This window comes from Bos javanicus, chromosome 28, assembly GCF_032452875.1.
Source record: "Bos javanicus breed banteng chromosome 28, ARS-OSU_banteng_1.0, whole genome shotgun sequence".
Lineage (NCBI taxonomy): Eukaryota > Metazoa > Chordata > Mammalia > Artiodactyla > Bovidae > Bos > Bos javanicus.
This window is the reverse complement of record NC_083895.1, coordinates 46068690-46130326: the sequence shown is the minus strand read 5'-3', so window position 1 is coordinate 46130326 and position 61637 is coordinate 46068690. Positions and strand designations below refer to the sequence as shown.

Here is a 61637-nt window from a genome sequence, read left to right as displayed (position 1 = left end):
GTCTCTGAGACCCCGACTTAAACAACAGTGCAACCCCCATCCCTGGGGCTTTTTCCGGTGTAAGATGATGAAATCCTCTTTGTTTAGGGTTTTTGTTCCTTACAGATGAAAGCTTCCCATGCTAGAGTGTAACTTGCCCACACCCTTTGCTAGGTTTTGCATAAGGAGAGTGTCCTATCTCAACCCCACCTCTCTCTTTACTCACGGACCAAACTGGGCCCTCGTCCTGTTTTGGTAAATAAAGTTTTATCAGAACACAGCCATACCATCCATTTACAGGTCATCTGTGACTGCTTCTGCTTGAGAAGTGGCAAGAGAGAGGGCACAGGCCACAAATGAGAAAATACTTACTATCTAGCCAACTCCTCCCATGGACGGAGGAGCCTGGTGGGCTGCAGTCCATGGGGTCGAGAAGAGTCGGACACAACTGAACGACTTCACATTCACTTTTCACTTTCATGCATTGGAGAGGGAAATGGTAACCCTCTGCAGTGTTCTTGCCTGGAGAATCCCAGGGACGGGGAAGCCTGGTGGGCTGCCGTCTATGGGGTCACACAGAGTCAGACACGACTGAAGTGACTTAGCAGTAGCAGCCAACCCCTCAGTTAGACTTCGTAGGCCAATGGAGAGGCAGAAGTTCTTCAAAAATTGCCCCAGATTATAGAGGCACAGTAAAACGGGGAATCGCTGGGAAAAGAGGCACTGCCATATTTCAGAGTGTCTTGAAATTCCGAGCACCAGGCCGCACCTGGCCACGGAGCCTGTTCTGAGAGGGGCATGATTCATTTTCTGTGTCCACTTGGCTAAGCCATGGTGCCAGCTGTCTGATCAAACACCAGTCTAGATGCTGCTGTGAAGGTATTTTTTTTTAAGATGTGATTAACATTTACATCAGTAGACTCTGAGTAGGGTCTCATTCAATCTTGAGGCTTCCCTGGTAGCTCAGGCGATAAAGAATCTGCCTGCAATGCAGGAGACTAGGGTTCCATCCCTGGGTCAGGAAGATCCCCTGGAGAAGGGAATGGCTACCCACTCCAGTATTCTGACCTAGAGAATTCCATGGACAGAGGAGCTTGGAGGGCTACAGTCCATGGGGTTGCAAAGAGTCGGACACGACTGAGCAACACACACTCACACACAAGCACACACAGCCAATCTTAAGGCCTTAAGGATGCCTTAAGAGCAATGACTGAAGTTTCCTGAGGAAGAGACGATTCTGCTTCGACTGTAGCACGAAAATCCTGAGTTTCCAGACTACTGGTTGCAGATTTTAGACTCGAGACTGCTACATCAACTCTTACATGAATCTCTAGCCAGTTGGCCTGCACAAAAGATTTTGGACCTGTCAGCCCCCAGGAATTACTTATTGGAACTGTCAGATGAGCTAATTTCAATAATAAATAAATCTCTATCCACCTATCACAATAGGATACATAATATAATATAAGATAAGATAAGATAAGATAATTTCCTATCTGTGTTTCTCCTGAGAACTCTATTACACAATCATTCTAATTCTGTCCCAGGTGTAAGGTTGACATCTTAATTATTACAATGAGGGAGCGTTTTCAAAGTGAAAAAAAAAAAAAGAAACAATTTCCAATGGACACACAATTTAAGAAGTTTAGTAATTATGCAGTGCTGTCTTTTCTTAAGGGCTTCCCTGGTGGCTCAGATGGTAAAGAATCTGCTTGCAGTGCCGGAGACATGGGTTCAATCCCTGGGTCGGGAAGATCCTCTGGAGAAGGGAATGGCAATCCACTCTAGTATCTGGGGGCTACCGTCCATAGGGTCGCAAAGAGTCGACACGAGTGAGCAACTAACACACACACACATCCTTTCTTAAACAGTCAGCTCCTTAGTTTACAAAGTTTGAGAAGGAAGCTTGGGAATGGGCAGCTCTGTCACACCAGAGGCGAAACAGAGGTGGCTTTGATAGCAGGTTCAGAGGTAAGGTCAATTCAGCTGAAACATCTTTTTAAACCCAGGGTTAACAGGTCAAGTCTGGCCAACTTGCCCCTTCCCCGCTGGGGATGTTTTCCATTCCTCAGGAAGCTGCGTGCTTAGAAGACAAGGTAGTCGAGGCCACTCTTCCCTCCAGACACAGAAGCAGCCACATTCTCTCTGCCGGGGAGTCTCCCCAAAGTGCCTGAGGAGGATCACTTTGAAATTCACAGCCCAGGAGCTGGACAAACGGCCCTTGTTTGTCAAATGCTCTATTTTTCATCTGGAAGATCTCGGCTTCCTTTGGCTGCTTAATATCCTGGCTTGACGGAAGGTCCTGACACTCCTTAGTTCTCAGCCTTGAGTATCAGTCAGTATTTTGTTATTCATAGAGATGCTGGCTCCCAAGCAACACAGACTCTCTGTGGAGGGAAATCCTTAATTAAGACGTTCTCCTTTGAAACGCATTGTCTGGTAAATCCTCCTGCCCTTATACTCTGTCATGTCCAGCCATTGTGTTCAGTAAACAGTCTTGCTTTTTGTTAAATGAATCAAAATATTAAACAACTTCAAGTCATTTTCTATTATTAAAATTATAGTTACAATGAAAATGCAGTTTGTCTAGGAGTTTTGCTTTGCAAGTTATTTTCATCCTATTGTTAAGATCTTATTAACTCCTGATCATTACAATATCCATTCATAATAATCAGCTTTCTAGCAACCCCATATTGTCAGCATCCTCCAGAGGCACGTAGACGGTGGAAGAACGTATGAGATGTGGGTGAGTGGGGAGGTGACACAGGTCTGGGGGAGGCATGGGGAGGCAGGGAGAATCCAAGGACACGTGGAGAGATGTCCCTTCCCTAACTTTCTGATTTGTACTGTTGGATGAACCAAAAAAAAAAAAAAGTCTGCATGTCCAGTGTCAGGAAGAGAGGGAGGAGAGTGTGAAGAGAAAGGTCGTAACTGATCAGCCAACCAGACCTGAGTATGCTCTCTGCCTAGAGATGTTCATGCCATCCTTGTCCTCACATATGTTTTCGAGCGGTTCTGGGTACATTTACATCCTCTTCTTGGGGCCAAGTGGAGAAAGGGCTTGAGCTAAGCAGTTATTTTTCCCCAAAGGAAATTTCAGCAGCAATCTTGAGCAATTAATATATCACCTTTTAAAGCAAACTCTCATCCTTCTAAGAAACCCAGTGTCTAACACTTACTAGATCTGTAGCATGGGATGTTTTTCCAAAGCCTAACTTAAAGGACAAATAATATGTTAAGTGTGTGTGCCCATTTAAGGAGAAAGAAGGCTCTCACATGGCAAAATCATTGAAATTCCTGTCCATCTGTAGAATAAATTCTCATTCTCAGCCTGCCTCTGGAATGGGTTGCAGAGTTCCATATATTAACCTGAAGTTATTACTCATATGCTAACAAATGGAGTTAATGAAAACTATTTCATATAGGAAAGAAATGTAGATGGTATACAAATTATCTGAGACATTGTCTGAAAACTGGCAAATCCTGCTGCACATTAATGGGATGACGTTGCTACTCAAGGATTCGACCAACGGAATAGTACAAGAAGTATCCAGTAAGTGGAATCATCCTGCTAATGGGTTCAATGAAACAGAACCCACTAAAGTAAAGAAAATCTACCTGAAACTAGATATTACTGATCTCAATCAAGTACAATCATCCAGTTGTTTTCCAAAGATATGCATTCAAAATCTGCAGAATTTTTGAAAACTTGCTTTAAAAACTCACTTGTCCAGAATCTTCTGTCAGAGAACGTAAAAGGGAAAAATCATACAAAGTCACCCACAAAAAGCCTTAGGAAATTACCCAGTAATTTTAATTCAAACTCCACTTTACTGTTTTAAAAGAATGGCCTTGACAATCATCTTCATTGTTAATATTTATGTTAAATATTTTCTTTTTTGATATGCCAAAATAAAGTCTATTTTCTTTCAAGACTCAAAGAAATCTAAACTGAATCTTAACAGCATGTGATTATACCCAGGCATTTTCATGACTTGCCTCTAAAAACACCAGAGGGAAGAAGGTAATTGCTCCACCTTCTTGGAATGGTGCCAAGAAGCTTCAAGGAAAGCCAAGCAGAGTGCACTGCCCCAGGAGCAGCCTTATCTGATGCAAGAAATCACATGTGTTTGATCAGACTTGGGCTCCTTTATGTTTCCACACTTACAAGTCAAACGTAAGTTTATTCTCTGTGGCTCCTTCTTGGCTAAAAATGTTGGGTTGTGAGTGCTTCCCTCCAACACTTTATGGATCTTACAAGTCAGTCTGGACTGTTCACAAAATAAAGATTTTTTTCCCTAACGATTTTCTGAAGCAGGAATGCTATAAAAAATGAGACTGCCCAAGATAACAGGATAATGCCCTATTTCCTTATTGACTCCCAAAGGCCCCCTTTATTGGGACAATTCCCTGGGGGAAGAAGTCTTCCAGAAAATTCTGTGGCCCCTGCTTCCCTGAGCCCAATCTTCCAATAGAGGTACATGCTTATTCGCTCAGTTTCTTCACCCACTGAGTCATCAGGGAAGCCCCCTACAGAGGCAGATATTGTTCTACTCTCGTTCTCTGGGGGCACAAATACGACCATCAGGGCAATTAGGAGGCAGACTCAGATTCTACGACTTTACTCACTCTGTCCCCTTGGATGGGGTAATGAGCCTCCTTATGTGTGTTTTCTTACCTGAATTTGACAGTCAGGAAAAAAAAAATCAATCCTATACCAAATGTTGATTAAACACCTTCACATTACAGGCAGAGTTAGCATCTAAGGAAACAGATAAGATCTCCCTCTCAAGGATCTCCTGATAAAGACATGAAATGCACAGCATGCCAGAGAGTAGTGTGTGCAGGCCAGGGACTGGCCTTCTGGACAGTGGGCAAGGGAAGGCTGCAGAGAGGAGCAGCTGTGTGTAAAACCTGAAGGAGGCGAAGGAGCGAGTCCTGCAGATACGTGGGAGAAGAGCCTGCCAGGCTGCGGGAACAGCAAGGGCAACTCCACGAGGTGGGAGTGGGCCTGGTATGTGGGAAGGAGAACAGAGACAGGGAGGGGAAGTGGGAGGAGACGAGGTCAGAGAGGCAATAAAAAGGGCACGGTCATCCAGGGAAAGCGAGCAAACCACAGCCCAGGGGCCACATGTGGCCTGCCTTCTGTTTTGTTAACAGTTTTACTGGAACTTCACCAATGTCCTTGGATTTGCCTGCTATCTATGGATACTTCCAAACCACGACAGCAGAATTAAGTAGTTGTGACAGAGATCACTTAGCCCACAAAGCCTAAAATATTGAATATCTGGCCCTTTACAGAAAAGACTTGCCAACCTGGGGCTTAAACAAATAGTAGTTTATCTGGGGGCCTTTCCTGGTGGCTCAGAAAGAAAAGAATCCTCCTGGAAGTCTAGAGGCAGCAGTGAAGGCATTGCACAGCAACTCCGTAATGTTGCTAAAGGCCCAGACTCCTTTTCTCTTTGTGCTGCTCCAGCTTTAGTATGTGGGCATGTTGTATCATAACCTCAAAATGGTTGCTAATGTTCCAGACATTACACATTATCCACATTTGAGACAGAAGGGCAGGGAAAAGAGGAATCTATCTGCTCCTTCTGTCACGGAAGCAAAAGTTGTCTTCACCCTCCAGCAGTTTTCCCTATCTCTTAGCCCAAAAGTGGGTCACATGACCACTTATAGCTTCAAAGGGAGCTGAGGAAACTACGTAAAAGGTTGTCGAGACTGACTTAGTAACTTTCAACCTTTTTTACTGAGGCCCACAGTGAGAAATGTATTTTATAGAACAGCCTAATACACCGAAATGAATCACAAGGTGAACAAACTTTGTAAGACACAGCTTTCATTGACTGTGTGCTATGCATTGATACTTTCTATTTTTAAACACTAGTCAAATCGCGTACTAACTTAATTTCATGGCACACTGTTCAGCTGTAAGTACAGCATGAAAAACACAAATGGTCATGACCCAATACTAGGGAGCGGGACTCTGCTGCCCCAAACACGTCGCTCACTCCTGCTCTCTCCCCTCTCGCTCCGTCTACCTCTCGACTCTTTTTGAAGCACTGTTGATTCACGATGTTAGTTTCTGGCTTACAGCAACGTGATTCGGTCATATTCCTTTTTCTTGTCCTTCTCCACTAGGGCTTGTCACCGGATATTGGATGTAGTTCTCTGTGCTCCACAGCAGGACCTTGATGTTATGCAGGATAGAGTAGTTGTGTAGCTGCTAATCCCAGACTCCCAGTTTATCCCTCCCCTGTCCCCCTTCCCCTTTGGCAAGCACAAGCCTGTTCTCTACGTCTGTGGGTCTGTTTCTGTTTAGCAGATAAGTTCATTTGCGTCACCGTTTGGATTCTACATATAAGTGATATCATAGGACATCTGCCTTTCTCTTTCTGATTTATATCTCTTAGTATGATAATCTCTAGGTCCACCCATGTAACTGCAAATGGCATTATTTCATTCTTTTTTATGACCAATATTCCATTGTATGTATTTACCACATCTTCTTTGTCTATCCATCCGTCAATGATGTTTAGGCTGTTTCCAAGTCTTGGCTATTGTAAATGGTGCTGCTATGAACACTGGGGTCCGTGTATCTTTTTGATATGCCAAGGAGTGGGATTGCTGGATCATATGGCAACTCTATTTTTAGTTTTTTGACAAACCTCCTTACCGTTCTCCATAGTGGCTGCATGAATTTTCCTTTCTTTTCCTTTCTTCTCCTCTTTCTTTTTTCCAAAGCAGAGAGTGGGTACTGGGTTGGCACCTAAGAGTCTACACAACACCCACCATGAGTGATCTGGGGGCCAGATACAGACGGCACTGGTGAGCACTGAGGGAAAAGGTGACTGTCCTTCTGAAGCTCCTTGAGGATGGACCCTTGTGTTCTATGTAAAACGTGGTTAGTAACAACCACTCCCAGGGAGGTTGCAGGAGTTGGGTGGGATCCCCACGGTAAGGCCCCTAGAGAGTGCCTGGCACACAGTGGGAGTGAAGGACACATCAAGCTGTTCCTTAAAACCAGTCATCACTCCAGTCCTGGCCCTGAAGATAGCGTCAGCTTGATCAGCACTCGCGAGTGCTGGAAAGCCCCAGGGAAATTGTATTTTACCTAGGTGCTCTGTCCACTTATCCTATTGGGCATGAATGAATGCTCAGAGGTTGAGGGCTACGTTGAATTTTACTTACTGTTTGAAAAGATTTTTTTAAAAAAAAAACTACTTCTGAAGCGCCCAATTATTGTCCTCAGCTTTGGTGATCAGACCTTTGGGCTCTGCAGGAACAGAGGTCCCTGACCACAGGGGTGTCCTGAATTGGCAGAGGATGGGCTACTCTTCATGAAATCGTGCAAAGACAGAGCTGAAAGATCCTTGGCCTGGTCATCTTTAGCTCCCTGATTTTTACAGATGGGGGAACTGAAGCCCAGAGCCATTGCAACAGGGCGAGGTTATGCAGGAAGTCGATGGTAGAGCCCAATCTCTTTACCCCATATCCAGCAGCCCTAACAACAAGGATTAGTACAGCCTCCCTCAAATGGGGTCCAGAGGCTCATAGACTCAAATCCCAGGCTGATTTTTGCCTATGTGGGAACCTGCATTTTTCTAAAAGGTCCATATCACATTCTAAACTGGCCATATGACTCTAAAAATATTAGGAACCACAGATTGAGAAGAAAGTAAAATGATTCATGCTGGGGGGAGGGAAGGGGAAGTCCCAAGGTCAGGGTTGGGATGGAGGTATGAAACAGAAATCGGAATTGTTTTTGTCAACCCCTTCTCCATCCCTTCCACCCCCACACCCCAGAATTACTGAACTATTCGAGTTGCCCAAAAGGCCGTGGTCACTCTGCCCCCGCGCAGATAAATTCTCCTGCAGCAGGCGGGGTAACTGGCAGGGAAGTTGTCTCCTCTTCATCATCTGAGGATCTGATTTCTTAAAGGCGGTGAAGCTCTGAGAGGCAACGCCAACCCTGCAGCCGAACTACAGACGGGTGGCCCTTGAGCAAAAGCTAACATCGTTCGGGTTCTACTGATAACCTCCTCTCTCATGACAGGCACACTAGGAATTGCGGGGCTTGCACAGCGACCTTTGTTGGAAACCCGAGTGTCTATTCCAGCAGGGTTCCTGAGCTTGGCCCGCATGCTTGATCCTGCCGACCCAGTCGGGGCTGCTTCCTTCTTGAGTCTCCCTAAGGCGCCCTCGGGGTGGTCCCGGGACAGCCCACACAGCCGATGCCCAAACCTTCCCCGAGTCCCCTCGGCACCTCCCCTACCTTCCCGGGTGTGCCAGAGGCTGGGCGGGTCCGTCAAGGTGACGTGATGCCATTGGCCAGAGCTGGGCGAGAGGCGGGGAGGGGCGGGAAGAGCCTGGGGGCGGGGCGGAAAGGGAGTAACGGGGCTGTGCCATTGGCCGGAGCGAGGCGAGGGGCGGGGAGGGGCGGGCCTGACGCTCCAAGTCCTGGAAGACGGGCAGTAGGCGCTGCGGAGGCATCTCGGGTGACTGCGAGGGCAAGGCACCGGCAGCGGGTTCTGCACTGCGCGATGAGTGGTCGGTGAGTGATGCATGGGGCGTCCGCGGAGCTCCGACCTCCCTCCACCGCGCGAGCCCAGGACCTTCCCCAGCCAGGGGCTCTGGAGTCTAGGCACTTGTGGCTGCTTCGTGCTAAGTCCCCTCCCTCTGCCAGCCTGGCACTTTCTGGGCCTCGGGCCCAACGCTGAGAGTGGGCACTGCGCCAGGCACCTGCTCCAATGAGAGGACACTTAAGGAGCAAGAACCTGAGCGAAGCAGGTGCGCGCGGCCGCCGGCTACACCTTTGCCCACCTTGTTTCATCTTGGCCAATATCCTGGCAGCATTGATCTTAGAACCGGGGGGAGAGGCTGGAAGTGCCTCAGCCACAACCCTCAGATTTCATGAATGGAAGACCACGAACACCGAGATAATAGCAGCAGTAGGGCCTCACAATCGCTATTTACAGAGGATTTGCCTTGTTGTCAGACCTGTGCTAAGAGTTTTAGCACAATATGTCTCTCACACTTCCCACAGCCTTGATACTTTCAGTGTCCTCATCTTCAGATGAGAAAACTGAAGCTTGAAAAGTTACAGAGTTGTCTGGTTTTACCCGGATGAGTCAGGGATAGGGTCAGAATTTTTAGCCAGGGCTTATTATGCCAGATTTCTTTCATTTCCCCCAATGACTTCAGCACCCTGTTTGCACCGTGCTCCTGACTGTCCTGCACTTCCCACTCTGGACAGATGCCTTTTTTTTATTAATCTGTCGCAGCCCTGGGGGAGGGCTGTGTGTGACCTCTCGCACCAGGGTTAGTCCTAGGCCAGTGACAGTGTTTGCTTAAAACACTGAAAAAGCTTTAATAACCCACTTCACAGAGGAATTAAGTACGGTCATAACAGGTGAGGGCTGGGAGTCTGGAATTTGTGCCCAGAAATGGGGAAGGACAGGGCAGCCTGGCACGCTGCAGTCCATGGGCTGCAGAGTGGGACATGACTTAGTGACTGAACAGCAAGTTGGACTCCAAAGCCGTGCACTTACACTTGCAAGAAGGACCCTCACAGGCTTCTCTGTTCTTTAACTGCTCACGGCACAATCAAGATTTGTTGGCAGAAGCCATGAGTAAACAATAACAACAACTAAAATGCCGATCGATCTGCCTGCCTCCAACTCCCTGGAGTAATTCCTGAGCTGCTGCCAGCAGGGTGGGAGGTGCTAAGGAGGGGGTGACGGATGGGAGGGAGAGGGGAGGAAGGGGAAGGAAGAAAGAGAATATGAATGCCTTAGCCCTAGGTCAAAAAATTGCTGGCTGGAAGCTGTTACGGGTCGTGTTTCACTGCTGTCAGTACATTTTCATTAGTTTTTGTCATTATCCCCTCTGTGCGTAGTGCTGGTGGTTCAAGACTTTGCAGGGAAAGTGAGATTGAGACCACAGATTAAAGTGTCAGTGTGAAAACAAGGGTGGGGGTGGGGGGGGATGAGGGGAGGGGAGGGGGTGGGGGATTAGGGAGTAAGATGGGTGGAGCCGTATTTCCACCAGGAGACTCCAGCAGGTGGCCTGGAGAATGGAGCAAAGGTCCAGAGTCCCCCTGGGTCAGGGTCAGCTGGACAATGACCCGTAACAACAGAATATGAACAGAACTCAGGCATGTGTTATAGTTCAGGTTCTATAAATGCAGAGGCTCAAAGGGGAGGCTCTGACTATGGGAGCTACAGAACACACTCTGGACTGGGCCCTGGTTTTGCGAGTGAGTTCAGCCAAATACCATGGCTCATAGACGCTCCTGCTGAGGACCGTCATCCTCTCTGAGTACCATATTCCTGTATCAGAGCCTCACTGTCCCTCTGGAGCCCTGGACTCCATTCAGACTTCTGCTGGGAACTTTTGTTTATCATGGGTGAAGCCCATCTTACCTGTTCCCTCATTCACCTTCACAGCAGTCAGTGATTCAACTGAGGAATCTGAAGGTCAGAGAAGGAAAGGGATTTGCCTAAGGTCACACAGCTACAGAATCCCAGTTCAGTTCAGTTCAGTCATTCAGTCATGTTCGACTCTTTGTGACCCCATGGACCGCAGCATGCCAGGCCTCCCTGTCCATCACCAACTCCCAGAGCTTACTCAAACTCATGTCCATTGAGTCAGTGATGACATCCAACCATCTCATCCTCTGTCGTCCCCTTCTCCTCCCGCCTTCAGTCATTCCCAGCATCAGGGTCTTTTCAAATGAGTCAGTTCTTCGCATCAGGTGGCCAAAGTATTGGAGTTTCAGCTTCAGCATCAGAATCCCAGAGCAGAGCTCTAAATCCAGATTCTTGCAAAGGCTGGTGGTTACCCTGCCACAGAGTACACTGAAGAAAACATTTTCAAGTTGTTTTAAAGTAAATCAAAATCAAATGGGAAGCGGCTGCACTTTCCGAAGCTTCGGCAGATTTCTCACTCCTGTTAAAGGGGAACTTGCATTCGGCTCCCTCCTGTTTTTGGCTTCTGACCTCCTTCCCCAGGATGCACTGCTGAAAGAGATTTGGAGCCCCTTCCCCTTTCCTTGGGCTTCCCAGGTGGCTCAGTGGTAAAGAATATGCCTGTGGTGTTAGAGACGCAGGTTCGATCCCTAGGTTGGGAAAATCCCTGGAGGAGGAAATGGCAACCCAGTCCAGTGTTCTTGCCTGGGAAATCCCATGGACAGAGGAGCATGGTGGGCTATAATCTATGAGTTCACAAAAGAGTTGAACACAAATTTAGTGACCCAACAAGAACAACAACAGCCTTGCCTGACCTTGGAGGGTAGAAGTGAAGGTGTCATACAGCCCCATAGCTGCAGAGCTGGAAAGAGACCTAAAGACACTCTTGTCCAGCTGCCTGGCTACAATCCTGGCTAAGCTGAGGCCCAAGAGATGCAGCAGCATGCTGAAATCATCAGCCAATGCCCGAGCAAAGCTCACACCTGCCTTCTCTCTGGGACGCCCCCTTGCCTCCTCTTTCTTATTGCGACGCATTCAGCAGAAGTTCTTAACCTGGGACCTAGGGATCCCGGGGCACATGGATAAGGGTTTACCGATCCCCTGCAATGGTATGCAGATCTCATGTGTGCATGTGTGCACACTCACGCGCACACAGGCATTTTTCTGGAGAGAGTGTGTTAAGCTTTCAAGAGACTCCAAAGGGATCCATGACCCATGGTTCTGAGCTGAACCGAGTCTTGCAGGAAGCCGCCTTCAGCAGCTGCATGCGGTACGCAGGTGTGGTGCAGTGGGTAGCGCTGGCTGGGGCGGGAGGGCGCGTCAGGGAGCAGGGGGTGGGGGCAGCAATAGAGAGCGTCAGTGCTGCCCCACAGCACTTGGCACTTAATAATAGGAGGGCCTGCCCCTCTAACCCCAGGTCAGAGGGATATTGGTCAGTGATCATTCTGAGTAGCTATTTGGCCCAAAAAGCACGGCTGCAAGGATTCCTGTTTCTATGAGTGTGTGCTCAGTCGTGTCTGACCCTTTGTGATGATATGGACTGTAGCCCACCAGGCTCCTCTGTCCATGGGATTCTCCAGGCTAGAATACTAGAGTGGGCTGCCATTTCCTGCTTCTTCCTTCAGGGGATCTTCCCTACCTAGGATTGAATTCTCATGTCTCCTGCATTGGCAGGCAGGTTCTTAACCACTAATGCCACTGGGAAGCCCTCCTGTTTCCTTAGATTTCTTCTTCCATAGGCAAGGGGCGGGTCCAGTTTGAGGAGGAAGAGGTGTATGTAAGGACTTTGGCCAGGGAGTACGTATATGTGAGAGGGAGCAGGAGGATTGGAAGTGCTTTCTTGCCCCAGGTTGCCATGTTTTGAAATCAAGGACAGAAACCGGAGATCTGGCTGCAGGAGTCTGGGTGTAGCACCACCTCTAAGTGGGAGCTGTCAGAAAGCTTACGAGAAGGACCAGGCTGCCTAAGTGCAGAGGGCTCGGCTCTTCAGAGGAAGGTCAATGGTGTCATGGAGGACTGGGTGTTGGGATGGTCTGAGCGAGAGAGCTGGTGGAAGGCCAAGACTTGGGGGAGGAGAGGATACAGTAAAGGTGAGCCAGGGTCAGAGGATGGACCCAGGAGAGGGTGGTGAGCAGAGGTGCCAGTGGCTCTGCAGTGGCCTCTCCTGCTCTGCCCGACTCCAGCTGGACTGCACAATGTCCCCGTGGGCTTCCCGGCCACCAGGGCTGGGGCGGGGAGGGTGTGGTCAAGTCCAGGGTGGGGTGAAGATGGAGGAGAGAGGAAGAGCCAAGATAGAAGTGTGGAAGGGGACGGGAGCTGCAGCTGCTGTGTTCCTGCTCACCACCCGCATCCCAACAGCTGGCTCTCTTGGAAAAAATCTGTTGCTTGGGAGTGGCCTGTGTCTGGCCAGACCCCCTATCAGGGGCAGCTGGTACCAGCAGGCACTACAATTTCTTCCTTGGCCAACTTCCTGCCATTTGCTGGCTAACAGGTGCTCTCGAGGGCCCTTTTAAAGGTTCATTGTTTTCCCTGCCACCTTCCTGCTGGCCCTGGCTGGTGATCGAAAGTTGTAGCCTTGGGCTGCAGAACAGGGGCCTTGGGCTTCCCAGGAATGCATGGCAGTGTCCCAGCACCTGCTCTTTTCTTGAGAACCGCCTTCCTCCTTCTGGTCTGAGTAGCCTGGGCTCAGAGGCTCCCAGCCGTGCCCCTCACGCCCTGTCCCTTTTCTTTGGCTCATCGTGTCATGCTCCTTAACATATTTAAATTTCATCCTGCTTGCCCGCTCCTGTATTCTTGGCTGGAAAACTCCATGGACAGAGAAACCTGGTAGGCTACAGTCCGTGGGGTCGCAAAGAGTCAGTCACAGCTGAGCACCCACGCAAGGAGGAACATCAGAGTAGTGATTTTATAAGACGTAAGAGCAGAGGTTACCAAGCATTCAGATTTCACACACATCCTCAGCACATTTTAATTTGCACACTGATAACATTTTCCTTCTGCCAAGTGAGGACAATGACCATCTATTGTTGCCACAAGTTTATGAAAGAGGGGGCATTGTGGGAAGCACATCATCTTGAAATCAAAGGCTTTCCGATGCAGTGGATTTAGCCTCAGGAAAACACCACTGCATTAGCCTTCTTTTTCTGCTTCAGACCTTGGCCCATAGGAAGTGGGCTATAGTGATGGCCTGAAGAGCCATCTGCCTTCTCCCATGATAACCGGCTCCACAACCCCAAAGAGGAAAGATGGTCCAAACCAGGCAGCTGAAAACCTCCAGTGGCCTTTGTTCCAAACGAAAGACCAGGGACAATGGGGAGGGCAGGCAGCCGGCCCACTGTCCTCACGGCCCCTCCTCACGGCTGGCAGAGCAGCTACTGAAGTGGAAAGCGAAAACAATTCCCTGCCTGTTCACTGGGACAGGTAACCATGGCTGGCTTGCTGCCCTGGGGCCCCTCCTCTGGGGACAGGGAACCTGGGCTGCAGCCTGAGTCCTTGGATTGGGGACAGAGTCTCCTCCAGCCAGGGAAGCAAGAGTGGAGCCTGATCTGTGTGCCCTGGGGCCTGGGGGAGGGGAGCCAGCCAGGACAAAGAAAGCTGGGCTCCGCAGAGCCACAGGGCTTGGCCTGCCCAGCTGCATCTCACTCTGTACTTTGCAGACTGCGCCAGGGCGGCGGGCCAGCCCACCCTCTCCCTGACCCCACCCTCGACCAGAGCGGCCCGTTTGTGCATTAGGCTTCTCCTGGGGTTTTATTGAAAGATAAGATCATGCTTTTTATAAAAGGTAGAAAAACATTCTATTGGAGATTCATTAAGTCCTGCCCAATGCATGAGGACAGCGAGTGTTTAAGGGGAGGTTTCAGGAACATGTTCCAAACAGAGAGACATCTCCATTGGCTTTCTTCCTGGGCCTGTGTCCCCGCTCTCTCTCAAGCTCTCATTTAAGTTATCTATAGGGTGCCTCGTAGGTACCCGTGCAGCTCACTTGAGAACTGGACAAGACCCTGGGAATGAAAACTGTCTCAACCTCCAGTCGGGTAAATGAGGCACAAACACAGTATCGACATTTGGAGTGGAATTCTAAAGTGACCCCAGTGCTCAGGTCTGGAATGCAAGGAGATGACGGAGTGGCCAACTTGGGAGTCACGGGATGAGACATGTAAGAATCAGAGACCATGAGAGTGGCTTCAGGCCATACGCATGATGGATGTCAGAGGACACAGCAGTTTATGGTTCTCTCAAAGAAGAGAAGATGGTTTTTCCCTGGCGTGGAGGCTCCAGCCCTGTAAGGCTCAGGCCTCGCCCGGCAATTTGGAAGCAGCTTTGTTGCTTCCGCCAGCCTTCCTTACATCCCTCCTTCCCTTACTTGGGATGGTGTCCTCCATTCTCTTTCCCTGACACAGAAGCTGTTTACTCAACAAGCCACCTTCTCCTTTCACTTCGTTCTGTGTCATCTAGGATCCTTCTGCACTTTGCTCCTGATTCCCTCTGAGCTGCCAACCCCAGCTGGTGTCCCTCAGCTTGTTAATCGTGTCCTTTAAATAAGCAGGCTGTCTAGGGTAAAGTGTATTCCAGAAGCCCAGTGCGGAGAACATCTCCTCTGTCATGCAGCACAATATTATCCAGAGATGGAAGATCCCCTGGAGGAGGGCAAGGCAACCCACTCCAGTATTCATGCCTGGAGAATCTCATGGACAGAGGAGCCCTGTGGACTACAGTCCGTGAAGGTCCCGAAGAGTCGGACATGACTTAGCAATGAGCACACACGTGGACAAAGCCATGGATGGGGCCTCCCCGCCACCCACCTCACCTTCAGCCAGAACACCCCCTTTAATCTAATCTGCATAAATATTCCATTTGAATGAAGAGTTCCACAGCTAAGAAAATTTCTAACTCAATGGAAATCAATATTCTCATTGTACAGATGGAAAAATCAAGACCCAGAGAGGAAAAAGCATGCAACTTAAGCTATATGGGTTTTTAGCAGCTCCCAGCCCAGAACACTTTAAGAAGCATCTTCTATTAATAACTAATCACTGTTTAGAAGAGAATTCTCTTAGAAGAGAATTCCACTTAGAAGTGTCCCTACTAAATAGAGCAAAATGGGCATATTCCTCGCAGGCTGTGGAGAGTGAAAGCATGAAGTGTTATAAACTGTCATGTATCTGCAAGCTTTACATATATATGCATATGCATGAGTGCTAAGTCGCTCAGTCATGTCCAAGTCTTTGCAACCCTATGGACTGTAGCCCACCAGGCTCCTCTGTCCATGGGATTCTCCAGGCAAGAGTACTGGAGTGGGTTGCCGTGCCCTCCTCCAGGGGGTCTTCCAAACCCAGGGATCAAACTGGGCATCTCTTGTGTCTCCTGCATCGGCAGCCTGGTTCTTTACCACTAACACGACCTGGGAAGTTAAAAATATATATACACATTCATTTTTTAATTAATTAATTTATTTTAATTGGAGGCTAATTACTTTACAATATTGTAGTGGTTTTTGCCATACATTGACATGTATATTCATTTTAATTGAATTATTTATTGTGTTAGAATAAACTAGATTATCCTGCAGTAACAAATCCCTGAAACAGAGAGGTTTATTTCTCTTCCCCCATCCACATCTGTTGTGGATTGGCAGAGGCCTCTGGTCCCCAGAGATACTCTAGGACCCAGGCTGACCATCAAGAAGCTATACTAACTGGGTTATATGGCTTTCCAGGTCACCATGGCGGGAAACAGGAGAGCTGCGGGGCCACACGCTGGCCCAGATGCGCTGGCCTGGGAGTGACACTCAGCACTTCCATTTGCAGAGCTAGTCACATGGCCCTGTGGCTGCAAGGAGCTGCAAGGGAACTATCACACGGTCAGTCCAGGGGCAGTGATTGTGTCCACCACAGTCACCCAACTTTAAAATGAACTATACCCTGTAAAAATCCAGATTTCTGGCTTCTCATGAAACACCAGAAAAGCTGCCCCGCCGGAAGAAGAATGTGTCCCCAAGCCCCATAGACTCCACTGACCAGTGTCCCTCAGCCAAGTCACGTCCCTGGCCCCTACAGACTTTTCCATGATTTATTCCGGCTGTGTATACACAACTCTGGGAAAGTTGACTTTGTTGGACTTCATGAGGCTTTCTGTACTCATTCAATAATTTAACAGCCATTTATGAATCTCCTGCAGCATGCAGTCTTGTGATCTGTGCTGGAAACAAGCGGTGAGGCATAAACATAACATCTCTGCCATGCTAGGCTCCTGCTCTTCTGGGAGAATCAAAGCGAGAGGCAGGTTCTGTGACGGAGAGCGGGGCACAGGTGCTGGCCCAGAGAGGAGCTGATGGCTGGAGGAGGGGCCTGATCTGGGAAGGGCTTCCTGGACAGCTAAGGGCAGAGTCTGGGATGAGGACGATGCTGGATTCTGAGAGAGAATGGCCATAAAAGCCCAAAGGGAGGACAAAGCCTCAAACCCACTAGGGGACCTGAGAGCAGCTCAGGCAGCTGTGCTCCAGAGCAGGAAGTGGGGAGGAGTGAGAGAGAAGCTGGCTGCAGAGCAAGGCATGAGGGAAAAAAAGCCCCTCGGGTTATTTCTGGGTAAATCCAGCCCTTCCCATTATTAGCTTGCTTAAAACAAGACAGTCGGTCACTGACCCAATAGGAACAGGAACAGTGTTGGCTGAGAGACTCAGCCTTGCCCCGGGCTGAAGCCAGCTTCTGTGTTCGTAGCATTTACGGAAGTACCCGGAAAGAGAAGCTGGCAGGTCAGTTTTTCCACAGGAGAGCTGAAGTGCTGAGGAACTGAAACCCTATTTTGAAATAGGCCAAGGAGAAGGCTGCTGAAGGCCCCCAGCTCCAGGGCCCCACGGTGCGAATGCCCCATGCCCTATGGAGGCGGGGCCGGCTGCGGCCGCAGCTGGGAGTCTGCCCCATCTGCGGGCCAGTTTGCCACACTGCAGACCAAGGCAGAGGGGAGGCGTTTCGGGGATGACTCTGATGTCACTGGGAAACTCACCACCCCCAGATCATTCCCCTTCTCCATGCCCACCGTGTGTCCCCTGCCGCCAGCATCGGCGCTCAGGGCTGATGTGGCCGCAAGAAGGCTGGCTCTTCCTGTGTGTGGGAGGATCAAGCCAGCAGGGAGACAGTGTGCTGGGCTAGTTGGGATCAACACCCGGGGCACAGTGCGGCGAGGTCCTCCACGCAACAGCAGTGGAGCAGGCCCTGAGCCCCACAGTAGCACTGGCACGCACACAGATCAGGAAGATGTGGCTGAACCAGGTTTGTGTGAACAGATGTGGAGTGTTCTGGTTTTTTTTTTGAGAAGAAGCCAAAGGCACTCCATGATGTGAAAGACATGCTGTGTGCCCTCCCAGGTCTGTGCCACCTCCCAGGGTCGCTAAACTCCTCATTCCTAGCTGCACCTTGGGAGAAGGGGGGCAGAAGCAGGATCGAGGTGAGAGTGTGTGTGTGTGTGTGTGTGTGTGTGAGAGAGAGAGAGATGCTGGCTTAGAGCCCAAAGCGCAGGGGCCGTTGATAACAGAGCACTTGGCCAGAATAATGCAGAGACAGAAAAGAGTGGGAATCTATGCACAGGATGCCAACAGGATAGAGAAAGCTCTAGATTTACCCTCCATGAAAGGAACCCCAGAGGGTTTGGGAAGCTCCACAAACATTTCCAGGTTGTGAATGAGAAGAGACAGTTTCATGGATGAGTCTATGAACAGCCCTGTAGGGCAGATGTTACTTCACGCGCCAAAGAGAAAATGAAGGGTCTGAGGGTTTTAGTCACTGTCAAGATCAGTATAGAGAAGGGCTGAAAGACCAGAGTCGAGGGCTAGATGCTTGTGATCAGTGACTTTGCCGTCGACTCGCTGGGAATCTTAGGTGAAGCACGTAACTTCTGTCCCTGTTTCCCCATCCGTGAAATGAGTATTCGACGGTCCTTACCTCGTAATAGTACTGTCAGGAATAAATAATTCATAGAATACTCTCAACGGCCTCCGGCATGTAGTGACCACGGTACCAATTAGCCTGTCACTAAGAGGGCTGGCCCAGGGGTGCTGACCCCAAAGGCAGCAATGGGGCAACCACCCCGGGACCCTTGGGCATGGGCAAGAAAGGCTCAGGGCGACTTAGAGGTCTGAGGGAGCAGCGGAGGTGGAAGACATCATCCAAGGTGCCCTTAAAAGGAAGAGGATGTAGCCTGAAACACTTAGGAGAGCGATCTGATTCCTAGGGGTTGTGAAGAGGTTTGGGACAGGGGCTGAGCGGTAGTTCCGACCTTGCCCTGCCCGGGCTGGCGCATGTGGGCGCAGAGTCCCATTAAGTCCTCGGGGTCTGACACTTCAGCCACTCCGTGCCTGGGCGTGCGGGATGCGGTGCAGTAGGAGTAAGTGGTCTCAGGCCTCTACACCAAAGCTCTGGCCCCACACTGGCTGTTGCTCCTCCTGGCTTACCCGTCTGTGGGCCCTTCCTTGTCTACCTAGCAGGTAACTTCCAAGTCTGCAGACAAGAGAAGATGAAGGAAGATTGCCCCCCCAGCTCTCACGTGCCCATCAGCGACAGCAAGTCCATTCTGAAGTAAGTCACTTGTGTGCAGAGAGGGGCCTCCATGCCCGCCCTCCCCACGGCCACGCCCCTGCCGGGGGCGGCCTTGGTGGGAAAGGATTCTGGGCACTTTTAATAAGTATGATGGTGGGCCTGCCCCAGGGACACTGATGGGGGTGCTTCTTCCTGAAGTCTTTCTCTTTGGAGATCAAGGATCAAGGTATGCATTTGACCCCCACCTCCCTAGGGCCCAGGAAGGCAGGAAAGTGTGGCTGCCTACTGTGATTCTGCAGAGATGGCATTTAATTTATTTAAAAACTAGAGCAACCCTAAACTCATATTGTGTTAAACAGTTCATGGAAAGAACCCTCAAAACTGGTGTTGAGTTTTTATTGAAAAAGTATATTTTATTGACATTATGATTTAATTCTGCTTCTTTTTATTTTATTTACTCCCCGTCTGTCTCATGATAAAAAAAAGAAAAACTGGGAAACTTTCCCAAGTTCACTGCTGAACTAAAGAAAAAATCTTTTTTTTTTCTTTTCATTTTATCTTATTTCTTATTTCGAGTCCTGAGTCCAAATATTTTCTAAATTTAGTCAGCTCCTGTCTGTTGTCCTGAAGGCAAACCAAGTCTCCTTAAAATGCATTAGCTTTTACTGAGGACCTGGCTCCTAGGATCCTCCTTCCGGAGACCCTGAAAAAAGCAGTGCTGCCTACAAGATCGTTTCCTGATTTATATTTGATAATAAGAACAATGAACAATACTAAATATTTTGAAAAAGTCATAATAGTAACCCTAATGTGATGAATTCTAAGTCGCTTCAGTTAGAGATCAAACCCCCATCTCTTACGTCTCCTGCATTGACAGGCGGGTTCTTCACCACTCACGCCACCTGGGAAGCCCTATTATGTGTAATGCATATATATACACATATATCCTATTAATTATGTGCTATAAATATATTCTAACAAAATTGTATTCCGTGTTCACACACTTAGAAGCACACTGGGCATGCAGTATTGAATCCTGCATTGTTAATACCATTACGTTGTAAAACCTCGCCAGTTCCCATCATCCCAGGTCACACAGGGCTGCACACCAGAGCAGCAGAGCGTGTTTTGCTCATCCAGGCCCTAGATTGCTTGCGTGAAAGCACAGCCCGAGAGGTTCTAGAGCCTCTCTTTCCAGCAGGGAGCCACCAGCCACAGTGGCTGCTAAGCACGTAGCCTGTGGCTGAAAGGGTGTACTGAATATACAAGGAGCTCCAAGTGGCAAACATTTCTTACAAAATAAAACAATGAACAAAGTCTCGTTATTTAATAGATTACATGATAATATTTTTGATAATAATTTCCCCTATTTTATTTTCCTTGGTAACATGACTTCTGTGGTGATTTAGTCCCTGAGTCATGTCCAGCTCTTTTGCAACCCCATGGACTGTAGCCCACCAGACTCCTCTGTCCATGGGATTTCCCAGGCAAGAATATTGGAGTGGGGTGCCATTTCCTTCTCTAACGGGTCTCCCCCAGCCAGGAATTGAACCCGGGTCTCCTGCGCATCTCCTGCGTGCAGGCAGGCAGGCAGATTCTTTACCACCTGACCACCAGGGAAGCCCGATACTGGGCTACTGGGCCATTTAAAATCATGTGTGTGGCCTTCATGTCTTGTCTATGGGACCGCACTGCCTGCAGAGCCCAGCTTGGGGGCCGCAAACTGGAGTCATTTTCTCTCTGCCACACCTCGGCCAAGGCACAAGCCGTGGCTTTCCCTTTATTCTGGGGAGAAAGCGTTTGGATACAGTAGCCTTCCTGGGGCCTTCAGGATCTGACCCTCGCAGCTGTCACTCTCATCCCTTGACCACGTCCAGAAAGTCAGGAGGAAGAAGAGACAGACATCTGTGCTGGTACTCCCACAGCAGCCACCCCAGACCCTTACAGGAAGTCATATGGGGGGAAAAAGCGAGCTTTTAAAAAGCCAATTATCCAAGCCCAAGTGATTTATTCTGAGGAGGTGACTCAGAAGTAAAGTGTAGAGAGATTGTCAGGAACTCTTATCTATAACAGTGAAATTGTGCAAACACCCTCAAAGTACAGCAGTGTGACCTGGGCCCCTCTGTGAGTTTTGCTTCCTTCTCGGCCCCACCTCAGGCTTTCCAGGAGTGCTGGCATGTGAAATTCCCTAGAAGATTAAAAGACATGTGTCTGATGGCAAAGTCTAGCCTCTCAATGGAATATATATTGTTGGCAAAGCATGTTCCCCATTTTATAAATGAGGAAACTGAGGCCACCAAAGCCAAATGCTTTATCTAAGGCCCGGCCACATCCCAAGATCACATGTGTGTCTTTTCCTTTTCAGGTCAGAGCTCTTAAGCCTGCTGAAAACCTACAACTGCTACCACGAGGGCAAGAGCTCCCAGCTGAGGCGCAGGGAGGTGAGGCCGCTTCTCTCCTTTTCCACAGGTCACCATTCATCCTGGCTGGCCAAAAAGACTTCGGCCAGTCTTTTTTGGAACTGCCATATACCTGTTAACCAAGGGCCATTCTTTATACCTGTTAACCAAGTGAAGGGATGTTTCCTTCACTTTAAGTGTCCAGTAAGGATAATGAACTGTCAGGTCTCCCATTCTCTGAGTTGGGGACAAAATTATCTCCTTTGAGGTCCCTGCAAGGGGTCCTGAGGGTCGGGCCATCCCCAAGAGAATGCAGAGCCGATGGGTTTCAAAATGTGGGTCTTCTCCTTCCTCCTGGGACTTTTGTCTCAGTGAAGGTCAGGATTCTGGGGTTTGAAATCTTTGAGATTTCACCCAGCCCAGTCCTTCCTCTGCCCGTCCTTCATCACAGGGCCCTGCTTTGCCCAAGTTCACAGCAATCCAGGAGTAAAGGCAGAGCCTCTCTGCTTTTCAACCAAGAGGAGAGCCTTGCAGCAGAGGAGGGCTCCCCAAACGATGCTCACAGGGCCAGGCAGGTCCAAACGTGCAGAGCAGGGTGGGCGTGGTGACAGAGGACATCATCAGCCCACTGGCAGGCCCCGCTGCCTGTCAGATCCAGCCCAGGGTAGCCGCGTGGAGTTCTGGGATTGGGACACCCAAACTCTTCCTGATTTTTCAAAAGAAGCTAGATATCCGGAATTTCATGTGGAATTTCCAAACCTCAAAACACTATGTGAGCTAAACGAAGCACGTCTGTAAGCCGAACATAGCCCATGGGCACCAGCTGAACTCCAGGGAGTGACCAGCATCCCAAGGCTCAGGGAGCCGCTCACCAGGCAGATTAAGTAGAGGTGGTCTTAACCACCATCCAGAACTTCCAGATCTTTCACAGGGGAGCCCTGGTCGGGATAGTGGGACATTTGAAAAAGCCAAATGGGAAGTCTTATCGTGATCATGGTTAAGCTTTATTTTGGGGGTTACCACGGCTGAGATCCTCTAGACAAGGAAATGGCAACCCATTCCAGTATTCATGCCTGAAAAATGCCATGGACAGAGGAGCTACATGGCGGGTGGAAGTCCATACAGTCACAAAGAGCTGGACATGACAGACAGACTGAATACAGGGTTGAGATCGTGTTGGCTCTTGGACTTTCTGCAGCCCATCAGTGTCTGAGAAGGGCCAGCAGACGCTTCCCACCCTCCTTTTCTCAGGCCTGCTGAATCAGAAACTCTTTCACCCTCCCAGCTGTTTTGACAACTCCTCCAGGGAATTCTGGTGATGGCCAAGTTTGAAAACAGCTAATTTAAGAGCTTGATCTTGGCACTTGGGATTCCCCAGGACACTCCCCTCTTTAGGAACAGCTGAGTGGGAAGAGGGACTGGGAAGCCCCAGCCCTGTTTGTGTGATGGGACAGTCCCCGTGGAGGAGTAGAGGACCTTGCATCAGGAAGAGAAGCCCCTGGGGTTCCCAGAGGCAGGAAGTTAACATCCCACAGGCAGGGATTTTCATTTTTCTAACCCTAAAGCAGGTGGGGGGGTCTGCCTTGATCTCCTTGGAGCTGGAAAGTACTTTTCATGAAACTTCTGAAGCTTTAACCATCCAGGTATGCCAGCCTGAGGGAGTGTATGTCTTTGGAGGTGACCGCCACCATCGAGACAGGTCACTGGCTTGGGAGGCAGGGAGTTCTAATACTGAAATGCATGACTGGTTCCTGGATCACCACATCTCAGAGTGACTCACCCACACCCAGTGTCGGGGCCTCTGCAGTTCCCCAGATCGCTCACCTGGGACCTTCTGGGCCTCAGGGACTCGCTGTCCTCATAACTTGCTACAGGGCCACCTGAGATTGGCCTCTCCTGGCCCTGCGGGCCCCAAGGGCAGGACAGACAGGAGGAGCTTGGCCTCAACTCTATTCATTGTAGTCCTAGAACTTGATGAGGGAGGAGGGGCATTTTCCAACAAAGAAACCGAGACTCTTAAATGAGTCTCTGGTCCATGATGACATTGAAGTAAGTCAGAGATGCTGGTGTGGCTCCAAGACCTGAGCAGAGAAGTGTATGATACAGTGACAGCAGGGTCAGCATTAAGCTCTGGAGACCTTTGGAGGTCTCTGTTGGGGATGGCTCACCAGAGCTTAGAGACTCAGAGGGTTGTTCATTACCTTTGATCCCCAGGCTCGACCCCCAAGCTAAGCACGGCGTGCTCAGCATCAGGTACCTCCCCACCCCTATGGTCACCAGGCCTGCCATGGAGCAACCTCAGCCTGGCTGCTGCAGTTGCGGCACCTTCTCTTCCACTGTCTCACCCGCAGTCCCTTGAACTTAGAGAGATGAAAGTTGTCAATGGGCAGGGGCCGCACCTGGAGCAAGCGTTTCCCCATGAACTTTCCCCCAGCTTCTAAAGGGCTAGGAGCAAAGGATTCCCAGTGCAGTAGGCTGAAGCACTAGCTTCCTTCTTTGAAAACCTTGCCTTTAGGATAGGATAATTCTGCTTGTTTTACAATGAAAAGTGGGAATAACCAGGAGCAATCTGAGCCTTTTGGAAAAATAGCAAAGCATTTTAACCAGGCTGGTTGGTTCCTGTAGAGAATAATGGACCACCAGGAAATGCCAGTGGGCAGCTACATCACTGCTGACATTATGAGCTAGAGGCCTTAGGTCCCTGGGGTCACTGGGTGTGGTGTGCAGCCAACTTCCAAAGCCAGCCTCCCACCTTGCCCAGCGCTCAGCTCTAAGTGGACGCAGAGCTCCCCCTGGTGGCCTCAGCGCATATCACACCCAGTGTGGGACCTCAGCCCCTGAGCCACTGCATCCTGCTTAAGGGAAGGACCTTCCTCCACCAGGGATCCCCTTCCCCCTTACAATGATCCCCCTTCCTCTACGGCCTGAAGGCCGGAATGACAGGGGTTGACAGACCACCGGCCCCTGGTGAGTACTAGGCCTGTGTTCCCTGGGAGTTGCTGAGTGCTCCAGGCTGCCTCTCCAGGTGGGAGGGGCACTCGGGTACCTTCCCTGGCTTCAGTGCTGGGTGGGAGAAGGATGAGACCGCTCACTAGGGCCTCACCAGGAGCACTTTCTGTTAGGCTTGGAGCTCCTGTCCTCAGGAGCTTGGGACGCTGCTGGAGACCACTTCCCCCAGAACTTTTCTGTTTTCTTTGTAGGGGGTACCTTCTGAAGGTGCCATTAGCTTCTTTTACATCCAGGAAATAGACAGAGAAGTCCAGAGCCCAGGGCTCTCCGGGGCCCTGTGTGATCTCCCGAAATGCAGCAGTGTGATTTCTGAGCTGGTGGGATTAGCAGCGTCATCCTCATTTCTGCCACTTCGCTGTAAGGCTGGCCCAGTGAGCCCAGCACATCCCATCACCAGTCACACACCCCCCCAGTAGGTCAGCCCTACTCATCACCTCCTAAGGAAGTTCCAACCAATGCCTGTTCCACACATATTTGCTGCAGAAGGTCAGGGACCCAGAGGTGTGAGCCAGCCAGAAGCACGGCAGGTCGTGACCGCTGGGAATTCGTATATAGAGTTCATAATTCCATCTCTGAGTTCACTTGTACTGTTTCCCAGTCACTGTAGAATGTGAAGGATGGGCCTTGCTGTCCCCACTTTACAGATCAGGAAACTAACCACTTGTCTGAAACGTTTTCTTTTAAAATTTTAAATTATCATTCTAATAATTTTTTCTTAATGTATGGTTTACATTCTGCCTCCTCAGAGAACATACAATAAAGAGGACTCATGAGCGCCGTAAACGTCCAAAGCGATTTCTGTAAATATTTTAAAGTTGAAGGAAAGAAAGGGCGAAAGAGAGGCAGGGAGGGAGAGTAATTTGCTCGTCCGCAGAGCAAGGAGGTAGGGGAACTGAAGCGGGCCTCCAGCCCGCCCGTGGCCCCAGCTCTGTCATTTGCCTGTCCGTCCTTCCCACCCTGACGAGGGCAGCCAGCCCTGGCCTGGCCCAGGAGAACCCAGCAGCAGGCCTCGGGCCTGAGTCTTCTGATTGCTCTGATGCCCGACCTCCTCCCCGAGGAAGGCAGTCTGCCCCCTCCCTGTTCCTCATGCTCACCCCCTTGCTTGCCAGACGCCTCTGGGAACTGAGGTTTGCCAGGCTGTGGGGACCCAGGGCTGGGGGGGGCACCCATGGACATGTGGAATGAGGCTGTGGTCCCTGGACCCTGCCGTTCACCCCACGGATGAGAGGCCCTGGGTGAGGCGGTGGGGGGTGGGAATGAGTGGGGACAGAACCGTGTGGTCTGGCGTGCGGTGCCCTGCAGGCTGGCCGGGGCAGCTTCTGTCTTGGCCATCAGCGTGGGGGAATGCTCCTGGGGCCACAGCAGGACTTGCACGGAGGGACCCCTGAGGTTCCCTGGGAAGCCCCAGGGACAGACCCCTGAAGCACAGCAGCTGCGTTGGTTGAGCCCCTCTGTTTGCTCATGGTCCCCGTGGGGGAACTTGGGAGTGTCCAGGGCTAGGCTGTGAAACCATTGAGGGCCAAGACTTTGATTTCTCCTCTCCCCCAAGCTTCTTTGTTTCCCCACCTGTGAGACCACCAGAGAGGCAGCAGCTGCTCCACGTGTGGGCTCGTAACCTGCGCCCCTGAATGCGTGCGGGTTTTAGCACAACCTAGGAGGCAGGTCTCATTAATCACAGCTTACCCAGGAGAAAACTGAGGAACAGACATGTTAAATAACTTGCCGAAGGTGATAAGCCAGTTAGGAGAGCCACAAGTGGGATAGGCTGTTTTTCAAAGAAGGGGTCTCACTGCTGCTGCTGCTGCTGCTGCTGCTGCTAAGTCGCTTCAGTCGTGTCCGACTCTGTGCGACCCCATAGACAGCAGCCCACCAGGCTCCCCTGTCCCTGGGATTCTCCAGGCAAGAACACTGGAGTGGGTTGCCATTTCCTTCTCCAATGCATGAAAGTGAAAAGTGAAAGTGAAGTCGCTCCGTCGTGTCCGACTCTTCGCGACCCCACGGACTGCAGCCTTCCAGGCTCCTCTGTCCATGGGATTCTCCAGGCAAGAGGACTGGAGTGGGGCGCCATCGCCTTCTCCTAGGGGTCTCACTACGACTTGCCAAAGCAGAGAGCCCCTGCAGAGAGGTGGTTCCCTCCCAGAGACCTGCCAGGGGCAGTGCCCAGCTGGGTTGCGGGCGGGAGTGGGGCGGTTGGATAGGAAGAGGAGGTGTGGAGGAGATGCAGACCTGTGTGCTATTTACAGAAGGCTTTATTGGGGAGGCGTCAGAGTTCATGGATCACCGGGAGGTGCAGAGAGAGAGTTCTGAGGATGCTGCTGTGGTGAGGGCTTGTGGGGGAGCCCGCATCCTGTCCAGGTTGCCCAGAAGCCTGGGAGCACTGGTGCCAGTCCCTCGACGTTCTCTGCAGAGAGTGTCCTGGAGCCTTGGCATCACTCAGCCTCCCTCTGGGGGTCCCTGGCGCCTTGCCACTGTCCGTCTGTCTGCGAGAAGCCCAGGGATCAGCGGAGGGTCCAGTCCTCCTTGGCACATCCCTTGTACTTGGCTGCTTCTCCTGAGACTCCCCAAAGAGCCAGTCCAGGGGGTCCACAGTGCCAGTCCTGGGCAGGGAGGGCTGCTGGCCAGTGAAGCGAGTGGTCATGTCCTGTAGAGACCCAGTGGGGCAGCTCTTTGCACAGGAACGGGCTAGCCGGTGGGGTCTGCTGGTTCGCACCCTGGCTGCAGCCTCATCCAGCACTGAGGTGGGCTGTGCCAACTGACAAATGGACCTCACGTAGTCATCCAGGCTGGGGGAGGCGGGCGGTTCCTCTCCAGCCCCTCCGGGTAGCATCTCCTCCGAGGTCTCCCGAATTGTGGGCAGGAGGGCCACAGAAAGCAAAAGCCGGGACCTCATGGCTGCCGGTGACAGGGAGGCAGCAGCCTGTTGGTTGACAGAGGGCTTGGGTGAGAGACTGCTGGCCATCCTGACACCCCTCCCCTGTCCCCTCCCCTGTCTGAGGTCGCCTGGGTGAATCAGAAGCCTGAGAGCAGTTTAAAGTCTGCAGATCCAAGACCAGGCTCGAACTCCTGGGCTCTTTCTGCTAACATCCCTTAAGGCCCTATCATTACTGTGGGTCAAGAGCCCAGCCTCGTGGGACTGGAGTCCGAGGAAACCTGGGTTCAAAACCAGACAGCCGTTCCCGACCCAGGGTTCTTTGGCAAAGTCACCTCTCCAAGCCTCCACTTCTCCATAAAATAGGGTTATAAATACACCTCTCCAGGGTGCTGGGAAAACATATGGCACGTTCCCCTCGGGGAAACGCCTCTGAATATAAAGCCTCCGCAGCTGTCGCCTCCGCTGTTAGCCGCATCCTGGTCGCTAGCCCGCAGTGAGCAGGGCACGTCCCAGGCTGAGAACTGCCCTCAGACATACCCAACGCGTTTTTGTTTTACCTCAAGCCAGAGAGCAGTAGCCCTCCCTTACCTGTAGCTGAGGAAGTCTGGGGGTAGCAGGGGAGATGGATGAGCAGGGAAGTCCTCAGGAAGCGCCCAGGAAACTCAGGGCCAAGGGCCCAGGGTCGAGGAGTTGGAGCCGGTGTCCGGAGCCAGATTCTGTGAGAGGGACAAGGAGGACGACGCTCCGGGCCTCTGTCCAGAGCGAAAGCCTCCCTGAGCTGTCTGGCAAGCCTGGGGCCTGGCCGCTGCTTTTATAAACCTTTCCACCGGCAATCAATTACTGTCACACGGGGCCAAAAATAGCAGCGCTCAGGAAGGCTCTCAGAGGAAAACAGCTTGGCGGGCGGGGTCTGGCCCAGCTGCCAGCTCGGAGCAAGTGTTTGCGCCCGTGCGAGGTTCTGGGAATGTTTACTCCACAGGGCAGGGGTGGGGTAGCCTCAGCTCCGTGCCATCTCAGGGCACTGGGAGGGCCAGGGCCTCCACTGGACCTCCACAGCGGCCCCAGTCTCCACCATCTCCACCTGGAAGCGTTCTTTGGTACACCTTACACCAGCACCCTGACACCCCACGTCACTCTGGCCCACTGCTGGCCCTGGCTGAGCTCCAGGCCTGCACCCACAGGGACCCCGTCAGACACAGCAATGTGGAACTCAGCCTGGAGATGGCCGAGGCCGGGCTTCCCTGGGCTTGCTGAGCCTTGGGCTATGCCCACCTTCCTCTGGGACCGGGGGCAGCCTGCGGGGTCCTGGTCTTGCTGCTTCACAGATGAGGAGCTGTCGGATGAGAACGGGCTTGTGTCTTTGTTCCTGGCTATCTAACCAGCACACCTCTGCAGCAGTGGCTATTCTAGGTACAGAGAACGTGGCAATGACCGAGTCATTATGTCCTTCACCCAAAATGCGGTTCAGGTCTTGGCTTTCAGACTCAGCTTCAGACACCACTGTCAGATGTTGACACATTGCTGGAGAGAGCCTCCGCTCACCAGGAACAGCTCATGTCCACCTGCAGACATGTTTATCCATAGATACCCGCCCCACGGCGGACTCTGGGTGGAGGAACATGGAAAAAACCATAGCCACAGACCAGCTGATGCTCTGGGGCAAGGCTGGGGCGGGGTCTGTGAAGCTGGACATGCTGAGGCCAGGCCTTCAAAGACAGTTCTGGGGACCCCACTGTGAAGAAAGATGCAGGGGCTTAGTCTGGGGAAGCGAGGGGCTGGGGAGAGCTGCTGCCTCTGAGGTCAGGGCTGAGCCGTGCTAGGGACCAGCTGCCTCGTGTGGCTCATGTCTGATGTCCCTGCGCAGACAGCAGGGGTGCCCCCAGCCTGAGCTCCCCTTCCCTGGATGGAGGGAACACCCTCCCGGCCTGCAGCTTTCTCTGATCTTATCAGAGGAAACCCACAGCAGAGGAGGGGACCTCCTTCACCTCCCACTTTGGGTTTTCTCACTGTCCTCACGGGACCTCTAACTCCCTGAATCCATAGTCTTTGCTTCCAGGGACACGAGTCGCCTCTCTGTGCAGCGTCAGTGGTTATCAGCGGCTCTGGCTGTTTCTGTTGCTGTCACTTGTTTTTAGCAAATGGTGCAAGGCCGTTCCAGAAAGTTATGTGTATTTTTGATAACCTTGAACAGAAGAGAACTATTTTCTTTGTGGATGGCAGGGTGTTTTTAAAATGTTACTAACTACCATGAGATCAGTACTGCAGGACAGCCCTATAAGTGTTGCCAGGGATGTGAGACTCCCACAGGGTCTCTGTTCTTACAGTTTTCAGTGCCAACAAGGAGAAAGAAATGGTGTTGATGAATCTATAATAGAATGGTGCTTGAGAGAGCACTGGGAGAATGATGTTTTAAGTTCATTGCCAAAAGACCAGTATCAGAGCAGACTAGGAGCATGTAGCTGGGGAGACCTGACTCGGCTGAAGGGTGAGGCTGAGAAGGTTCCTGGCAGGTGCTCTGAGGGTACAGACAAAGCAGCCTGGCCAGGAGCACGTGTGGGCTTGATTAGCTTGGCACAGGGAAGTTGGAGGTGGTTGTGTGCAGACAGAAGCCTGAAATAGGTCAAGAAACAGAATCAAGGACCCACGGGGAGCAAGTGGGAGCTGGCTGAGAGTGCTTCTGGAGGACTCTGTTGATTAGGACCTCAGGGTTTGGCAGCAGATGAGTGGCCATGCCATCTGCAGACCTTGGAGAATTAGGGCTGGTCAGGATCGCCGGCTGGGAGCTGTTGTAGATACTCTGAGTGTGTGTGCCAGTAGTGGGGCACAGGACTGGCCATACCCCAGGTGGTGAGGAAGGCAAGACTGGCCTTCAGGAAAGAGGCCAGCTTGGAAATTGGGGGTGGGGACCATGCTGGTCCTGCTCAGCCCTAGTGGGCATGGGATCCAGTGCCCTTGGCACATTCCCAGTAGGAGCAGGTGACTATGGGCCCCCTGGGCAGGCGCAGCGCCGCACGGAGAGCTGTCCCGTGTCGCACCGGTGTCTGCACAGCTGTGCTTCCCTGGAACGTGTTTCCTTGCCACTGTGTGGACGTGCCTGCCGGACGGCAGCTGCGTTCCTGTGGGACACCTGACTCAGCGCCCTGCCCCAGCCCCTGCTCCCGAGTGGTGGAAGGGCACGCCTCAGGCTTCCTCTCCAGCCCGGGCCTCGTGCCTTAGAGCACAGAGAAATTCGTGGGCCTTCCCCTGGAGGAAGACGGGACCCTAGGGATGAGAGGCTGCACCTGGGGGCCTGAGTGCACAGGGGGGTCCCGTGGGCGGGGGCTGACGTCTGAGGGGGGTGTGAAGGTGGTCAGTGACCCCTGAGTGCGGCTGCTCTGAGAGGAGAGGCTGAGCGTGTGGGTCCCCACAGGAAGAAGGGGCTCTGATCATCGAGGGGCTCCTCAACATTTCCTGGGGACTGAAGCGGCCCATCCGGCTCCAGATACAGGATGACAGGGAGCGCGTGCACCTCTCCTGGACACCTGGACAGTCCAGCTGCCATTCGTGAGTGTCCCGCTGGGTGGGGCGGGGCCCAGTGGTCTCCACGACAACCTAAAGCTACTGCTTGGAGTGTGCGGGGCCAGGAGGTTGATCTCTGTCTCTGAGTGAAAGCCCCATTTCTGTTTGGGGCAGGAGGTGGGAGGGTAACCCACCCTCAACCTGGTCAGTCACCCCTTGACTGCCTCAGCCCAGGACCTCAGCTGCCAACCTGAAGCCTCACCCCCAAGTGGTTCTTCTCCATGACAACCAAGTCACCCCCGACCCCCTCCAGGCTGCCCTCACCTCCACTTGTGCTTCTCAGACGTTCCTCGTCTGTAAGAGAAAGAGGCCTCTGTCTGCAAGCCAAGCCTCTCAGTCTGTTCTGTCCTGAAACACACAGGTTTAGCCTCCAACGGTTCTGCTTTTATTTCAATATCAGAATTTATTTTTACAAGTTTATCAGAATTTATTTATATCAGATTTATTTGAATATATTAAGAATGTTTTGATAGGGATAAAATGGTTTTCTACCTGTCTTAACAGACGTTTGCCTGTTTCCACTTCACACCCAAAGACGGGCAGCAAGCTGCTGAGTTTTGCTTGCTTTCACACATAATAAATCCTTCTAAGAGTCGGAAATTCAAAACGTTTTCCCCTTCAAAAATGCAAGTAAAGTTGCTGCTCTCGTGGCCCTCTGCACGCCGATGCCCCTGGCTCATCTCCAGCTGTCCCTAGTCACTCATACTGGATTTGGGCCTTAGAGCTTCGAGTTTGGACGGGCTCCTTAGAAAGGAGGGTAAAAGTGGTCACACGAGCCACCTCAGACAAGGCCCCTCGGAGGCCCCTCGGTGCCGGCTTGGCTCCTCTGTCTCCTCCTCCCAGGCTCCTTTCCTGGTATGGCTACTTCCCATTACACCCATCCCTCCTCCAGTCCAGCGCTGGCTGCCCTGGCTTGGAGTCCACCTTTCACAGGGGCCTGGAGGTTAGCCCCCTCGAGGGTGCTGCTGCCCTCCTCCCCCAGGCCAGAAGGCAGCCCAGAGAGCCCACTTGGCACACAGCCACAGAAGCCAACCGCCTCGGCCTGGTGCCCAGCATGGGTCTGTGTGTGTCCCTCTGTCCGTACCCCAGGGCTTAGAACAGGCCACGCAGGTCTGCAGGGCAGACTCCCTCTCCTTCCAGCAGATACTGGCAACCTTTTGCTCTTGTTTTTATCTTTTACGTTGACAATGTGTGAAATCCTGGCCTCAACTCGGCCTGTCCTGCTTCTGGCCTGTGTCTGGCCCACAGAGGCAGCCAGCTTCCTTTTCTTTGATCTGAACTACCCTTCTCTGCCAGCAGCCCTCTCAGCACCATGACTGTCTCTTTTCAGGAAGGAGCCACCTGTTCAAGATGGCAGAGTCACTGCCCAGGAACCCAGTTCTCAGGCTGGGCCCCAGGAGGAGAGTTCCAGAGACAGATCAGGTTGGTGGGGCCTCAAGAAGCCCGCGACCCAGTCCCACTCATCTGGGGTGGGGGCGGCTGGCTCATGACCGCCATCTCTGGAGATCAGCTTTGTGGAGTAGCAAAGAGTGGCTTTGTTTGCCTTCAAGAGCGTGTGCGCTAAGCTGTTTTTGTCGTGTTCAACTCTTTGCGACCCCATGGAATGTAGCCCACCGGGCTCCTCTGTCCATAGAATTCTCCAAGCAAGAATACTGGAGTGGGTTGCCATTCCCTTCTCCAGGGGATCTTCCTGACTCAGGGCTGAAACCCACATCTCCTGCAATTCCTGCACTGCAGGCAGATTCCTTACCAATGAGCCACCAGGGAAGCCCAGCCCCTGCTAAATCTCTCTTCAGCCCAAGGTGTTCTTACTGACTCCTCACCCAAGGACAGGGAGCGCAGGCTTCCAGAGGTGGTATGCTTGTCTGAATCCCTGCAGCGTGCTGCCTTCTGAAAAGGAGAACATCTGCAGAGAACACGGCTCTCACCTGGCCCTGCAGGCCTCTGGGATCTCTCCCCCACCTGCCAGGATCCGTGCCTGGGTGTCTGTCCTCTCTGCACCTCCTCTTGACTCAGTGAAGGGCTTGTCCCAGAGGACAGGGCTGGGGCTGTCAAAGTCCTGCTCTGGGTCCCTGGAGTTGGAGGTCAGGAGGCTATGGCCGTGTGGCATGGGGACACAGGTTATCTTGTCTGGGGGTCACCTTTTCTGTCTGCAAAGTGGGTATCACACTGGCTGGACCCCAGCCTCCATCACAGGGACAGTGCTCACACTGCCGTCTCCCGCAGCCCAGGGAGCCACACTTCACGCGGCACCGCCACAGAGGCTCTTCTGTCACAGCCCCTGTCCTGAGCCTGACCCCTTGCCCATTTCTTGCCACAGAGCCAGTGGAGGAGGACGAGGAGACCCCACAGCTGCTGCGCACCAAGAGCGATGCGGCCTGTGTGATCCAGAGGCGGCCCAGGAGCCGGGCGCCCGGCGAGGCCCAGAGGACCCGGAGGCACCGCTTCTCCATCAACGGGCACTTTTACAACCACAAGGTGATGGCCCGCCCGGCCTCTCCCTGGGCCCCGAAGCCAGGCTTGGGGAACCAGCCCCAAGCGCCATGCACGCATCGCACCTTCCGTAGTGGGGCCCTCGGTGGTCACGCCTGAACTCACCCTCAGCAAAACCCAGTAGGCTTCCCAGGCGGTGCTAGTGGTGAAGAATCCACCTGCCGATGCAGAAGACATGAGACACAGCCTGCATCCCTGGAGGAGGGTGTGGCAGCCCACCCCAATATTCTTGCCTGGGAAATCCCATGGACAGAGAAGCCTGGGGGGGCTACAGTCCAAGGGGTCGCAAAGGGTCAGACCCAACTGAAGCGACTTAGCATGCACAGCCCTGGTATACAGGTGAGGCTGTGCCTGTGTCCTGATGGAGAAACAGGCTGAGGAGGACAATTGTCTTGCCCCAAATGACATTTCACTTCCTGACCACAAAGCCTGTATTTTTCCCATCACACGCTCACTGTCAATTCATTCTCACAGATTGCATGAATGTTTGGAGAATGATGCTACATTTGTCTTCAACAAGCCACTTTTCTGTACGGTTTCTCCCCAAGGTCGGTTTGTTGTTTCACGGGAGTGTCATGTACCCTGCTGTCACTGTCGCTTGGTAGATTAAGCCACCTGGGTCGGGTGTGCCCTGGAGCATGTGTGATGGGTCCCAGAGAACTCGCACAGCTCCTGATTCCCAGCACTTACCCTTTTGTCCTAGCCTTTTGTCCAAGTATGTATTGTACTGACCTCAGGAAAAAGAGATCTCCTTCCCCTGATGACATCATTCCATAAACAAATCCAACTGTAAGAAGGAGAAGTGGATTGTTACTATAAATGGCACCCATGGCAGTGTGGGTGAGGCCCGGAATGGGGCGTCCTGCCATAGAACACATCCTGCAGCGCTGGGAAGCTGGAAGCCAGGGCTTCCAGGCTCAGCAGCTGCCCTTCCTGATAGGTGGTGGGTGACTCATGGGATGGGGAGCTGGGCGAAGGGAGGTCTTGGGTCAGATCTGAAGCACAGTCACACAGGTGAGGTCTGCTTGGAGCCATTCAAGCTACTCTTGTGGTACCCTGCGCTTGGGGATGAAGAATTCAACAAGGCAGGCTGAAGGGCCCCCGCTCCATCATCAGGACCTCCCTCCACTCCACACTAGCTTTGCAGGGAGTGTTACTGAGGAACAATAGGTTATCTTCACTAAATCTAGGAGGCTGAGTGTGTCGGTCACTCAGTCATGTCCAACTCTGTGACCCCATGGACTATACTCTGCCAGGCTTCTCTGTCCATGCGACTTTCCAGGCAAAAATACTGGAGTGGGTAGCCATTCCCTTCTCCAAGAGATCTTCCTGGCCCAGGGATTGAACCCGGGTCTCCTGCACTGCAGGCAGGTTCTTTACCATCTGAGCCACCAGGGAAGCCCAAATCTAGGAAACCAGAGTATTTGAGAGTAGTTTCCTCACAGGGGAAGGGGAAGGCAGGGCTGAAGTTAAACAGAGATTAAGAATGTCTGGATTACCCAAAGGACCGGCCATCTAACTTGGGTATTCTTTTTTTTTTTTAATGTAGACCATTTTTAGTCTTTATTGAATTTGTCGCCATATTGCTTCTGTTTTATGTTTGATGTTTTTTGGCCACAAGGTACGTGGGATCTTAGCTCCCTGCCCAGGGGTCAAACCCAGCCCCCTGCATTGGAAGGCAAAGTCTTAACCACTGGACTGCCAGGAAAGTCCCTGACTTGGGTATTCTTTAAATACTGTTCCAAAGGGGTTTAGTCTGCAAAGTGTTAATTAAGCACCATTTGCTAATATTTGAATAAATATTGATATGCTACTTTAAGGGACTATTTGAAAATTTAGAAAGATTCTTTGCATGGATGTAGACTCATTCTATACATTCCTAAAAAAAAAAGGTTTTTATGACTCAAGGTACTGAATCGTGGGCTTTATCTTCAGTACATTCACCTCTCCTCTAAGAGGTGTGTTGGGCACTTTAAACCTTACATTAGTCATTGCAAATATCACGGGGACATGGAGAAGTCTGAACAGCCTGTAGCCTTTGAAATGAACCGAAGTGAAGAGTCGCGGCTTTCATCACAGCCTTTCTCGTCCCTTGGTGCCATCCTGCCCTTCTTAGCCAGCCAGACCTACACTCGACACGCTAGTCAGGGTGGCTGTTCCCCAGCCACAGACTTACCTGCCACATGTGGATCCATCCTTCCAGGCAAACTGGGTACCTTCTGGGACTTGAACTGGTGTCTTAGCCATGTTGGACAGTTGATTCACATCTGCTGAAGGAGCGAGGGGCTCCCTTTTTTGCTCCTCGCTCCACATCCATTCAGAATGTGTCCTTAGAAATCAGGTAACAAAGTGCTTGAGTCGAAGGCAACAATTGAAAAATAATAACAATAATAAATTCCTAGAATTAACTTCCTGGAGTTGTTATTCCAGGGTTTATTTCTTAGAACTGTACACTGTTGCTCCACTTAATTATTTTCTACAACAGTTCTCACAGCAGTGATGCGTGATTTCCAGCGTGGGTGAACTTGGTACTGTCTTCAGTGCTTGGCCTGTCGGACTCAAGCGTGTCCTGGGCGGGAGAAACCACTGTGGATAGAGACAGGAAAGGAGCCACGGGACCCTTGTTCCTACTTGGAGCTGCTTGGTGTCTTCTTGAGAAAAGAGTTCAGGCGGAAGAAACACGATGTCTTGTTGACATGACCTTTCTTCTCCTAGAGATAGCCTGACTCCTCTGTTTCATATTTCTTAGAAACCGAAAGTCTAGTTGGACTTTCTGTACCACCCAGAGTCATTCTACATCTCAACTGTGGAGAAAGCAGGTCTGGGTTTGAGGCTGGCTCCAGTACTTGGACATCAGCTGGGGACACTGAACGAAGCCCTCGTGTACCCTGAGCCCGAGTACGTCCTGGGGAAAGCAGAGCTAGGACCATACAGGAGGAATGTGTGAACTGGAATCAGTTTCAGAAAGCAAGGAGGAGCTTGCCTACAGGGAAGTCAGACACGAAGGGAGGACCCTGTGCCACGCTGGTGAAGCATGAGGCTTGGGGCAGCTCCGCCCTTTCTAGATGGGTGACTCCAATGAGCTACTAACCTCTCCAAGCTCCCTGTACTTCTAAGGACTGTTGTGAGGATTAAATCAAAGAATCTATATAAAGTATTTAGCAGGGTTATTACCTGATTGGTGATCATTAAGGACTTAATAAGCTTTAACTTTATTCCCCGGAAATTCCCTGGTTGACTTCATGTATGGTGTCTCATGAACAAAGGCAGGATACCTGCAAGAATATCACGGGCCCCTGAAACTGTGCAGAAGCCGTGTGGCTGGAGCATGGGATGCTTGGGAGGGGGCGTGTGGGAGGAGCGGCGGACGCCACTGTCTAGGCTGCGGCGCACGCTGTAATACAGTACTGCTCGAGGTTTACCCTACGATTGCACCCCGGGACATCCTCCTCAAGTGCAGGTGCCAATCCAGGAGTCTGCACCAGGCAGCTGAGACTGTACGCGACACAGCTGGCCCAGAACACACTTCGAGTTGCAAAGTGTTTGAAAGGTTGTTCCTTTGTGCAATAGGGTGGAAAATGGGTCGAAAGGGCTGAGACTAGAGGGGAAAAGTTGGGAAGCTGATGCAGTATAAACAGGGCCTCACCGCAGGCAGGCTGGGAGAATAGAGCAAGGTGGACAGATTTGAGAAGCTTTAGCCTTAGAATCAGCAGACACTGGTGATATGGTTCTAGACAGAGTAGAGAGACTCGTTCCCCAGCCCCTCGTGAATGGCTCTCATGGCCCTGGTTAATGTTCAGTCGCTCAGTTGTGCACAATTCTTTGCGACCCCATGCACTGCAGCACACCAAGCTTCCTATGGTCCTGGTTCCTAGAAAAAAGAATCTGGCTCTTATAGATCTGCAGGCATCTTTCTTAGAGGCCTCTGTATGATGTGAGCTGTCAAAGCTTCTCTGCTCATGCCTGGATCTGAGCGCAGCTTGTGTGTGGATCTGTGTGGATGGACAGACACAGGTGATCGCAGAGCCCAGGCTCACCTGCTGTCCCAGGCTGCTCAGTGCCAGCGGGCTGACAGGATGCCCATACCCTGCCTGGTGTCAGCCCTGTGTCTCCTCTGGCCTCCCCCTGAACCGCCTCCCCCTTCCTGTGCAGACCTCCGTGTTCACTCCTGCCTATGGGTCCATGACCAACGTGAGAGTCAACAGCACCATGACGACCCTGCAGGTGCTCACTCTGCTGCTGAACAAGTTCCGAGTAAGTCTGGCCCTAGGCAGCCTCGCCCAGATGCTGGTGGTTTGCAGTTTTGCTGGGGAGGGGGCTGGTGAAAGCCATGGCTCCTGGTAGAAGGCTGAACGAGGTTTCCTCTGCTAAGCTAGCAGGAGAAATGCTCTGGGAATTTAAGGGGGTGGTCCTGGGGATTTGTGTGTGTGTGGCACTGGGGATGTGGTTACTGCCAGGGGTCCTTTTCTCTCTCTCCTGTCTTGAAAAGCCATGGTCTGACTTCCTGTCACTACCTGTGCAGGTGGAAAACGGCCCCAGTGAGTTTGCACTCTACGTCGTTCATGAGTCTGGGGGTAAGTGTCTGCCTTTGACTCAAGTCCCCATCCATTTGGCAAGCTCGCCAACTGAGCTCCTTCTCTGAGGGCTGAGCTGGCTTGTGCAGTGGGCACAGGGCAGGTGCCCTCCTGGCCTTGGGACACGCTGTGCCCCCACCACGGGCACCCCTCCCAGGCTTATATCCAGGCACACTTGTCATCCCTTTCGGAATCCCACCAGAACCACATGGTGAGCCGCTCTCTCCAGTAGGTTCAGTGAGAGGTGGGGAGGACTGTGCGTCTGGGTTTTCAGGATGGATGAGAAGCCCCTCACCCACTGGGACCTGCTGTTGCAGAGCTTGTACCACACAGCCCTGTGTCCAGCGCTGCATGGCCTGGCCTCCCCAAGTCCACTTCCCGTGCCGTGCTCCTCCAGCCACTGTTCCTCTCTGAGCTGGGCCTTCGCTGAAGGACACGACCCACATCAAGGCAGTGTCCATCACACAACATCTGGCAGCAGTGCCAGGGCCCCTGGACATCTGTCTTCCATCCCATTTCCATCCTAGAACAAAGAGACACAGTCCTACCACCCCACGAATTTTGTCTACCACATTCTCTTTCAGAGCGTACAAAATTAAAAGACTGTGAGTACCCACTGATTGCCAGAATCCTGCATGGGCCCTGTGAGAAGATCGCCAGGATATTCCTGATGGAAGCTGACTTGGGCGAGGAGGTCCCCCACGATGTGAGTGGGGCTGCGGCATCTCAAGGCCTCTCCTGAGGGAGGGGCTGGGGGACAGCGTGGCGGACTCCTGTGACCTTGGGCAGAGCCCCCTTGGGCAATGCTTCCAGGGCCCCCATGGCCATCACAAAGTCCATCCCGTCTTGATGGTTTCATCCTGTCTTGTTGCTATCAGCCACCACCAGATCCATCAGCTGGCTCAGGGGAAAAAGAAGTTGGGTCTTAGAAAACCATGGCCTGGCCTTTTCCATTCTTTCCAGACAGGTAGAGTCTTTTCCTTCATTGGAGTGTGTTTTGTTGTTATTTACATTAAAAAAACAACAACAAAAGCTCCGTACCTAGGGTCTAACTGCACCTTATGGAAAGGACCAAGTGTCTCAGGACATCTTGAGTCCTGACTGGGCGAAGAGCACATTTTCAAACTCCGCTACACAGAATAGGCCTTAGGGTGTGGACCTCAAGAAGAAGGCCTGTGACCCTGTGTCCCTCGGGCCGTTTGCAGACTAGTGAGTTTCATTCTATTGTTAGAAACAATGGCATTCCCACCATCTCCACCCCAACCCCAGAGAACTCCCAGAGTGACTCTGCTCACTATTGAATGGTCTTCCTAAAATTCAGTTTAATCTTTCCTCCCAGGGATCACAGTTGCCTTTGGGGTCAGAATGGGCTCCATCCTCCCTGGTACACACAGAGCTGTGTCGGGGGGTGGGAGGAAGACGGGCAGCCTCTTCCTTGGAGACAAAACCCTGCTGAATCGGCCACAAGGAAAAGAAAACATTTTTGGCCTCTAATTTAAAGCACATTAAAATGTTCTTGGATTTTCTAGGTCGCTCAGTACATTAAGTTTGAAATGCCGGTGCTGGACAGTTTTGTTGAAAAATTAAAAGAAGAGGAGGAAAGAGAAATAATCAAACTGACCATGAAGTAAGCAGCACTTAAGTAGCCAGTCGTGGGTCTGGAACATGAGGGCAAGTCTGCGGTCAGAGCACCAGGCCCGTGGCTGGGAGAGCTCTCCCTGCAGCTGTGCCAGGCGTCCTCACGCAGTTCAGGGATGCCTGCTAACCCTGGCTCCCCAGCACCTCCCCCGGCCCCTTGCTCCATAGTACCACCAGACCGGGGTGACCGCCTGCCAAAATGGGGGCCTGCAGCCCAGGCCGCCCATCGAGCCTCGGCAGCCCCACCATCACGGGATGGACACGAGCTGCTGAAACTGGGCAGGAGACTCGGGCAGCAGCACGGGCCGGCCCTGGCCCAGGGCTGTGCGTTCTGCTGGCAACCCTGCCCTGAAAGTGCCGCCAAGGGGGCCTGCCTGTGCGCATTCAGCCTGGTCTGAAAAGTGCCCGTTCACGCTAGCAGGAGCGCTGAGCCTGCCCCAAATCAGCGGTTGTTAGGACTGCCTGTACCCACTGATGGTGGCAAGTACAGGGGACCAGTTCAATGGGCAGGTGAGTGGGTGTCACCTGCTGCTCCTGGGGGATGCTCTGGCAGGGCCTGGCTGTGTGAGGTCAGTCACAAACCCCGATGGTCTGTGTCTCCCTCTGCAAGGGAAACTCGGTCCCAGAGTCCCTCTTAGGAAGGGAAGGAGGGAGGCCGCTCACCGTGAGAGTCTGCGGTCGGGGGACTGTGTAAATCCTGGCTTTTGGCTGAATGTCTCTTTAAAAGGCTTCTGTGTGTACAGTCAGGCCCCACTCAGGCAGCCAGCGGAGACCTCATCGGGGGGAACCGTGTCACTGTAGCAAGAAGGGACCTGGGGGTCACCTGGTCTAGGTCTGCTCGGTGCACAGAGAGGGCAGAGCAGCCCGGGATGAGGAAGGAGTCTCACCACGTGATTGTGGAGCCAGGCTCCGACGCAGGCTTCCTGACCCCGCTCTGCCGCCCCGTCTAATCCAGCACACTCCTGTCCGTACTGGAGACTCTTTGGAATAGAAGGAGCATTCTCCTGTGAAGCTTGACAGAGTCTGCAGCCCTGTTTGACTACTCCCCGAAGCCAGTGGCCTCGCAGGATGTGGGTCCTGGCTCTTCCTTCTTGGCCACTAATCAGCCGGTCAGGAGCCATGGGTCTCCAGGCCCAGCATCTCTGGGCTCCTTTGCTGTGCTCCTCGCTCCCTGTCCCCTCTGGTACCAGTGAATCCTCTCGGCTGTGTCTCCCTCCAGGTTCCAAGCCCTGCGTCTGACAATGTTACAGCGCCTGGAGCAGCTGGTGGAAGCCAAGTAGCCCACCAGCACCTGCCCCTTCCGAAGCCCCCAGCAGCCAGTGCCCACTGAGAGCCAGTGACCAGGCCCTGACGGGTCACCCAGATTGGTCACACAGCCGAGGAATCTAGCATCTGCGCTTCTGCCTGTCCCCCTGCCTAGCTAGCATGAGTCCCATGGCCCTGGCCCTTGGCTCCAAGCTGAGCACTCAGGGGCCCAGTCCTAAGCCTGAGGACCCAGGAACTTGCTGGGTGGGGTCTGCATGTGAGGTGGGCCTGGGCTGTGAGCAGCCCTGAAGCTGTGACATGAGCCAAGTTAAGGAGCTAGATGGCATGGCCAGTCCTGTTCATGCCATACCTCTCCAAATCAGGGGAGCAGAACATGGTCTTGCTTCTAGGGTGTGGGCTCCATCTGCTTTCCCAGTGCCTGGCCCAGAGTTACTGCAGAACCACCAGCCATTATCCTCATGAAACACGTGGACCACTGGACCCTGTCCACCCTCGCCTCATGCCGCCGCTCAGAAACTGCTGGGAAGAGCAAGAACTGCCATCGGGAATGGGATGTGCAGTGCTCCCAGCTGTCACTGTGCCGTGGCGTGCCAGGTAAAGCCTCTGATGTCCTCAAGCCTCTCATGTCGCTCCATGAGCCTCGCACAGCTCAGTGCCCTGCCGGCAGAGGTCAGACCAAGAATAAGCGCACCAGCGGCCCCTCTTCTCTCGGCGGCACTCACCCTGCACTTCCCAGCAACACCTGAAGTGACTCTTATAGGGAGCTCGCTGAAAGAAACATGCCAATCGTATCACATTAAGGAGGTGACCCACATGACCTTGAAAGGATGCTTCCAGGGCGGGTGAGAGGCCAGGAGCTGTCTAGGGACTGCCGGCAGCGGCCTGGGGAGGCCGCGCTTCGCCCGTCACTCTCCTCGGACACTTGAATGCCTCCCGCCCTCTCTGGGTGTGCGTCAATACTTCCCATCAAAGGGCCACCACCGGGAAAAACGGTTTGAGGAGAAAGGGCTTTGAATCCTCTGGGGCCAAATCCAGAACAATTTGGGCCTGCCAGTTGATGGAAACATTCTAGAATGAACAAGAAGGCCTTTGCAAAAATTATGCAACAGTTTACAGCAGTTGTGTGAGGTGTTTGTCCAAAACAGAGCAAACGAGACCAGATTCTCCCCGTGGGGCCCATGGAGTGTGGATTTAAAGGGGAAAACTATAAAGTCTCCCAAAGCCAGAAAGTCAGCCTGAGTGAGATTCCAGCTCTGCCTCAGTCAGCAGCTCCTCACCGGCACCCATGAAGAGCAGAGCGTGGGAGCAGCTATGCCGCTGAGCCCACTGTTCAGGGTGAGCCCCACACCAGGACTGTCCTGACCTGGCGCCGAGCTCACAGAGGCAGGTGCAGAGGTGCCCAGGGGAGGTCTGCCGCAGTTTCCCGTCTCCTTTGTCAGCAGAGTTTCCGAGGTACTCAATAAAGGTGTTGCCATGTGGAACCAAAGGAGTTAGGTCCAAGCTCTTTTTTTCGCTTGTGTGTGCCCACCCTGACCCTCTGCTTTGACCTCTGAAACTCTTGTCCTACAGAACGCGTCGCCAAGTTTGGTAGAGGAGCTAACGCTGAACGCAGCCCACCGCTCTTGACGCTGACGTGACTCCTTCTTTTCCAGGCACATCCTTGGGATTGGTGTGGGGCCTGAGGACAGTGACAGCCGTAGGGCTCAGAGGAGGAGGTCTGGGCAGCCTGGACAGTAAGCATTAGGGTCGCCCCGAATTGCAGAGTTTCAGCATCAGGAGCACCTCAAGAATCTTCTGGGGCTCAGGGAGAGGCAACAGGGTCTAGGAGATGGTAGAGAGCTGGTCAAACAGGGTTTCCCAGTAAAATAGTGAAATAGCTACCCAGAGGGCTTCCCTGGTGGCTCAGACGATAAAGAATCTGCCTGCAGTGCAGGAGACCTGGGTTCAGTCCTTGGGTTGGGAAGATCCCCTGGAGAAGGAAATGGCAACCCACGCTGGTACTCTTGCCTAGAAAATCCCATGGACGGAGGAGCCTGGCAGGCTGCAGTCCATGGGTCACAAGAGTCAGACACGGTGAATAAAGCCACCACCAGCCTCCCAGACCATATTATAAGCTCAGGTCAAGGACAACGGCTGACCATCGTTCAGCAGCAATCGAGGGGCCACTGCCTGGTGCCAGACCAGCTCAGCTCCAAAGGGACAAAGACAGTCTTGCTGTAGCCTGCATTCAGAGGCCTCCTACCTGGGAGACCAGGCCACACACCCTGGAGGGCCAGGGGATCTGCAGAGCAGAGATGGTGACGCTCCCTGGAAGGAGCCCAAGGCTGAGCCCAACTGGCCTAAGACAGAGTGGGAGACATTCCAGCCTGAAGACGCCCGCTAACCTTAGAGCAGACAGGGCCTGACACATGAAAAGCCGTCAGATGAAGAAACCTTCTGTAAACATTCCCCAGTTTTGAGGATTTGGTTGGTTGGTTGGTTTTGTTTTTTCTTTTCAGCTGTTACAATATTACTTCATTTAAGGCCTGTCTTGATAAGGGCCACTTGTGAAATAGAAAAGTTAGCAAAGCTAACTTCTGAATAACATAGCTAAGACATCTCTAACAAGGGGAAAATGTACAGACATACCTCAGAGATATTGCAGATTTGGTTCCAGAGCACTGCAATAAAGCAAAGATCACAATAAAGTGAGTCACACAACTTGGTTTCCCTGCATATCAAAGTTGAGTTTAAGCCCCACTATCACCTATGAAGTGTACAATAGCATTGTGTCTAAAAAACAATGCACATACCTTAATTTTAAAATACTTTATTGCTAAGAACTGCTAACCATTCTCAGAGCCTTTGGCATAATCTTTTGCAACAGTGATATCAAAGATTATTGATCATAGATCACTGTTATAAACACAATAATGACAGGCTTGAAAATTGCGATGTCAACTGAATAAAAAAAAAGGCTAAAATTTGCGAGTTCTTTTTAAATTAGAGGATAATTACTTTACAATACTGTGATGATTTCTGCCACACATCAACAGGAATTGGCATTGATTTACATATGTCCCCTCTCTCTTGAACCCCCTTCCTGAGTTATGTTTTATTTGGGGAACTTACCGAGGACCAAACCCCATGGGAGAGCCTGTTAGACGGCTCTGAAGAACTGTTCCAAAGAGTTAAGGGAGGAAACAAGATATGAAGTTTTTGCTTAAAAACAGAACAAAAAAACATGTAATCAAACATCAAAAGATTAACGCTAATCACAAAAAAACAGACATCTCAAGTTAATGATTTTACTGCCCTTTGTGCATGGAAGATACAAGAGTCTGGTTTCATTAAAATTACTCCTTAGATACGCATCTTAACTGTGGAGGGCCAGTATCCTGTTTTTCTCTATCCTGAATTCCCCTTGGGGTACACCCTTGGAGCAGCTGCAGTGACTGATGGCTTGATAGCTGGCAACATTTCTTGTTTACAGAAATGGCTGGCAACATGCAACATTTTTTTGTCCGCAGTGAGAATTACCACACATTACCACGCAGTGAGAATTACACACTCTGAGAATGTGACACAGAGATATGAAGTGAGGAAAGTGAAGTCGCTCAGTCGCGTCCGTCTCTTTGGGACCCCATGGACTGGGTCCTACCAGGCTCCTCTGTCCATGGGATTTTCCAGGCAATAGTATTGGAGTGGATTGCCATTTCCTTCTCCAGGGCATCTTCCTGACCCAGGGATCAAACCCAGGTCTCCCGCATTGTAGGCAGACACTTCACCGTCTGAGCCACCAGGGAATTGAGCAAAGGCTATTGGAAAAATGGCACAATAGACTTATTCAATGCAAGGTTGCCACAAACCTTCAATTTAAAAAAAATGCAGTGTCTGCAAAGAACAATAAAACGAAGTATGCCTATACATACTTCTACGACCATCTGAGGATTACAAAGCTTTCTATCAACGATACTTGCTTTTCAGAGGCAATTTGAAAAGATGCTAATTCAGCTCACCAGGACACCACAATTCCAGATTTTCTCCTAGGCTCTGCAGTTTCCTGCTGGCTTGTGTGGGAGTTCCGTGTGCTCTCTCCTAGAGCTTTCAGAGAGTTTGTCACACCCTGCTTCACTCACTAGTATCTCAGGTACAAAATGTATCCAAAGGTAAGGTGAAGATTGCGGTGATGAGCGTCCTCTCCTAGATCAGGACGGTCTTCCCAGGTCAGACCCCAGGAACCAGGGAAAGTAATAAACACAAGATAAAATCAACATGATTGCAAAAGATCTGAACTCAGGAAAAACAGGGTAATTTGCCCAGAGCAAATGAGCAGAGGGAATTAAAAAAAAAAAAAAAGGCTTGTTTTTCCTGTGGTGATAACCATTTGCTACCCGCTTAGAATGTTTACCAGAAGATGGATTAAAGACCTTCCCACTGTTAAAACAAAGCCATTGGTTCACCAAGGACACACCTGGCCCCTTAGTCCTAGGGAAACGAAGCACGAGGCTTAGCCTGTCAGATCAGGTGATTGTGGAGAAGCTCGCAATACGAAACGTGCCGTGTGGGCAGGATCCAGGTGCCCACAGCTGCAGGGCAGCGGGTGCCCAGAGCCGCAGACAGCGGGTGCCCAGAGCTGCAGGGCAGCGGGTGCCCAGAGCCACAGGTATTAGGTGCCCACAGCTGCAGGGCAGCGGGTGCCCAGAGCCGCAGGCAGCAGTGGGGTATGTTTGTCAGGCGCCCTGCTCCTCCCTCCCAGGAAAGGCGGTCAGACGCTAGCCTTTCCAAATGTAAAAACAGCAAGTGCACACGCTGTCTTCAGGCCCCAGGAGCTGTGATTATCTGGGAGAAAGCCAGCTGCTGATCGGCCCTTGGACTCTGCTCCCTCCTGGCTGGGCTTTTAACAGAGATGTTTTCTGCAAACTCAGGAATGGGAATTCCCAGAGTTTCCTTTCCCAGAGAACCCAAAGGAAACAGAAAGCAAAGTCTCAGGCTTGGAGGGCAGAACCATTGTTCAGGGGCCCTTCGTGGAAGAGAGACGGCCCCTGTTCCCACACTTGGTCCCTGGGCCACACGTGTGACCGGCCTCCTTTGCATTGTTGCCAAGGCAGACCCCAGGCAGTAGCGCTCCCTGTTGAGGCCGTGCTTTCTGGGGTGTGTCTCTGTCTGCAAGGGACAGAACTAGAGTAAAAAGAAGCTGCCTTGCCAAGACGGTTCTGTCTGTGACACAACACTGTATAGCAATTATACTAAAAAACAAGACTGTTCTCAGCCCAGAAGCCTCTTCTTCCTGGAATGAGCCCTTCAGATACAACTGGGCCCAGGGACACTCTGGCCCCTGCTGTGAGCAGTTTCGCACAGAAGCCCTAACCATTCAGAGAGCTGGCCTGTCTTGACCCAGTTTTCTCAGAAAGATGTGCTGTTAGGACAACACAGCCCATCTCTGCGGCCCTGACTGTACGGTCTTCCCTCTCCCTTCCCCGCCTTTTTCCTTTCTGCTTTGTAAATATCCGGGCTTTCCTTGTGGCTTAGCTGGTAAAGAATCTGCCTGCAGTGCAGGAGACCTGGGTTCAATCCCTGGGTTGGGAAGATCCCCTAGATCTGTAAATATTTACACTGGATCTGTAATATCCAGTGTGATCAATTTTAATCATTTATTCTGTTTAAAAGTGACCTGGAATTCTATTTGACAGATACTACTAGGTAGGGGCGAAGAGCATGGGCTCTGAGGCCAAAGTGTCTGCACTCGTGAACATGTGGCTGTAGGCAAGCTACACGCCCCCTTTTCCCACTGTTACAGGGCTATAACAACTCTTATCCCTTAAGGTTGTGGAAGGTGTATGAGCTTTGCTGTAGTAACAAGTAACAACAAACACTGTGGTTACAACAAGAGCGTCTATTTCTCTGGCCTGTTCACGTGACTGCACGTGGCTGCCAAGTGTGCTCGCGTGGCTCCGCTCCACACGTCTTCTCATCCTGGAGCAGCCACTACTTGGGACATGTTATTCTTGAGGCAGAGGGAAAAAAGAGTGGTGGCAGAGACACAGTGACCCCAGCTCCTTCTGGAACGGGCTCTACGTTGCATCCACACACGTGCAGCTGGCCAGTGCTACTCATATAAAGTTAATATCAGTGGAATGGACAGTCATTCACTAGGAGACAATGAAAGTCACACCGCTTTAAGCAGGGATGTAAAACTCAAGAAGGGTGGAGCAAATGCTCAGGAACAATCACACCACAGGGATACAGAATGAGGCACTGCCAGTGCTTCCAACAGCACCTGGAACCTAGTAAGCACTCAGTAGGTGTTGGCTATTATCATACTGACAAATCGAGAGCATAAAACCTTGCCTGCTTTCTCTCTCTTCTTCTCTTTCTTCTTTACTCCGTCCCCTCCTCTCCAACCCATATCCTTTTCTATCTCTTGCCTCTCTCCATCCTCACCTCCTACTCTGTTCACTCTTGGCTACCCACAGCCCTTTATTTCCTGACTTCTGTTCTCTCCTTTTTAAGATTCATCTTTCTTCATCCACTTTTCTACTCCTCTCATTGACACATCTCTGGGCCTTCTGTAGCTGGCCCAGTTGTTTTTAGGTACAGGCAAAAGGGATAATCCACCTTTACGTGGGAAGTGTAGTTTTAACTGGGCTTCCCAGGTAGCTCAAACGGTAAAGAATCTGTCTGCAATGCAGGAGGCCTGGGTTCGATCCCTGGGTTGAGAAGATCCCTGGAGAAGGACATGGCAACTCACTCTAGTATTCTTTCCTGGGGAATTCCATGGACAGAGCAGCCTGGCAGGATACAGTCCATGGAGTCGCAGAAGAGTCGGATACAACTGAGCGAGTAACGCTTCTCTTACTAGTAAAATTTTTTGAATAAATTTTTACTATTTTAATGCACATAAAGCAAACAGTCCTAGCAGGTCACTTTTGTTCTTGAAACTTTACGTAAACTATCTTTGTCCACTGTCCCATACCCTACTCCCATCCAGCCACTAGAACCACTTGTAGTAATAATTTAACAGTAAAATAACAATGCCTGGCATGCTCCAGTCCATGGGGTCACAAACTTTGCAACTCAGCAACAACAAACCATGCCTCATATTTCCTATGTGTTAGGCATTGTGCTGAGTGCCTTACATTATCTTATTTAATCTTAACAGTCTGGCTGTCATCTAGATTACTGAGTTGATAGTCCCTGTCCAGGACAGTTTCATGCTTTGCCATCTGCAGAGCAGAAGGCTCCATCTGAACCTTTGATCTAGTCTTGCTTCGGCCATCAACCCACTACGTATTCCAGGCAAGTTTCCCTCTCAGCCTTATTTTATTGCTCTTTAAGACAGATACTAGGATCCCGCTTCATGAGACTGTAAGAAACTTTAAGAAACATAAAGATGAATGACCAGAGAACAGATGTAAAAGCACTTTGTGAGCAATGAGAAATCTTATAAATTCATTCATTCAGCAAATATTTGCTGAGTGCCTGCTACCTTCTGAGCACTGTTCTGAGCACTACAGATATGACAAAGAACAGGAGATAGATCATGACAGCTTTGGTGCCCCTGTGACGTTATGAGCTCTTGTTCTGGAAACATGGGGAGCTTTTGCTCTAATAAGAGCAGTCTTTTGAGAATTTAGGAAGCCTTTGGAGGATTTTGAACAAAATGAATGACATAATCTGAGTTGTTTTTCAGGGGACCACTCTGGGGCTGTGAGTAGATGTAGGAAGACCAGAGAGGAAGCCAATGCAATAATCCAGATAGGAGGTAACAGCAGCCTGGTGGCATTAATAGCAGTGGAGGTGTTGAAAGTGGTTCAATTCGGGATATATTTTGAAGATTGAGCCAACAGAATTATAGATGGCTTGGAATTGGGTTTGGGGTAAAAAAAAAAAGACAACAGTGACATCAAGATTTTTGACCTGAGAAACTGGAAAGTTGGAGTTGCCATCAACTGTCAGGATGAAGACTGCTGAAGTAACATGTTCGGTGAATACAGTAAGTTCATCTGGGGGTATACCACACATGCAGATGGGCATTGAATAACTTTATACAAGTCTGGAGCTCAGTAATACCTGCATCCCAACTTCAGACTGGAGTTACAAGTTCAAGAGTCTTGAGCACATACAGATAGTATCTGAAGCCATTAGATTGGAGGTGTTCTGTAGGCAAAGGAGGGCCCAGGAAGAAGAGGAGGGATCAGGTGACCCAGCACAGGCTAGGTGGGACAAGAAGGCGATTGGCTGCAAGAGATGAAAACCAGGAGAGGTCATTACTAAAGAAAAACACGTGGTGTGTTGAAAATCACCAGACTTGGAGCCAAAAAGACACATTGCAATATGTGGCCATCCACTTACATGCTGTCTCAACTTGAGCAAACTGCTAATCTAAGCCCTGGTTTCCTTAACTGTAAAATGAGTGATCAATTAACACGACACTGTAAAGCAGCTACGTGTGTGTGCTTAGTCCCTCAGTCGTGTCTGACTCTGCATTTCCCCAGGGACTGTAGTCCGCCAGGCTCCTCTGTCCATGGGATTTTCCAGGCAAGAATACTTAAGTGGGTTGCCATTTTCTCATCCAGGGGGATCTTCCCGACCCAGGGATTGAACCCGCATCTCTTATGTCTCCTGCTTTGCAGGCGGATTCTTTACCCGCTGAACCATCGGGGAAGCCTCCAAAAAAGCAACTATACTCCAATAAGGAGAAGACAATGGCACCCCACTCCAGTACTCTTGCCTGGAAAATCCCATGGAGGGAGGAGCCTTGTAGGCTGCAGTCCAGGGGTCTCTTAAGAGCCGGACACGACTGATTTCACTTTCATGCATTGGAGAAGGCAATGGCACACCACTCCAGTGTTCTTGCCTGGAGAATCCCAGGGACGGGGGAGCCTGGTGGGCTGCCGTCTGCGGGGTCGCACAGAGTCGGACATGACTGAAGCGACTTAGCAGCAGCATACTCCAATAAAACCATTTAAGGAAAAAAAATTTAAGAAGAGTATGATCGTTCCCATTTTGTAGGGGGTTTTTGGAATAATTAAATAAGGTGACTCATAAGTATCAGGAATAGTTTAGGCTCTCCAGAAGTACCTCCATATAATCAGTAATTACTATTTGTGCAAGGAAGTCTCAGGGTCGAACGGGCTGGTGTTGAGTCCAAAAGCCCTGATACTCTGGCTGCAGCTCCCGGCCTGTTGGTGGCTCCTCCACCACAAAGGGAGACAGCCACAGGTCTTGCGCTCCTGGGAGGCCACACGACGCCTTTCGAGGGATACGAGACGAAAACAAAAGGACAGGAAGGAACGAAGAGCGGTTTTTTCCGGTGGGCTCGGGACCATAGAGGGCCACTCCGCCAAGATCCTAGAGCGACCGCGTGGCGCAGACTAACCGCGCGGCCTGCACTTCCGGCAGCGCGAAGGGCTCGGGGCAAGCGAGCGAGGGCGGCGGCGGTGAGTGGGCCGAGCCCGCAGGGGCGCGAGCTGGCCGCGGCTGGGCGGCGCCGGCCCGGGAACGGCGTGGGGGGCGCGGCTTCGGGCCTCCGCTCCCGGGAGGCCCCGAGGGCTCCCCGCGGCCGGGGGCGAAGCGGGTGGGTGGGCCCCGCAGTCGGAGGCCTCGGCAGGGCGGAGGCCTTAACCGGAGTCCCGGCGAATTGAGGCCAGAGGAGGACCGGCCCAGGCTTCTGAGCCGCATTCCTTTCGCCGTCCATCAGGCGCGTGGCCGGATTAAACAGATTGAATAAACGCCTGGGTGGCGCAGGGCTGTCCTGAGCAATTTACAGACGTTGACTCATGTAAATTTCTAACCCCTGATGATCTGGCGGCTTTACTGTCGTCCCAGTTTGTACTGGCGAGAAAGCAAGCACATTCCAGCCAGGCTGGTTCGCGTGGCCAACAGTTCCATTCACTCAAATTTAGCTTAATGCCCGCGACTGCCATGGAGTTTGGCAGAGCATCGGTCGGAGCGCTGGACTTGGTATTGCAAGTTGGGGTTGCAGTCAGTTCTGCCCCTGCGAGTACAGGTTCTGGGGTCAGGCTTCTAGGGGCTGGGAACCTGGCCAAAGTATGCCTACCCTTTCCTTAGAAATGGAAGTAGAATGGAGATAATCCCATAAACCTGCTCTGAGAATGAAATAGATACCACAGTGACCCATACAGGCTACCTGTATGATTTCCTCGTCTGTAGTGTTCCAGCTGAATTAGAGTTTCTTACTAGAACTGCCTTCTATAGTATTGAAAAATAAATATGGGTTTTTCTTTCAGTATATAATTACCATTATAGCTATTTTTGAACACCAACATCATGTACCTAACAGATGTCTCCTTGAAATAGATGTTCCACAAATATTTACCAAGTTAAGAAATGAGCAGTGCTCTCTAATTTTGAGTTGTGGGCAGTTTTCTCTTTCTGGCACTTACCTTAATTACAGCAGATGTAACTGTTAAATACACAGTTAAAATCTCAGCACTATCAGGGCTGGAGTCTCAGTTATACAATATAATGAAGGAAAAGCAGTAACCGTGAAATAATTTTTGTTTTCAGTTATATCCTTTGTAAGCTTGTATGCAGAGACCAAGGTGATTATTGCCATTTTAAAGTCTACTTGCTGACACAGGAGGTGGAAATTAGTTCCAATAATAGTATTACCTTTGCAGTCTTAGGTTCTCCCGCATTTGTCACCTATTTGGAGTTTGTGCTTGTTTGTGGCCACAATTTTAAATAACCTTGTAAGTAATTAAATGAAATTAATTTATTTGAAAATTTGGATTCTTGCAGCATTTAGGTATTTTTAAAATTCCTCACTATTTTTATGTGTAAACTTACTTTCTTGTCTTCTTCTTGTGTTTTACCACCACCTTTTATTCTGTCTCATTACACTGTCAAATAAAGTTCTTTGGAAATTTTTCCCTCCCAGAAAAAAATCCTCTTGTATCAAGCTTTCAAACAATTGTCCTTTCTTGGATCATTGGAATCTAGAAGAAACAATAATGAAACATTTCTTTGTTGACATTCTCCTCATCCAGTATTTGTTGAATAGATTCACAGAAACTTTCCACTCCTTATAGAATAGTTCTTAACATTCAAAACAATTTATGCTACAAAGTTAGAACTAAATTGTCCTCCACAGCTGTGAAAGTAGAATGGCTAAGCAAATAAGGCTAAACAAATATTTAATAAAGTAGTATGATTAGTCATTTCTTTCTAATTTGGGCACCCTAATTAGCCACCCATAAATGACAATCAGCTTAATATGGGAGCAAATATTAAAACATAATGATGATCTGTTACCCAAATTTTGATTGTCTTTTGGAGCTATTTTTTATTCCCATTAAAATATTATGTTGCCTCTACTTTTTAATCTTTCAGAATTACATACTCATTTGTTGTTGCCCAACAAAATTTTGTATTATATATTATCACTTATTTTTGTCCTTTCCCAACAGACAAGAACTCCAAAGGTAAATTTGGTTGTATTTATTAAGTTTAGACTCTGAAATTATTGTGCTTCCCTTCTGGCTCAGCTGGTAAAGAATCTGCCTGCAATGTGGGAGACCTGGGTTCAATCCCTGAGTTGGGAAGATCCCCTGGAGAAGGGAACAGCTATCCACTCCAGTATTTTGGCCTGGAGAATTCTGTGGACTGTATAGTCCATGAGGTCGCAAAGAGTTGGACAGGACTGAGCGACTTTCACTGCAATTATTAGAATTATTTTGCACATTATTTTCCATAGCATTATCTTTGTTTCATATATATATTGAATACATTCATAATTTAAAAACATGAATTTTGATGGGCTGAAGAGGTGTTAAAGTTGAATGATTAACAAATCATCTATAATTTTTTTTTCTTTTATACAGAAAATTCTGAGCTGTGTAGCTCTAGGAAGTGGAACACTCGTTCAGAAGAAGGACATAGACTGTCTTAAGAATACATTTGGCTCTTCACCATGCGGTTAGGAAAACCTAAAGGAGGTATATCTCGGAGCTCAAGCCAAGGAAAAGTCTATGAGAACCAGCGCAAAACTGGCCGGCAGCGGCAGAGATGGGGGATGACTGTCCGATTTGACTCAAGCTTGAGGAGACTGAGAAGAGGCTTGGATGAAAAGCCTTATAAATGTGTTGAATGTGAAAAGAGCTTCAGTCAGAGCTCGACTCTTTTCCAACACCAGAAGATCCATACTGGAAAGAAGTCCCACAAGTGTGCGGACTGTGGGAAAAGCTTCTTTCAGAGTTCTAACCTCATTCAGCATCGCCGCGTCCACACTGGGGAGAAGCCCTATAGATGCGATGAGTGTGGAGAGAGGTTTAAACAGAGCTCGAACCTCATTCAGCACCAGAGGATTCACACTGGAGAGAAACCCTATCAGTGCGATGAGTGTGGCCGGTGCTTCAGCCAGAGTTCCCACCTCATTCAGCATCAGAGAACCCACACTGGGGAGAAGCCCTACCAGTGTAGTGAATGCGGCAAGTGCTTCAGCCAGAGCTCACACCTCAGGCAGCACACGAAGGTGCACGAAGAGGAGAAGCCCCGGAAAACCCGAGGCAGAAGCCTTAGGGCAAAAACACACTCGCTGTCGTCTTGGAAAGCTGGAAAAGGGAGGAGGTCAGCGGCTGGGCTCCGCTGAGGAAAGGGCAAAACATAAAAAGTGTTTCTTTTAGAACTGGAGATATTTTTTAAATTTAATAGTGTACTTAAATACTGTATCCTTTCCCAGCATGAGGACATTGGGAGTTTAATGACATTGGGATCAGAGAAATTATGAGTCCACCCTTCCTTATTTTTTATGTAACCTGCAGTACAAAAACCAGAAAATGTGTTTCTAGAGAACATAAGCTCCTTGATCTCATTCAAAATTGCTTCCTGCATCATTTTGACCAAAAAAAAAAAAAATCATGTTTTGATGACGTGTAAAAGTGTAGAAATTCCAGTGACTGCTCAGTGTCAGGACTTTCCTTGGAAAGAATAATTGAAAGGGAGAAATTAATTCCATCAGTTTTAGAGTTTTGTCGTAGATGAGATTTTATGTTTTTAAAGTTTTGTAGTATATTAACCATTGGTTTGTAAGTATGTCTCAAGATTCAGCATACTAAAATGAATTCACGTTCACAGATTTTTAGTCAGTGAAGTACATCACTTTGTGTTAGCTTTTTTTGTTTGTTTCTCCTGTTTATAGATAGTTAGTAATTAGAGGAGAATTTCCCTGTTTTTCATCAAATTCTTAGTAAGTGATACTCTGGAAGCCAAAGAGCAGTGAGTCAGTCACAGGTCTCCTGTCCCTGCGAATGCATCGTTTGTGATGGTGTGACCCTGTGTCACCTGTCTTTAGAGGTTGGGATGGCTTTATGTTCGTCCATACTCATGTCTTTGACTTCTTCCAGCTCTCTCTCGTGCTCTGACAAGCTGAGCCAGCCTTTTAGAGCTAAATGAATGAATAAACCCAAATTATTTCTTCAAAATAATCTCAACTTGCAAATTAAAAATCTACAATTTATATGCTTCCCTGCCTCCCCCTTCAAGAGCTTCATATAACCCTGGTTATCGTAAATGTTTGCCAGTAGCATAGTGAAGTTTTTAAAAAGCCAAGTGTTACTGCATTGTAGCTTTTTTGAAATCTAAGTTTACCTTTTTCTGAGTTACCTGTCTTATTTATAAGACCAAACAAGTTTCTTATCTTTCATGAGAACAGTGCCAAGTATCAAACATTTTGATCAGCCTTCAGCTCAGGTTTTAATTTCTATTAAATGCTAACATTCTTCTGATTTTTTTTGTATCTTTCATAATCATATCTGATCATATCTGATCCTGCTGTATTAATGACAGTTATCCATAAAAATTTTTAAAGAGTATTTTGCATATCACTGCCTTCTGTTTGTTTTCCCCTGGGATGTTGCTTGGATGAGGAGGCAGCATCTAAGATGGCCCGGGAAGAATCGCTTGTTTTGCCTGTCTTTGATTGCCTCAGACTTGAACTTTGCCTCCCTCACAGCCTTGTATTTGAGCGCCAAGTCGTGGAAGATGGCCTTGTCAACAGCAGTTTGATCCGATAGGACATTCACAGTGTCGTGTGAGTGCAGGCATGCCTTAGAGCACCACAGTAAAGCAAATACCGCAGGAAAGTGAGCCACAGGACATCTGGTTTCCCAGTGTGTAGTGAAGTTGTGTTTACACTATATTGTAGTCTATTAACTGCAATAGCATTATGTCTAAAAAACAATGGAATTCTGTAATTAAAAATACTTTATTGCTGAAAATGCTAACCATCATCTGAGCTTTTGGTGAATCATAGCAGTAACATGAAACATCACCTGTCATGTAACAGATATAATGGAAAAGTTTGAAATGTTGCGAGGATTGCCGAACTATGACCCAGAAACACTGAACGCCTTCTGTCGGGAAAGGGCACTGAGAAGCACTCGGTGCAGGGCTGCCGCAAGCCTTCATTTTTTTTTTTAAAGCAATAAAGCATAATAAAGTATGCCTTACAAGTGATCACAGTTATCTTTTACAAAAGACATGTTTAGACTTTACTGATTGACTTATCAGGTCTTCAGACGCTGGAAAGCTATTGAATTAGATCTAAAATTGTCAGCAGCAAAAGTATTACTCCCTTGGATTTAAAGGTGAGTTCAATATTATTTTGACTGAGTCAGTACTCTTGAAAGAAAGGTACAGCTATAAAGGACAAGAACCATCTAGTAAGTTCCTAAGGGAGACGGAAGTATTTGTTTGAACTTTTCACCAGCAGTGGGAGTATGTCTTCAAAACAAAGATGCATGCTACAAACGGTATTTAGGCCCCATGACGGAAGGAAGGTGCTGTCGTTCTGCTGAGAAAATAAAATACTTGTTGAGTACTGGCCATGTGTATTTCTATCAAAAACTGGTAGAAAAGGTAAAATTTTTTTAAGTGAAAGTAAAACAGGTAATGAATATACCATCTGATTGCCATTCAAATTGGGAGGATTTTCATCAGGTACAGGGAAGAAGAAACAGCTCTTGGATGGCATGTACACTCAAGGAATAGAAACCCTAGAAGCCTGTGGAGGTCAGGTGGCTAGTGTAAGCGAGTGAGGTGAGGAGAGCGCTGTAACCTCAAGTGCGCATGCCTGTCTGAAAGGATAACCTGACTCAGTTGTTGCCATGCAGAGAATCAGGCCCAGGTACGCCACATCTTGATATTTTCAAGAGAAACCAGAAATCCAGATTTTAAAATTCACTTAGCCATTTAAAATGGTACTTAGCCATTTACCACAGCTGAGCTATCTTTTCAAGGCTCGTGTGTGGCTGGCTGTGGTGGAGGTGGAGAGCCTGACATGGTGAGAGGTAGGGGTACACGACAGAGTGGAAGCTGCACAGCACAGAAGAATCCGCCCAGAGAACAGCAAGTGACTGCCTTATTGACATTTGGTGTCCCTGAGAGTCAGGACAGTGTGATGCAGTGCTCTGTCCCTGAGTCACGCTTTGGAGGGGGTGGGGGCGGGGGTGCAGATATGAATCTTTTGGCTGGTGGGGCTCTGGACCTTGCTAGTGGTAAAGAATCTGCCAGTGCAGGAGACGCAAGAGACATGGGTTCGATCCCTGGATCAGGAAGATTCCCGCCCCCCCCAGAGAAAGAAACGGTATCCCACTCCAGTATTCTTGCCTGGGAAATCTCATGGACAGGGGAGCCTGGTGGGCTACAGTCCATGGGGTCGCAAAGAGTCGGACATGACCGAGTGCCCGTACGCACAGGGCCCTGGGCCAGTAAGAGACAGGCCAGGCCTGGTGCAGCGGTGATCCAGAGGCATCCCTTCTTACCCTGTTCCTCCAGACAACACGCTCATCCAGGGAGGATGGTCCTAAATCCCCACAGTCACCACAGCGATCCGAAAATCCAGGGTTGCTGACATCACCCCTGGAATTAGAAAATGGTCCTGAGACCTATACACTTTCTTCAGACACGGGAGAAAGGGGTGTGCATCCCTCTTACATGCAGAGTGTGTGTGACGACCAGTGACAGCATGGTGCACAGGCACCCGGAGGACCCACCTGTAAGAGCAAGACCCCGTATTGCACAGGGGATGGAACTGCCACCTCACCTGATGCCAAAGAGATGAGTCATCCTGGACAGTGAACACCCCGCCCACAGCCGTGGTGAAGGCTAGAGGACGCGCCTCTGAAGTCCAGGTGCCACATAAGGCCCTGGGTTGTGATGCAACTCGAGGTGCTGAGGGGACTACAAAACAGGATTGGGCCTGGATTTTTCACCACCCTAGAGATGAAAGGGGCTATCCATTTCCTTTCCTTTTTTTTTTTTTTTTTTCAGGTAAAAATGTATTGAGCTGTTTCTTAAATTCAGAGTTCTACAGTAAAACTCATAACCCAGAAATTCTTTCTGTTAGTTTTAGATAAAGTACAGGGGCCTATCTGATAAAATAATCAGTTTTGCTTCATTTTTCATAATAAGTGCAAAATAATCCACTCCAGTTTGAAACATAAATTTTGCTACTGAAAGATGAGAAAAGATGTAAACTAGAGATACAGTTCTTGGTCGTGTTCCTTGGAGAAAAACCAAGTACGCATAGCAGTGTTGTCTAAAATTTAAATATGCTGCTGCTGCTGCTAAGTCACTTCAGTCGTGTCCGACTCTGTGCGACCCCATAGACGGCAGCCCACCAGGCTCCCCTGTCCCTGGGACTCTCCAGGCAAGAACACTGGAGTGGGTTGCCATTTCCTTCTCCAATGCATGAAAGGGAAAAGTGAAAGTGAAGTTGCTCAGTCGTGTCCAACTCTTCGAGACCCCATGGTCTGCAGCCTACCAGGCTCCTCCGTCCATGGGATTTTCCAGGCAAGAGGACTGGAGTGGGGTGCCGTTGCCTTCTCCAAAATTTAAATATGAGCAAGATTAAATCTTTTGTGATTATTTTATGAGGTAGTGATTGATATTTTTCTCCTTTGACCCATTTACTTGGTAATGTATTGAATAAATTCTAGAAAGTATACCTACTAAGTAATAGGATTTTGTTACTAGTGCTGTTTTATTATTAACGTTATAATCTGATAGTGTTTTATTCAGAGTTTTTGCATCAGCATACATGAATTAACTTTGTTGTGTTTTTCTTACGTCTTATCTTTGTTGTAAAATACATTGCTATTGATGACTCCACGTCATAGTTTTTGAGAAACTGGGCCAGGATTGTAGTGGCTTGTTTAATGTGCCATTCTGCCTTCTAGTCTTTCAAGAGACCTCTCAGGCACAGATTTTTAAAAATTCAGAGATTGGGGGTGGGCTTGTTGACTTAAACAAAGCTTCTGAGATGAGGATCTTTCTCGGATCTCAGAGAACCCTCCCAGCCATATCTTTATGTTCAAGGCAATCTTGTGGCACATAAGAAACCCCTCTAAATTCAGTGAGATTAAAAGGCTAAGTGTCAGAGTTTGACCAGGTAAGTCAGAGAGAGGTCAGCATGATGATCTGGGGGCAAGAGTCACGGAGAGAAGTCAAGGTTCAGTTGAAGGCCAAAGTCACTCTATATATTCCAAATATGAAGAGTTTTAATATAGCTGATTTAGTTTGCAGTCTTTCTCTATTTCCTCGTGCTTTCTTTTTGCCTTTTTAGTCCAATTTTTGTTTAACGTTTTACCTGCATTTAGTTTTCTATATTAAAATATTTGGTGTAGTTTTGTTTTCCTCACTAGACTTTGATTGAAACAATAGTCAAAACAGAAGCAAACCAAAAGTACAAGAATCTATCATTTTCTATCCACCAGATTGGTGTTATCAAAAAGTGTGAATGCTGCTCTGCTGGCCAAGCTAAGGAGAACCAGCCAAACTCACATTTTGTTGGTGAGGATACAAAATATTGGAACCTCTACAGAGGGCATTTGGGCAATATCTAGCAGATTTATATATGGGTTTACTGTTTGACCTAGAAATTAGGCTTTGGAGGAACTGGTCCCAAAGATACAGTAACAAGAGCTGCAATGTACATACACGGCAGCAAACTCTTATAGAAGAGGCTCGTTTCTCACGGGGAACATTTAGCTTCAGTGTAATCAGATGTGCGTCCGTTCAGCGGTGGGTTTGTTCTTCGTGATGGCCTCATAGCTATTTGCTTGCGCTTAGTTGAATTCCACTTGTCATTTTCAGGGGTCTGCTGCCTTTATAGTGGGCCCAGAAACACGTTCAGTGCGTGCTCTTGAGGAGTTAAGTGTCAACACTGGTGCAAATCAGCAGATCAGATTCCGAGGCTCAATCAGAAACACTCCAGGCAATGAGGGCGCTGCCTGGGCAAAGGACACGGGATGCACTGCGTTCCTGAAGCCGCCTTCTGGGACGCGGGACGCCTTCATTTATTTACATTACCTGGAGTGGTCACTAGAGGGCAGCAAAGGAAATAAAATGGAAACCAGCCTCTGCATTGATCTTGTATTTTCCCTTGAAAATACCATACTCAAAATGCTAACAAATTTGAGGCCACTCTTTACAATAAGCTAGGATTTAGTAAAGTGTCTTTGAGGATACAAACTTAATTTTTTAAATTGAGCATATTTTAGGCAAATTACCTGGATGTCATTTCTGTTTCCACCTTAACTTAGACATTAAATATATGCAAAGCACAGGGATATACGCAAGTCCCGTTCTTATTTGGGGAAGGTAAATCATGTAAAGTGTCTTTTAAGAAAATCGTGGCTATTTTCTGTGCTCCCCTCTTTCTTTGCGCTCCTCTACAGCCTTCTCCTTGGTTCGTTTATGTTTCCCCCTTTACACACCTGCCATTCTTTCCTTAGCCCATTCCTTGTTAAAATCCATCAGGCTTTCAACACTTCTCTGCTCAGAAAAACTGTTTCCAAGGATTCTCTGAAAATTCATTCAGCACAGTGGCTCGAGGCCACCAAGAGGAAGGCTCAAAGGTAAGGCTGGAACCCGTGCAGGGTAGAATGCAGCTGAAGGACTAAGGTTAGGGAACGTTTTAGAGTTGGCTGAACAGTTGCTCTCCACAGTTTGAACCTTTCAGCACAACTATTTTAACTTTTTACCTCGTGAATGCATTATACTTACTGTTTACATGTAAATGTGAAGCCAATTACATTGCATAGCAAGATGGAGATGGGGAACTGCTGGGAAATAGGCGGTGCGGCCCCAGAGCGGTGCCCCGCGCTGTATCGCGAAGTCCTAAGTAGCACTGCACTGCATAACCTTGCCACCTCATCTAGAACTTGTTCCTCGCATCCTTTTCCTGGTACTTTTATTTCCCCCCACTTCTAAAAGGCTGAGTTATATCACAGAGCCTACATGTGGGAAACTTTTTATTCAGAGGTGGTGTACATCTGGGGTGGGGCAGGGAGAAAGGGGCTATTAAATATAAGAGGCAGTGAGGCAGTGTAATAGAGAGAAATACCTCTGCATTGGAATGATTAGTTCTGAGTTATAGATCCATTTCTGTGGAAAACCCATGTGCCCTTGGGCAATTCATTTTTCCTCTCTGGTCCTAAATCTGCTCATCTATCAAATAAAGATGAGTTTGGCAGTTAAACCAGTTGTTTCATTTATGAGTCTATGTTTCTAAGTTGCTGAAACTGATTTTAGCCAACTAAAGAAAAATCCAGTGAAGTCAAGTTGGCCTTCGGGAGCATTACTACAAACAAAGCTAGTCAGATCAGATCAGATCAGATCAGTCGCTCACTCATGTCCAACTCTTTGCGACCCCATGAATCGCAGCACACCAGGCCTCCCTGTCCATCACCAACTCCTGGAGTTCACTCAAACTCACGTCCATCGAGTCAGTGATGCCATCCAGCCATCTCATCCTCTGTCGTCCCCTTCTCCTCTTGCCCCCAATCCCTCCCAGCATCAGAGTCTTTTCCAATGAGTCAACTCTTCGCATGAGGTGGCCAAAGTACTGGAGTTTCAGCTTCAGCATCATTCCTTCCAAAGAACACCCAGGGCTGATCTCCTTCAGAATGGACTGGTTGGATCTCCTTGCAGTCCAAGGGACTCTTAAGAGTCTTCTCCAACACCACAGTTCAAAAGCTTCAATTCTTCGGCGCTCAGCCTTCTTCACAGTCCAACTCTCACATCCATACATGACCACAGGAAAAACCATAGCCTTGACTAGATGGACCTTTGTTGGCAAAGTAATGTCTCTGCTTTTGAATATGCTATCTAGGTTGATCATAACTTTCCTTCCAAGGAGTGAGAGTCTTTTAATTTCATGGTTGCAGTCACCGTCTGCAGTGATTTTGGAGCCCAGAAAAATAAAGTCTGACACTGTTTCCACTGTTTCCCCATCTATTTCCCATGAAGTGGTGGGACCAGAAGCCATGATCTTCGTTTTCTGAATGTTGAGCTTTAAGCCAACTTTTTCACTTTCCACTTTCACTTTCATCAAGAGACTTTTGAGTTCCTCTTCACTTTCTGCCATAAGGGTGGTGTCATCTGCATATCTGAGTTTATTGATATTTCTCCCGGCAATCTTGATTCCAGTTTGTGTTTCTTCCAGCCCAGCGTTTCTCATGATGTACTCTGCATATAAGTTAAATAAACAGGGTGACAATATACAGCCTTGACGAACTCCTTTTCCTGTTTGGAACCAGTCTGCTAGTGGAGGTGATGAAATTCCAGCCGAACTATTTCAAATCCTAAAAAATGATGCTGTTAAAGTTCTGCCCTCAATATGCCAGCAAATTTGGAAAACCCAGCAGTGGCCACAGGACTGGAAAATGTCCATTTTCCTTCCAATCCCAAAAAAGGGCAATGCCAAAAAATGTTCAAACTACCGCACAACAGCACACATTTCACATGCTAGCAAGGTAACGCTCAAAATCCTTCAAGCTAGGCTTCAACAGTGCACGAACCAAGAACTTCCATATGTAAAGCTGGATTTTAAAAAGGCAGAG

At 49.8% G+C, this 61637-nt stretch overlaps 3 protein-coding genes across 7 annotated transcripts; 2 read left to right on the top strand and 1 right to left on the bottom strand.

The window, feature by feature from the left end:
• The first annotated feature begins 8424 nt into the window (after nt 1-8424).
• Nucleotides 8425-42274, top strand: RASSF4 (Ras association domain family member 4). Of its 4 annotated transcripts, none has more exons than XM_061405738.1 (11): nt 8425-8533; nt 18925-19018; nt 21345-21420; nt 30669-30802; nt 32148-32239; nt 33138-33295; nt 37463-37564; nt 37833-37884; nt 38469-38590; nt 39414-39511; nt 40742-42274. In XM_061405738.1, the coding sequence occupies exons 2-11, from the start codon at nt 18957-18959 to the stop codon at nt 40800-40802; spliced, it is 957 nt and encodes a 318-aa protein (XP_061261722.1). In that variant the 5' UTR covers nt 8425-8533; nt 18925-18956; the 3' UTR covers nt 40803-42274. The 4 variants fall into 4 exon arrangements, with proteins under 4 accessions (XP_061261722.1, XP_061261725.1, XP_061261724.1 ...); XM_061405739.1 differs by having other exon boundaries at nt 8427-8533; nt 18928-19018; XM_061405741.1 differs by lacking the exon at nt 39414-39511.
• DEPP1 (DEPP autophagy regulator 1) lies at nt 26619-28116 on the bottom strand. Its single transcript, XM_061405744.1, has 2 exons — nt 27848-28116; nt 26619-27304 (listed from the first exon to the last, which is right to left on the bottom strand). The coding sequence occupies exon 2, from the start codon at nt 27275-27277 to the stop codon at nt 26651-26653; it is 627 nt and encodes a 208-aa protein (XP_061261728.1). The 5' UTR covers nt 27278-27304; nt 27848-28116; the 3' UTR covers nt 26619-26650.
• A 7847-nt stretch (nt 42275-50121) lies between the features above and the next one.
• ZNF22 (zinc finger protein 22) lies at nt 50122-55248 on the top strand. 2 transcript variants are annotated; one of them, XM_061405742.1, is made up of 2 exons: nt 50122-50210; nt 52617-55248. In XM_061405742.1, the coding sequence occupies exon 2, from the start codon at nt 52706-52708 to the stop codon at nt 53381-53383; it is 678 nt and encodes a 225-aa protein (XP_061261726.1). In that variant the 5' UTR covers nt 50122-50210; nt 52617-52705; the 3' UTR covers nt 53384-55248. The 2 variants fall into 2 exon arrangements, with proteins under 2 accessions (XP_061261726.1, XP_061261727.1); XM_061405743.1 differs by lacking the exon at nt 50122-50210 and adding an exon at nt 51067-51485.
• The last annotated feature ends 6389 nt before the right edge of the window (nt 55249-61637 follow it).

Coding starts and splice junctions, on each gene's coding strand:
- RASSF4 (XM_061405738.1), top strand. CDS start 18,957: ATGAAGGAAGATTGCCCCCCCAGCTCTCACGTGCCCATCAGCGACAGC. Junction 30,803..32,147: donor GGACAGTCCAGCTGCCATTC/GTGAGTGTCCCG, acceptor GTCTCTTTTCAG/GAAGGAGCCACCTGTTCAAG. Junction 37,565..37,832: donor TGCTGCTGAACAAGTTCCGA/GTAAGTCTGGCC, acceptor CTACCTGTGCAG/GTGGAAAACGGCCCCAGTGA.
- DEPP1 (XM_061405744.1), bottom strand. CDS start 27,277: ATGAGGTCCCGGCTTTTGCTTTCTGTGGCCCTCCTGCCCACAATTCGG.
- ZNF22 (XM_061405742.1), top strand. CDS start 52,706: ATGCGGTTAGGAAAACCTAAAGGAGGTATATCTCGGAGCTCAAGCCAA.